Genomic DNA, 72,089 nt, shown 5'->3' on the forward strand with positions numbered 1-72,089 from the left:
CAGATGTAGACAAGCAAGTTGGGAGCTTGCATGGGTGAATGTGGACAGGAACTAGGGACTAGACATGTTCAAGATGGCGGCTCCATCATCCCTTCTCTGCTAGCCACGTGTACAGTAAGGAGCAGACAAGATGGTGCCAGCCAAGGAGAGTTCATTTGCATCATAAGATTAGGGTGGGGATACCAGCCTTCTCCCTGGGCTGTGTAAATGTCACACCTGATCAAAACAATCTGTGAGCCCTACATAAATCAGACACCGCCTCCTCAAGCTGGACTACAAAGTCCAGCGCATCTGCCACCATGATCACTAGGAGACCCCCTCTCTCTATATAAAGAGAACTGTTTCTCTTTCTCTTCTGCCTATTAAACCTCTGCTCCTAAACTCTTTGTGTTAGTGTCCTAAATTTTCTTGGCGCCAGACTACCAACCCCAGGGTATATAGCCCACACAATGTAGCCACTGCACTGTCATCTGCTCCATTTGGCATAGGGATAGTATCAAGACTCTTCCCTGGCCAATTATCTTGACTTACTTCCCACTCCTGTGGAGCACTGACAAGAGGCCTGAGTTCTGATCCCACAGCAACCACCTAATAATTCTGGAAAAATCTACTTCTCTCTAAGCCTCAACAATCTAGTCTCTAAACTGTGGACAATGGCCAGGTGCAGTGGCTCACACTTGTAATCCCAGCACTTTGGGAGGCAGAGGCAGGCGGATCACTTGAGGTCAGAAATTCAAGACCAGCCTGGCCAACAAGGCAAAACCCCCTCTCTACTAAAAATACAGTTTGGTGTGGTGGTGCATGCCTGCAATCCCAGCTACTCAGGAGGTGGAGGCATGAGAATCGCATGAACCTGTAAGGCAGAGAGATTGCAGTGAGTGAAGATCGTGCCACTGCACTCCAGCCTGGGCGACAGAGCGAGACTCCATCTCAAAAAATAAAACAAAATAAATTAATAGGCCGGCCGTGGTGGCTCACGCCTGTAATCCCAGCACTTTGGGAGGCGGAGGCGGGCGGATTGCCTGAGATTGGGAGTTCAAGACCAGCCTGACCAACATGGAGAAACCTGTCTCTACTAAAAATACAAAATGAGGCACATGTATACATATGTAACAAACCTGCAGGTTGTGCACATGTACCCTAGAACTTAAAGTATAAAAAAAAAAGTTACAATTTTTAGGTACAAGAATATTTGTATTTTAGATGTTGAAACACACACAAAATAAAATAAAATTAAAATTAAAATACAAAATTAGCTGGGCATGGTGGCACATGCCTGTAATCCCAGCTACTCGGGAAGCTGAGGCATGAGAATCTCTTGAACCCGGGAGGCGGAGGTTGTGGTGAGCCGAGATTGTGCCATTGCACTCCAGCCTGGGCAACAGGAGCAAAATTCCATCTCAAAATAAATAAATAAATAAATAAAATATGGACAATATAATGCATTTGCAGCATTGCTATGAGGACTAAATGAAATATTGCTCTCAAAGTACCTGGTACAGTGTGTCTGGTATATAATAATGTAATAGTCAATGATTATAGATTTTATTGTGTGCAGGTACTACGTGAGGGTTTTAGGTATATTACCTCATTTATAATTGGCCAAATAGAATTATTTGATTTTCTCATCTGCTTCCAGTTTTTCATGTCTCAGTCAAGGGCATCACCACTTACCTAAAGATTTATGTTCCATATCTAGGTATTTTCCTTGATTCCTGTTTTTTCCACACTCCACTCATCTAATTCATCAGCAGGTTTTGCTGACTAGCAGAAAACTCAAGTCACTCAGTTCTCTCAATTTCCACTACCACTACTCTATTTTTAAAAATGTATTGGCTGGGCACGGTGGCTTACGCCTGTAATCCCAGCACTTTGGGAGGCCGACGCAGGTGGATCACCTGAGGTTAGGAGTTCAATACCAGCCTGGCCAACATGGCGAAACCCTGTCTCTACTAAAAGTCCAAAAAATTAGCTGGGCGTGGTGGTGGGCACCAGTAATCCCAGCAACTTGGGAGGCAGAGGCAGGAGAATCACTTGAACCCAGGAGGCAGAGGTTGCAGTGAGCCGAGACTGCACCATTGCACTCCAACCTGGGGAACAGGAGCAAAACTCCATCTCAAAAAAAGAAAAAATTACTATTTTTTGAGACAGGGTCTCACCCTGTCACCCAGGCTGTATGCAGTGGCGTTATCAAGTGCTCACTGCAGCCTGTACCTCCTGGGCTCAATCCATCCTCCCACTTCAGAGCTGGGACCACAGACCACAGGCTTGCACCACCACCATGGCTTTTTTTTTTTTTTTTTTAAGTAGAGATGGAGTTTCACTATGTTGCTGAGGCTGGTCTTGAAATCTTGGGGCTCAAGTGATCCCCTTGCCTTGGCCTCCCAAAGCGCTGGGATTGTAGGTGTGACCTACTGTGTCCGGCACTGCTACCCTACTTTATTTATTTATTTTGAGAGGGGGTCTCACTCTGTTTCCCAGGCTAGAGTGCAGTGGCATGATCTCAGCTCACCGCAACCTCTGTCTCCCAGGTTCAAGTGATTCTCCTGCCTCAGCCTACCAAGTAGCTGGGATTATAGGCGTGTGCCACCACACCTGGCTAATTTTTGTATTTTTAGTAGAGACAGGGTTTCACCATGTTGGCCAGGCTGGTCTCAAACTCCTGACCTCAGGTGATCTGCCTGCCTCGGCCTCCCAAAGTGCTGGGATTACAGGTGTGAGCCACTGCGCTGAGCCATTTCATTTTATTTTTAGACTGAGTCTCCCTCTGTTTCCCAAGCTGAAGTGCAGTGGCATGATCTTGGCTCACTGCAACCTCCACCTCCTGGATTCAAGACATTCTCCTGCCTCAGCCCCGCGAGTAGCTGGGACTATAGGCACGTGGCACCATGCCCAGCTAATTTTTATATTTTTAGTAGAGACAGGAGTTCACTATGTTGGCCAGGCAGGTCTCGAACTCCTGACCTCAGGTGATTCATTCCCCTCGGCCTCCCAAAGTGCTGGGATTACAGGCGTTAGTCACCGCACCCGGTCTGCTGCCCTATTTTAAACCACCACTATCCTTCACTTAAATATCTCAGAATGTAAGCTACATGTGAACAGGCTCGGTTTATTATTGTGCATAGCTGCAACCCCAGCACTTCAGCACTCAGAATAGTATCTGGCCTTTCTCAGGATTTTGCTGTGCTTTGAATGAATGCATGTTGTAACAAGCCTTTGAAGTAGGTACTGTTATTATTCCCATTTTATAGATAAGGAAATGGGCTCCTAGTGGCTAAAGAATTACCTAAGTTTACACAACAAACTGCAAAACGAGGATTCAAACCCAGTAAGTCTGATTCACGTATGCACTACAGCTGCAGTAGTGAACTGCACCAGCTTATGCTGAAGTCAATTATTAAAGATTTTTGGGGGGTGATACTAGGAGAAATTTGAGTTGAAATTCCACAACCTGATAACTTTTCTCCAAGTTTTCCTGAGAACACAGCTCGTGCACCTCTTCACATTCTCCTAGGCACAACTATTTGGTTTCTCCCAAGTATCTCTCACCCGCCTCTTCTCCTAACAATCCAGAGATAATGAACTCTTTTCCAGCAAATTCTCCTGCCTCTATCCCAAACACTCGGCCTCTCCTCATCCCCTCTGGAAAAACCTTCCCTAATTTCTCAACTTTGAGGGATTATAACAGGCAGTACTTTTCCCCAGTTGGCAGCACTACTAAAATTACTTGTTTTCAATAGTTCCCTTTTATCCGGGCTTTCCCGGGTTTCATCAACCGCAGCCAACCTCGGTAGGGAAATATTATATCCAATGACATCTGTTGAGAGACCATATTCACTAATGTTTATTACAGTATAATAATAATAATTGTTCTATTTTATCGTTAGTTATTTTTGTTAATCTCTTACTGTGCCTAATTTATAAATTAAACTTTAACACAAGCACGTAGGTATAGGAAAAAACTAGCCAGGAGGCCCCGCACTTCGCTGCTTCCTACTAGCTCTGCCTACTTCAGTCTGCGCAGTCTCCATAACTAGTTTGACTCGCAGAGGGCCGCCGTAGTGCGTCGCTTCCGTTGCCGGGGAAACGACCCGGGACCTGGGAGGGAGCAAAGACGTTTCCCGCCGGCGGGAGCTGTGTCTGTGGTTGAGAAAGGGGCTAGAGGCGGGTCCCAGCGCTGCCGCACCATGGCGGACCAGCTTTATCTGGAAAATATAGACGAGTTCGTCACGGACCAAAACAAGATCGTGAGCAGCTACTACTGGGGAACGCGGGCGTGCGACCGGGGTCCTGGGCCCTGCTGGGGCGGCGGGAGCCTTGACCCTCTCTCTGCGGTGGCTTCGTGGGGAGCAGGGGGAGACAGGTCCCCACGAGGGGACCTGGGCGAGCTCTGTGCCCCAGGGCGAGCGAGGACTCGTCGGGAAGGTCCTCCGGCACACACGGAAGTCCGCGTCCCTTGGGTGGGCGTGCTCTGAACAGAGCCTGGGGCTGGAGCCGCGGAGACCGGGCGCGTAGGGAGGGCCGTTGGCTGAGTATTTCTAAGGCGTCCCTACACCTATCTTTTAAGGTGGTTGGCGTTTAAAGTTTTACGTTTATAGTTGAGGAAATCGTGTCTTAACTGTGTTAAGTTACAAGTTGTGTAACCTCCAGATACTGTTTCCTCTTCCTGGAAATTTAAGCATTGATAGAGGTTTGACCCGCCTCACAGGGGTGCGGTAAAGATCAAGCGAGATGATGGATGTGAGTGCACTTTTCAAACCTTGATGATCGAGTGCATGCTGTGTGCCAAGGCACTTTCATCTTTACAGTGACCTCCCCGCAACCTACCCCAGGACGGTGGTGGTATCCTTAGATGAGGAAATTGAATCTGAGGGGCCAAATCACTTGTTTATTTCCGGTTGGTAAAGGATAGGCAATTTTTCAACCTACGTCTGTCCTCTTACTAATGCTTTCTTCTACATCACACTGCCTTTGCCTAACCTGTGCAAGTCTTCTAACTATTGGAAGCTTGACATTTGGAATTGGAAGAGACTTTGAGAGAAGAGAGTGCAGGGATGAAGGCTTGATGCTGGTAGTTCCCAATCTGATCTCTTATAAAAATGTTTACCCACTTTGTTCATTTCCTGACCCCTGCACCACCTGCGCCCTTTAATGTTTGCATGGGTGCAACTTTCTTTAGAAGTTTCTGAGACATCACACTTTAAAGTCATCTAGCTTCTGCATGAGTTTTAGGATGGCTTTGGCTGGTGGTCCCAAAAAAAAGACATCATGAGGAAAGGGCGTAAGTAAAACAAGGAATGTGAGGAAAATGAGAGCTTTTTCTGTTAGGTATGTTCAACCTGTCTTTTTAGATTATTTTTCATTAGTTCATGAAACAAACTTACTAGCATTTTTAAGATAAATAACTTGGTCCTGCCTACCCAGATAGATAGTTCTTGGCAAAGCTGCAGTGGCATTTGTTGTAATTTATAAGGCATAACCATCTAAGAATAGGAATCTTTAGGAACAGACTCTCGGGACTGATCCGCACTCTGGAGTCATCTAATAAAACATTTGAAAATTTTTTTCTTCTTACAGGTGACGTACAAATGGCTGAGCTATACCCTAGGGGTTCATGTTAACCAGGCCAAACAGTAAGTCCAATTTACTACCAATTTTAATCACATGGGAGTTTTTTGTTTTGTTTTTTGTTGTGCTTTGCTTTTAACTCTACAGATAGCCTATAGATTAGAGCTAATTTTCTGGGTAAATGAAAATAATACTCTTTTTACTACCTTTTGTCTTGTTTAAAATATTGGTGGACTTGTATTAGGTTGGTGCAAAAATAATCGTGGTTTTTGCCATTACTTTTGCAGCAACCTAAATATATAAAGGTATGATGGTAAATTTATTGGATTTATTTGCAGCCTTGGGCTCTGGTTAACGTCACTTTGTTAATTCAAATTTATTAAATGGCCTGCCCAGTTCTGTTTACATCTCGGATTTGTATGTTTGTTTCTTACATCTTCACTGTGTTTTCACATGTTCTTCTTAGGCTCATTTCTGGATGTTATTGAAATGCTTCCATAATGAGGTCAACAGGTGTTGGACACAAGCTGTATGACAGTATAAGAGATGGGAGAACTATTTAAGTGAAACTGAAAAGAATATGTTTAGGCTGGTGCAGAACATTATTATTCTTGAATTTTGCCATATCACCTTTTCTTACTGAAACCTTGATCCAGTTTGAAACCAGAGGGGAAAAGGCAAGCTTTTGAAATAACTTTAGAATGTTTTGACCTGCATAGGTGGCCAGTATCATCTGTGTCCCAAAAGGGGGAATTAGTAAACAGGTTGAGGACACAAATATTGGGTTAATTGCTCAGTTAGTTTGTTTTATTCCTAAGGATGGTCTGAGTTTTCTCTATTCTTTTGAGTTGTACGAACTTTTTTTTTTTCTGTTTTCTTTTTTTTGAGACAGAGCCTTGCTCTGTCACCCAGGCTGGAGTGCAGAGGCGTGCACTCAGCTCACTGCAACCTCTGCCTCCCAGGTTCAAGCAATTCTCCTGCCTCAGTCTCCCAAGTAGCTGGGATTACAGGCGCCCACCACCACACCCAGATAATTTTTATATTTTTAGTAGAGATGGGATTTCACTAACTTCAAATGATCCGCCTGCCAGAGCCTCCCAAATTGCTGGGATTACAGATGTGAGCCACCATGCCTGAAGGAGCCATAGGAACATTCTTTGAGCCTTAAGAATGTTCTACAAGTCTTAGAAAGTTCCTAGGCTCTAGAATGGGTTGCTTTGACTCTAGTCTGATTTTGGTGGTGGTGGTTAGGCTTTCAAACCTGAAAGTCTTAGCCTAGGGATAGATTGGGACTAGTTTTGACTGAGATTGCCCAAGAGCAGCAGGCCCAAACCCAAGAGGTTCAGTTAACTTTGGGAATGGATACCTATGGGTTATTGTTCGTTGTGGTTATGGATGTTTAAAGTGAAATTAGGCAACTGTTACTAAGCCTATTGGGATATAAAGATGTATACTGTGAACTAGAGTTCCCTAAAGGTGAAATGAAGATGCCTGCAATTTTACTGTAGCTACCTGATTACGTCTAATTTTTGTAGCATTAATGCACTGTCTAGCTCCTGCCTATCTACCCAACTTCATTTCATACCACTTTCTACCTCACTTACTATATTCTAGCCATATTTGCCTTTCTGTTCTCCAAATATGCCAAGCGTATTCTCACTTTAGGATCCCTCTGCCTGGAATGCTCTTTCAGCTGTCCTCGTCCTTCAGATTTCAGCTCAGATTTTACATGTTACCACTTGTAAGGAATCTTACTAATCCTCCATTTCAAGTATCCCCACCCCTCCCCAACTCTGTCATATCATTCTGTTAATTTCTTTAGTAATTCTCCCTTTAAAAAGTTTATTGAGATAAAATTCACCAATTTAAGGTGTATAATTCAGTAGTTTTTAGTATATTCACAGAGTTATATCACCACAGTTTTATAACATATTCGTCACTCTAAAAAGAAACTACCCACTATCACTCACTCACCATTTCTCCCCTACCTCTACGCCCTCAGCCCTAGACAACCACTCATCTTTCTGCCTCTAGATTTGCCTGTTCTGAATATGTCGTATAAATGCAATCATATATAGTCTTATAATGTCTGTTATTTTTTCACTTAGCATGCATCACTGCTTAATTTGTTCTTATGGCTAAATAATATCCCATTATATAATTTATTAGTTTCCAAGGGCTGCCGTAACAATATACTACAAATTGGGTGGCTTAAGACAACAGATATTTAATATCTTATAGTACTGGAGGCTAGAAGTGAAAATCAAGGTGTTGGCAGGGCTGTGTGCTCTCTCTGAAATCTATAGGAAAGAATCTCATTCTTTACTTTTTCTTACCTTTGGTGGTTTGCTGGCAATCATTGGCATTTCTTGGCTTGTAGCTGTGTAATTCCAATCTCTGCCTTCATTGTCATGGCATTCTCCCTGTGTATCTGTATCTTTGCATGTGTATCTTATATGAACACCAGTCATATTGAATTACGAATCCACCCTACTCCAATATGACCTCGTCTTAACTAATTACATGTGCAATAACTCTATTTCTAAATAAGGTCACATTTTAAGGTATTGGGGGTTAGGGCTTCACCATATCTTTTTGGAGATGTGATTCAGTCTCCAAATATATATGGATATAACAAATTTTGTTTATTCATCATTAATAGACATTTGGGTTATTTCCATATTTCGACTGCTATGAATGATGCTGTTATGAACATTCATGTATAAAACATTCATCTATAAGTGTTTATATGAACATATATTTTCAGTTATCTTGGGTATATGTATTAGTCCCTTCTCATGCTGCTATGAAGACATATGTGAGATTGAATTTATAAAGACGAGGTTTAATTGACTCACAGTTCTGCATGGCTGGGGAGGCCTCAGGAGACTTGGCAGAAGGCATCTTTTCACAGGTTGGCAGGAGAGAGAATGAGTGCCGAGCGAAGTGGGAAGCCCCTTGTAAAACCATCAGATTTCGTGAGAACTCACTATCATGAGAAGAGCTTGGGGGAACTGCCCCCATAATTCAGTTACCTCCACCTGGTCCTGTCTTTGACATGTGGGGATTATTACAATTCAAGTTGAGATCTGGGTGGGGACACAGCCAAACCATATCAGTATCTATACCTAGGATTGGAATTGCTGGGTTATGAGATAATTCTGTGTTTAACATTTTGAGGAACTGACAAACTATTTTTTAAAATGGCTGCACTGTGTTACCATCCTAACAGTATATGAGTATTTCAGTTTCTCTACATTCTGGTCAACACTAACACTTCTTTTTTCCTTTAGACTTCTCGTAGAGGAACTCTTTTTTTTTTTTTTTTTGAGATGGGGTTTCACTATGTTGCCCAGGCTGGATTTGAACTCAAGGATCTTCCCGCCTCAGCCTCCCAAGTAGCTGTACGGGTGTACGTCACCACACCTGGCTAAAACTTTTTGTTATGTCTTATTTTAACCATCCTAGCGGATGTGAAGTGGTATCTCATAAATGATGTTGATTTGCATTTTCCTAATGACTAATGATGCTGAATATCTTTTCATATGCGTCTTGGCCATTTGTGTATCTTTGGAGAAATGATATTCAAAATTTTGCCCATTTCTGTCATTGGGTACTTTTGGTTGTTTTTGAGTTTTAAGAGTTCTCTATATGTTCTGAATATAAGACCCTGATTGAAAAATGATTTGCAAAAATTTTCTACCATTCTGTGGATTGTCTTTGTACTTTCTTGATGGTGTGCTTTGAAGTGCAGACATTTTTTTTTGTTGTTGTTGTTTGAGACAGAATGTCACTGTGTTGCCCAAGCTGGAGTGCAGTGGTGTGATCTCAGCCCACTTCTGCCTTGACTTCCCTGGGCTCAGGTGATTTTCCCACCTCAGCCTCCCAAGTAGCCAGGACTACAGGTGTATGCCACCACACTCAGCTAATTTTTTAATGTTTTGTAGAGATGGAGTCTCGCCATGTTTCACAGGCTGGTCCCAGGCTGGTCTTGAACTCCTAGGCTCAAGCCCCTGCCTTGGCCTCCCAAAGTGCTGGGATTACAGACATGAGCCACCATGCCTGGCCAATGGAAGTTTTTATTGCTGATGAAGTCCAATTTATTTATTTTTCCTTTTGTTGCTTATGCTTTTTAAAGTTTAAATTTTAAAAGGATTTATTTTCTTTTTGATCTTATTATTATTTATTTTAGTAGAAATGAGATCTCGCTATGTTGCCCAGGCTGGTCTCAAACTCCTGACCTCAAGTGATCCTCCCACCTTGGCCTCCCAAAATGTTGGAATTACAGATATGAGCCACTGTGCCTGGCCTAAGAAGTTTTTTTTTTTTTTTTTTTTTGAGACAGAAGCCTTGCTCTGTTGCCTAGGCTGGAGTCCAATGGCGTGATTTCGGCTCACTGCAACCTCCGCCTCCCTGGTTCAAGCCATTCTCCTGCCTCAGCCTCCCAGGTAGCTGGGACTACAGGCATGTGCCACTATGCCTGGCCAATTTTATTGTATTTTTAGTAGAGATGGGGTTTCACCATGCTGGCCAGGCTGGTCTCGAACTCCTGACCTCAAGTGATCTGCTCGCCTTGGCCTCCTAAAGTGCTGGGATTACAGATGTGAGCTATCGTGCCCAGCCAAGATTTTTTAAATTGACAAGTTAAGTTGTATGTATTTATTGTGTACAACATTATATTTTGAAGTATATGTACATTGTGGAATAGTTAAATCTAGCTAATAAATGTATTACATCACACAGTTATTTTGGTGGTAAAAACATTTAATGTCTACCATCTTTGCATTTTTCAAGAATATAATATATCATCATTAACTATAGTCACCATGCTATACAGTAGAGCTCTCGAACTTATTCCTGTCTAACTGTAATTATGTATCCTTTGAACGACATCTCCCCATTCCCACTTCGCTAACCACCTCAGCCTATGGAAAGAAAATTCTGCTTTCTGCTTCTGTGAGATCAACTTTTACAGATTCCACAAATGAGTGAGATCATGTGGTATTTGTCTATGTCTGGCTTATTTCAGTTAACATAGTCTCTTCCAGGTTCATCCATTTTGTTGCAAATGATAGGATTTTATTCATTTTTATGGCTGAATAGTATTCCATTGTGTATATACACTCTATTTCCTTTATGCATTTATCCGTTAATGGACATAGGTTGATTCCATATCTTGGCTATTGTAAATAGTGCTGCAATAAGCATGTGAGTGCAAGTATCTCTGACATACTGATTTCATTTCCTTTGGATGTATATCCGTAGTGGGACTGCTGGATCATACAGTAGCTCTATTTTTGATATTTTGAGGAACCTCCATACCGTTTTACACAATAGCTATATTAATTTACATTCCCACCAACAGTGTATAAGCATTCTCTTTTCTCCATACCCTTGCTGTGTTTTCTTTTTGATGTGTTGCATATGCTTCTGACATAGTATCTAAGAAGGCTTTGCCTAACCCAGGGTTGTGAAGATTTACTCCTGTGCTTTTTTTCTAAGATTTCTTAGTGTTTGCACTTACATTTAATTCTGTAATCCACTTAGAGTTTTAAAAAAATCATTGTTATCACTATATTTAAGTTTTCTACAGATCATGTGCTTGTTAACATTATTATTATTGTTTTGAGACAGCGTTTCACTCTGTTGCCCAGGTGGAAATGCAGTGGCGCAATTTTGGCTCACTGCAACTTTGGCCTCCCAGGCTCAAGTGATTCTCCCTCCTCAGCCTCCCGACTAGCTGGACCTACAGGCACACGCCACCACACCTGGCTACTTTTTGTATTTTTTTGTAGAGATGGGGTTTCACTGTGTTGCACAGGCTGGTCTCGAACTCCCGGGCTGAAGCTATCCTCCTGCCTTGTCCTCCAAAGTGCTGGGATTGCAGGTATGAGCCACTGCACCTGGCCATGTACTTGTTAACATTAGAAATGCTTCAGTCAGGTGGGTGTGGTGACTCAGTTGCATTAGTCCCAACACTTGAGGAGGCTGAGGTGGGAGAATTGCTTGAGCCCAGGAGTTCAAGGTGAGCCTGGGCAACATAGACCCCCATCTTTATAAAAAGGTTTTTTAAAATATAAGTTGGGTGTGGTGGCATGCACCTGTAGTCTTAGCTACTTGGAAGGCTGAGACAGGAGAATTGTCTGAGCCCAGGAGTTCAAGGCTGCAGTGAGCTATGATCCCACCTGGGTGACAGAGCAAGACCCTGTCTCTAAAACAGAAAGGGAGAGAGAAAAAAGGAAGGAAAGAAAGAAAAAGAAATGCTTTAGTCATTATACTAAGACTATACTAAAGCTTTCAGATTAGGTGTTAGTTCAAGCTAATTTTTAAATGAATCACTGAAATGTATAAATATTGACTATATCTTCTAGGAATTACTTGGAGTTAATTTTTTGTGTATGGTGTAAGGAAAGGTCTTGAATGTCTGAACTGAAGCAGTCCTCCTGCCTCAGCCTTCCAAACCACTGGAATTATAGGCATGAGCCACCAAGCTCGGCCTCACTATTTTTGCAAACATTTCTCTCACATAATTTTTTTTTTTTTTGACGGAGCCTTGCTCTGTCACCCAGGCCAGAGTGCAATGGTGGAACTTGGCCCACTGCAACCTCTGCCTTCCAGGTTCAAGCGATTCTTCTGCTTCAGCCTCCCGAATAGTGGGGAATTACAGGCACCTGCCACCATGCCTGGCTAATTTTTGTATTTTTAGTAGAGACAGGGTTTCACGATCTTGGCCAGGCTGGTCTTGAACTCCTGACCTCGTGATCCTCCCGCCTCGACCTCCCAAAGTGCTGAGATTACAGGCTTGAGCCAGTGTGCCCGGCCTCATACTGTTTTCTTTAGCATTATTTCAGGCTATGTCATACAACAGTAAACCTGACAGACAAGCCCAACCCCGCACCCACCAATTGATTTAAACAAGATAATTTCAGTTTGTGAAAATGCTGTGAAAGAATTAAGTTAGGTTAGAGAAAGCAGTATGGGCAATACATTGTACTCATCCTGGGGAACATTATGGGTGGAACTGATCAGGAGGGAAGATTAATGAATTAAAATGGGAAGCTATAATTAATCTTATGTGTAGGAAGTGTATCTTGTAAGAAGTCATATATGTTTTTTTTTTTTTTTTTTTTTTTGAGATGGAGTCTTGCTCTGTTGCCCAGGCTGGAGTGCAATGGCACAATCTCGACTCACTGCAACCTCCGCCTGCCGGATTCAAGCAATTCTCCTGCCTCAGCCTCCCAAGTAGCTGGGGCTACAGGCACGTGCCACCATGCCTGGCTAACTTTTTGTATTTTTAGTAGAGATGAGGTTTCACCTTGCTGGCCAGGCTGGTCTCGAACTCCTGACCTCGTGATCTGCCTGCCTCAGCCTCCCAACATGTTGGGATTACAGGCATGAGCCACTGTGCCCAGCCTGTTGTCATTCTTATTTAAGAATATTTTACATTTTGTTTATTAAAAAATGTTTGGCTTAGGCTGGGCGTGGTGGCTAATGCCTGTAATCCTAGCACTTTGGGAGGCCGAGGCGGGTGGATTGCCTGAGCTCAGGAGTTTAAGACCAGCCTGGGCAACATGATGAAACCCCGTCTCTACTAAAATACAAAAAAGGAGCCAGCGTGTGCCTGTAGTCCCAGCTAATTGGGAGGCTGAGGCAGGAAAATCGCTTCAACCTGGAGGCGGAGATTGCAGTGAGCTGAGATGGCACCACTGCACTCCAGCCTGGCGACAGAGCGAGACTCTTATCTCCAAAAAAAAAAAAAAAAAGTTTGGCTTAGATTAGATAAAATATGTTTTAAAGACTCAAAAGAATAGGCAGGAATTCTTTCCTTTTTTTTTTCTTTTTTTTGAGATAGAGTTTTGCTCTTGTTGCCCAGGCTGGAGTGCAATGGCACAAGCCTGGCTCACTGCAACCTCTGCCTCCCAGGTTCAAGCAGTTCTCCTGCTTCAGCCTCCTGAGTAGCTGGGATTACAGGCATGCACCACCATACCTGGCTAATTTTGTATTTTTAATAGAGATAAGGTTTCTCTGTGTTGGTTAGGCTGGTCTCGAACTCTTGACCTCAGATGATTCGCCTGTCTTGGCCTCCCAAAGTGCTGGGATTACAGGTGTGAGCCACCGTGTCTGGCCGCAGGAATTCTTTTTTAAAATAAGAGTTTGCTTTGAATTTTCTGTTAATAATATAAGAGAGAAGAACTGGGGGCAATTTGGGGAGACAGGTACATAGAGGACAATGACTGATGATATGGGCAGGACTATTAGTTGTGGATAAAAAATACTGCATTTGGCCAGCAAGCTTGAGAGCATCTTGGGCATGGTACCTGCCTATCACGTCTTCCTTTAGCATGGTCCAAACTAGCATCAACAAACCAAAATATTCATGGATCTGTTAGCTCATTTATTCTTCTAACACAATTGTTGTAATGGAAAGAAACATTAGAGGGCAAAGAGGAGGAATCAGCAAAAATCCTGACTAGGGCACATTTTTATACTCAAGGAGTTAACAGTCCAGAGTGGATGCCTCATATGTAAAATAAGTAGTTAGAATGCAGGGTGATACGTGCTGTAATAATGGATATGGGATAAGATTTGTTAGAGCTTAGAAGGCAGAGGCTCATTGTCTAGGCATAATGGCTCACTCCTGTAATCCCAGCATTTTGGGAGGCCAAGGCAGGAGGATCGCTTGAGCCCAGAGGTTCGAGGCCAGGCTGGCAGAAGGAGGGGCATATACAAAGGAATAAAGGGAACTGTAGAATGTTTCATAAGGATGAAGATAGTGTAGGTATGATGGGGAATGGTCAGAGATACAGGGCCCAGAACAAGAAGGGTTTTACCTGTCATTGCTAGAGATTTGAAGTTGATCCTTAGGGGATGAGAAGCTACTGAAAGCTTTGTTACACTTATTATTTTTATTATTTTGTGTTTTTTACCCCCCCTTTTTGTGGAGAACGGGGTCTCACTATATTGCCCAGGCAGGTCTCAAACTCCTGGGCTCAAGCTATCCTCCCGCCTCTGCCTCCCTGAGAGCTGGGATTACAAACGTGAGCCACCGTGCCTGGCGCTACTGAAAGATTTATAACAAGGAATTATATTTCAAGCAAGACTCTCTAGCAACTTTTTCAACATCAACAGTGACTAATAGGCATTGCAAATTTAATATGCCCCAAAACCTAACTCCTGACTTCTCCCCTCAACACCTGCTTTTCCTGCTTTTCCCCCATCTCGGTGAATTGCAGCTTGCTTCTTTGGGTTGCCTAGTGCAGTCATTTTTGACTCTTCTTTCTCTTACACCTCACCACGGTATATTAGCAAATCTTCTTGTTTCTCACTTTAAAATATACCCAGAATTCATCCACTAATTACTACCTGCACTGCTACTGCCCCAAACTGAGCCACCAATCATCTCTAGGCTGGGTTATTGCAATAGCCTCCTAACTGGTCTCCTTGCTTCCTCCCTTGCTCCCCTACAGTATATCGTCCACATAACCTCAGATCCTTCCAAAAGGTGAGATCATGTTACCTCTGCTCTCAACTTTCTAATGGCTTCTTAAAGTCCTGTGGTAGCCACAAAGTCCTATGTGCCTGGCACTCTGCCCTCTCTTGCCTACTACTGTCCTTATTTCACTGCAGCACACTGGCCTCCTTTCTGTTCCTTGGATCTTGCCGACCTTCCTGCGTCAGAACCTTGGCATTTGTTGGACTGTCTGCCTAGAACATTGTTTCCCAAGATATCCACCTTGCTGGCTCCCTCCCTCTGTGCAGGGCTCTGCTAATGAGGCCTTCCCTAATCACCTTATATAAAATAGCAAAACTTCTCAGGCACCCTCTGTCCTCCTTACCTTACTTAATTTTGTTTCCATAAACTTACTGTCATCTGAGATTATATATGTTTATTGTGTGTCTCATTTCTAGAATGTAAGCTCTAAGAGCAGACTTGCTTTATTCACTATTCTGTCACTAAGGCATAGAACATAAAGTAATCACTCGGTAAAGTTTTGTTGACTGAATGACTTGATTTGCATTTTTTAAACTTCACTTTGGCAGCATCATGGATAATGAAGGTGAAGTGGAGAGGAGAAGAGGAATTGATACTTGGAATTGAAATAGTCTAGTCAAGAGATTTGGAGGGCACGGAGTCAAGAATTACTTGGGAAGGAGAGCTGATGAGACTTGGCAACTCACTGGATAGGAAGAAGTGAAGGATAATGACTCCCAGATTTCTGGCTTGGGTGGTTTGAGCAGATGATGTTATAGTCAGGGATGGATGAAATAAACCGAGGAAAATATGTAGTAGGGTGACCAGCCACCCTGGGTTTGCCCAGGATGGTCGGTTTTGTCACTGCAAGTTCCACATCCCAAGAAACCCCTCAGACCCAGGCAGACAGCAATGATCAGTCACTCTAATACATAGAGTGAAAAGATAGCTGAAGGCAGAACACCAACAGTTAAGGAAAGGGAGGAGGTAGAGAAGTCTCTTCAGAAAGTGAAGCAGAAGCAGTGAGAGGGGTAGCAGGAGACTCAGTGGGTCATGGTTTTATGGAAGCTGAGAGAGCAAGCTCTTCAAGAAGAGAGCAAACAGCAATGTAGGTTGAGTTTCTCTGGGGATTTTTTAATTTGTAGCTGTGCTTGGCAGAAGTATATTACAGAGAGACTGTAAATGTTTCTCGAAATAAAAGACATGTTATGTCTCTTTGTTGTTTTTAAACTAGATTATTGAAGGGAGCCAACTTCTGATACTTGCTGGATCATAGGGTAAAAATGAATTTAGAGATTTTACTAAAAGCATTATTTCTGCATTTAGTATTTGGCTATCTCAGGTTAATGAATTATTCTGAATACTGGGCAATGTGAGTAAGCTGTTACATTCTGCAATTCTGAATCGGCATTAAATCTGAGTAATCTTAAAATTGGAATTTCAGAGCTGGACATTTGTGATCATATACTTAGTAGTTCTTAATGTTTTGGAGTAATTCACTCTTCAGAATCCATTGAGAACCCTCACACATCTCCTCCCAAAAAAGCACATAAACATTTGCTGAAACTTTAGGGTTGGAGGGTTATAGATGGCCATCTGAATCCCAGGTTAAAAGAATCACTAATCTAATATAACCTTCCTGTTTACACCTTGGGATATTAAGAGGCCTAGACAAATTAATTATCTTATCCAGAGCTTAGACAGTTACCAAACTACTTCTTGATTGAGTGTTCTATTTATTATGTATCATTGCCACTGTTTTAATGCAGGTTCAGTCCCTCTTGGTCTATTATTAATCTTATTTCAGTTAATATACTGATCACTGTGCCAGCTCCATACAAGTGGACTCTACTCCCCATGTCCTGTCTAAAGTCCATCCTTTTTTTTAACTGACCATAGGCCAAGCAAAAATGCTACTGTTCAGAAAATTTGACGGACTACTAGATTTCATGTATCTTTTAAGTCATTAATTAAGAGTTGATCATGTAAGAACTCTTACTGATGACTTACTTGTGGCTTCTTTTCTTTGGAATAGGATGCTGTATGATTATGTTGAAAGGAAACGAAAAGAAAATTCAGGAGCCCAACTGCATGTTACCTATTTGGTGTCTGGCAGTCTCATTCAGAATGGACATTCCGTAAGTTCTCAGAGCCTTGTAATGAGCTTAAATATGTTTGTGTTATGAAGAGTGTTACAACATAGTTTAGGGGAGAGAAAATAACCAAGATTCTGTGTTATAGTAGTTTTAAAGAGCTGTTTGATGGTGATGATTATTTTGGGTTTTTAGACTAAATCTAAAACTGAGAAGTTGGGGTAATATCTTGGCTGTGATGCAGATGCATATCATTATTATGCAATAAGATGTTAGGAGACTGCTTCTGTTATTCCCTATATCTCTTTTTCCCTCTTGAAGGTATATGGGGAATAATGGTGCTTAATTTTCCACCTGTTCAAATTTCGAATCACAAATACAAGTGTTCAAAAATTGTATTTTTTTTTTTTTTTTTTTGAGACGGAGTCTCGCTCTTTCGCCCAGGCTGGAGTGCAGTGGCCGGATCTCAGCTCACTGCAAGCTCCGCCTCCCGGGTTTACGCCATTCTCCTGCCTCAGCCTCCCAAGTAGCTGGGACTACAGGCGCCCGCCACCTCACCCGGCTAGTTTTTTGTATTTTTTTAGTAGAGACGGGGTTTCACCGTGTTAGCCAGGATGGTCTCGATCTCCTGACCTCGTGATCCGCCCGTCTCGGCCTCCCAAAGTGCTGGGGTTACAGGCTTGAGCCACCGCGCCCGGCCAAAAATTGTAATTTCTTTAACTGAACTTCATTTTAATTTTGAACATTCATTTGGGTAGGCTTACGTCTAAGTGCCTGAAGGGTAAGGGTTTTTGGCAGGAGCATGGCTAATGCAGTGCATAGGCTGGGAACATTTTATTTTCCTTCCTCTTCTTTTTGTAGTCCCACCTGGTATCTGGTCATCTGGCAACGCAGGTGACTGCTGGATTTCATCATCCTAACTGTAAAGCTTTCTCAGATCTGCTTGATTTTTTTCTTAGCTATTTTCATGTCCCTCTCAGGGGCACAGGGATCATTCTGTTACTCCCATGCCTTGGTGGATACCAGAAGCTCTGCTAAGATGTCTTGTTCCCTCTCCTGCACCAAACTGGGCCTTGGGAACTTTAATAATTCCCCCTCTCTGGCGTCCTCCCAAAAGTAAGACATACCTCCTCTGTTCTCACTTCCTCAGACTTCCTGTCTGAAGGTTCTTTTGGGCATAAAAAGCCCCATGGGACTTTGCCCAAAGGTCAGGTGGCCCCTTCTCAAAGATCCACTACGTTTTCCTCTTTCCTTTGATTTTCCCTCAGAATCATAAGTTCAGAGCCCTGATGTGTCAAAATATTGACTGGATTTGTTTTTTAGCAATTGAGTCTCAAGCATGTGAGATTTAAAACTGAAATGTCAGGCTGGATACAGTGCCTCGCTCCTGTAATCCCAGCCCTTTGGGAAGCTGGGTTGGGAGAATCACTTGAGCCCAGGAGTTCGAGACCAGCCTGGGCAACCTAGTGAAACCCCATCTCTACAAAAAATACAAAAACTAGCCGGGCATGGTGGCATGCGCCTGTAGTCCTGGCTGCTCAGGAGGCTGAAGTGGGAAGGATCACTTGAGCCCATAAGGTCAAGACTGCAGTGAGCTGTGATTGCACCACTGTACTCCAGCTTGGGTGATATAAAATAAAACTGGAATGTCAGTTTAGTAATTTACAAGGAGTAACAAAACTGCTAGAAGGATCAGATCCTGAATACTCTCTAGCCAACATATTCTTTTCTTGTTTGAAAGCTATTTGGCAAGCCAAATGATAACCAAGATATTTGCAAGTGTAAAATAAGATGTCATTTATATCTCTGAGGCAAAATTAAACAGACGTGACTCATTTACTTTCAGAGATAAACCTGCCTCCAGAGTTCTGCCACTCTAGAGCTCTTGAATGGATACTGTCAAAGATTATAGCTGATTGTCATATTTTCTTCTGTTTACGAGGTCAACTAACCTTCTGTCTCTTTCTTTAGTTATGTCAGAACCCTCAATCTAGTCATATTCAAGCCTCTACTTGGGAATCTTTATATTTCTTTAAAGCAGTGATTTTTATTCTTTTTTTGGTCACTGAGAATCTGAAAGAAAAATGCATATGTTGACATTCATAAAATTTTGAGTTCATGGATCTTCTGGAATAGGATCCATGTTTTAAGTTAATAATTTATGTTTTAAGATAATATAGATTTTTACTCAAACTGACCCATTATAACAGGGGCTCTTAATTTAGGATTCTTGGACAGTCTTCATGGTTGGTCTTCAGAGTCCAGAGTTTTCTTGGATGACACTGAAAGTGTTCAAATTGTGTTCCTCAGTGCATATTTCTGAGACCATTTTTCAAAATGATGTATAACCTGTAATCAGTTAAAAACTTCTAAGCCATGGCTTGCTTATAAAAAGGTTTTCTGTTTCTAAGTATAAGATGGCATTTAAATTCTGCCTATCTTTTTTTAGCAGGAGAATGCTTTTTCAAACAAAATCTTAATCAGAGTTCTATATGTAAAATTTATTAAGAGTGTGGTTGAAGTGGTTGTGAGGATTTTGGAGCCCTGGACTTGCCCTCCCAATAGCCTCACTGGGAAGCTCTGTGGAGCCCTGTGGAATTAACTGACCAAATGTGGATGCTTACCTATGCTTTTTTTCCCTTAAAGGGAATCCTAAGGAAAGGCAAATTCTTAAGCATTATGTCAGGTTTTGTTCTTTTAATTCTTCTATTAATAATTTCCTTTTTAAGTTTTTAGTGCTTCTAGAAAGAAAAAAAGACATTACATGGCTTTGTATGGAATTTTTAATCATTTTTATTTTTATTTATTTTTTTGAGACAGGGTCTCACTTTGTCACCCAGGCTATAGTGTAGTGGCAGAATCTCGGTTCACTGTAGCCTCAATCTCCTGGGTTTAAGCCATCTTCCTGCCTCAACCCCCCAAGTAGCTGGGATTACAGGTGCTCGCCACCATGCCCAGCTAATTTTTGTATTTTTTGTAGGGATGGGGTTTTGTCATGTTGCCCAGGCTGGTCTCGAACTTCTAAGCTCAAGTCATCTGCCCTTCTCGGCCTTTCAGAGTGCTAGGATTACAGAAGTGAGCCACTGTGCCTGACCTGGATTTTTTTAAATGTAAATAATTTTTATTTTTCCAATGATTATTATAAAAAATGTTTAAAAATACATAGAACGTGAAAGCTTCCTTCAAATCTCATTCCAGAGATTCTTCCATAGGATTATTTAAAAATTTCAAGGAAATGTTTGGCTGGTTCTTTTTGTAATATGAAGAAGTGTCAACCTGATCTATGCTTTATGGGTTCCCTATTAGCTTTTCATCTAATGATTTTAGCTGAGATTAGTTTTAATCATTGCCTAAATCATTAATTCACTAAAGGTTACAAAATGGTGATGTTTTGCCTTGAACTTCTGGGCCCAAGTGATCCCCTTGCCTCAGCCTCCTGAGTAGCTAGGACTGCAGACATGTACCACCATGCCTGGCTAATTTTTTATTTTTATTTTTGTTAGAGACGAGGTCTCACTATGTTGCCCAGGCTGGTTTTTTTTGTTGTTGTTGTTTTTGAGATGGAGTCTTGCTCTGTCGCCCAGACTGGAGTGCAGTGGCATGATCTCGGCTCACTGCAAGCTCTGCCTCCTGGGTTCACGCCATTCTCCTGCCTCAGGCTCCTGAGTAGCTGGGACTACAGGTGCCCGCCACCACGCCCGGCTAATTTTTTTGTATTTTAATAGAAATGGGGTTTCACTGTGTTAGCCAGGATGGTCTCGATCTCCTGACCTCATGATCCACCCGCCTCGGCCTCCCAAAGTGTTGCGATTATAGGTGTGAGCCACTGCACCTGGCCGACTGGTCTTAAACTTCTGGGCTCAAATGATCCTCATGCTTCTGCCTCCCTAAGTGCTGGGATTTACAGCCATGAACCACGACACCTGGCCTTTCTGTTGTTTTAGCTGTAATTTTTCTATGAAGAATTTTCTCTCATCAGCTAGCCATGTTTTCCCTGTTCTGCTAAGAACAGGGGGCTTACCCCCTCCTAGGCTCTGGGTTTGTGGATGCTCCCTAACTCCCATGTCCACTTTAATAGGAACCCATTGAATCAGAGCTCTACTCTGGTCTGCATTGTTTTAGCACCAGCTGGCATTTCCATTCTGTTGTTTTTACGTACTTTCAGTATCCCCTGACGCAGTATATAGCCACACTGACCTGTCTGGTCTATTCAGATCTTCTCATGAGGTGCGAATTACTGTTTTTAGGGCTCTTTACTGCAAAGCTGCATAGGTTTTGAGTGATTCATTCCTAATGGTCTGTACTTTTTATAATCTCTGTAATTTTTAGTGTGCAGTTTTACAGAAGATGACTTTTTTGTTCCCTTGAATAAACCAGTGAAAATGACATTTTTAGGACTGCCTGTTTTAAGAGAAAACACATTATGGGAACATTAATAATCCCAGCTCAAACTTACGGTTACACTTTTTAAAATACTTATTTGATGTTTAGATTGCTCTTTTTTTTTATGTTGTGAATTTTGGTGGTTCTGAACATTAACAAAAATATCTATTTGCTTTACACAAATATACAAGGTTTCAAAAAGCAAAACCAGTATTATTACCAACAATTTGGTTACTGAAAATAAGATTTCTTTGCAGTTCTTTGTCTGTAGGATATGTCCTGCTAAGGATGCACAGTCATCCTGTATTTTAGAATCACTTGAAATAATTCCTCACTCTACTGAAGCCACCAATTCAATATCTAGTTAAATTCAGTATTTTTTTTTTCTGTTTTGCTTTCAATTCATAGGTTCCCTCCTTTCCCTTACAGGTAACTGTTACGTTGGGTTTGCCCTCTCCTTCTTTTTTTTTTTTTTTTTCAGATGGAATTTTGCTCTGTCGCCCAGGCGTTGGAGTGCAGTGGCGCGATCTCGCCTCACTGCACCCTCCGCCTCCCGGGTTTAAGCAATTCTCCTCCTCAGTCTTCCAAGTAGCTGGGGATTACAGGCACCCACCACCATGCTCGGCTAATATTTTTTTGTATTTTAGTAGAGATGGGGCTTCGCCATCTTGGCCAGGCTGATCTTTAACTCCTGACCTCGAGATCCACCCACCTCGAACTCCCAAAGTGCTGGGATTACAGGCTTGAGCCATTGCGCCTGGCCTGTTGCATATATTTTTAATATAAGAAAATATATATTAATTTTGCCTCTCTTTCTTAGATAAATGTTTTCATACGTGCTACCTATTTTGCACTCTGGTTTTTTTTTACATAACAGTAGATTCAGAGCATCGCTCCACAGCAGTTACAGAAATATTCCTCATTATTATAGCCACATAGTGCCACATTGATAGATATACCTTAGCTTATTCAGCAATCCTTTATTGGTAGTTGTTATTTACGATCTTTGGCTATTACGGATATTAATAGTGCTGTAGTGAATAGCTTAGTGTATATGTGTTTTGTATATTTTTGCTAGTGTGTTTTAGGGTTACATTCCTAGAGTAGGATTGCTCGGTCAAAGGGTGAGTGCATGTGTACTTTTGTTGGATATTGCAAAATATCACTCTGTTTCTTGTTCCCACCAACAATGTATGAAAGTGCCTGTTTCCGTACAGCATATGTTATCATATGTGAAAGTGCCTGTTTCCGTACAGCATATGTTATCATATGTTTTAGGGATATTTATATTTCTTTTTCTGTGAACTGTCTGTTCCTACCACTTGCCCATTTTTTTTTTCCTTTTTTGAAACGGAGTCTTACTCTATCACCAGGCTGGAGTGTAGTGGCACAATCTCAGCTCACTGGAACCTCCACCTCCCAGATTCAAGCGACTTTCCTGCCTCAGCCTGCCGAGTAGCTGGGACTACAGGCACGCACCACCACACCTAGCTAATTTTTGTATTTTTAGTAGAAATGGGGTTTCACCATATTGGCCAGGAAGATCTCCATCTCTTGACCTCATGATCTGCCTGCCTCAGCCTCCCAAAGTACTGGGATTACAAGCATGAGCCACTGCGTCTGGCCTCTCTTGCCCATTTTTTAAAGGGTTGTTAGTCTTTGTTTTCTTTTCTTTATTTTTAGAAGTTGTGTATTAACCCTTTGTGATGTAAGTTGCAGTTTTTTTTCCACTTTATTGTTTGTTTTTGTACTTTAAGTTTTTTTTTCATTTAAAAGTTTTTTTTTTTTTTAATAGATTATTTCAGTTATTTCTGGATTTCAAATTATACTTAGGAAATGTTGCCTCTTTCTTAGGGTATAGCCGGTTATAGAATTCACACATGTTTTCATGTGCATGTATGTGTTCTTTTTTTTTTGAGAGCAAGTGTCACTCTTGTTGCCTAGGCTGGAGTGCAGTGGCACAATCTCAGCTCACTGCAACCTCCGCCTCCCAGGTTCAAGTGATTCTTCTGCCTCACCCTCCTGAGTAGCTGGGATTACAGGCGCCTGCCACCACACCAAGCTAATTTTTGTATTTTTAATAGAGACAGGGTCTCACTATGTTGGCCAGGGTGGTCTTAAACTCCTGACCTCAGGTGATCCACCCACTTCAGCCTCCCAAAGTGCTGGGATTACAGACATGAGCCACCGCACCCGGCCTCATTTTTTACATTTAAATCTCTGATCCATTTAGAATTTATTTTGGTATATGGTATGAGGAACAGATCCAATTTTTATGTGGCTCCATGTGATTATACAGTAATTCTTATTAAATCACTCACTAAAAAGCCTTTGCTCACAGTGATTTGAGATGCTTTATTTTTTTAATTGTAGTACTGAAACCTGTACTAGATCACTTTTCTTAACTTTATTGAGAAGTTTTAAGATAAGCAAATTATGTTTCTCCTGAAAGTAAGCAAATTAAAAGTGAGTCTGACTTTATTAAATTATAACATGTATTTTAAGGAGTGCCTGGTGTTTTCCTAATTTCACATCCAAGCACAATTGAATTATTGGGCCAAGGAAACTAAAATTGCAGATTCTTAAATGAAGCACTAATAAAGTGTTGTTTTCTTACAGTGCCACAAGGTTGCAGTAGTGAGAGAAGATAAATTGGAAGGTAAGTGTTTTAGTGACTTAGCAAGTTTTCCTCTTATGGCATCAATGTAGGTGCAATAAAAAATCTGCCTCTAACATCTGCATATATTTAGCTATTTAACTGAATAGCCCAATAGTCATTTTATTAGTAGTTTTTGAAGCATGTTAAAATATGATACTACATCTGCCTAACTTCCCATTTTTAGGGCCAATAGCTGCTGACATTTATAAAGCACTTTTATCACAGAATTTCAAAACTCGTGACACATGCAGAAACTGTTATGAATACCATATGAGCTACCTCATCAACTGTAAAAAGACAGTGGCAGTTTTTTTAGGAAGCAAGTTAAAGAATGCTTTTCTGGAAGTCAGAAAGACTTCTAAATTAAATTTGTCTCACTCTTTCAAGACTATTAGTGCTACCATTCGATTGTTTAAAAACCCAATTCAAAGGAATTTAATAACAGTCAGGGTCCTCCTGATCTTGGACCTATATCTCAAGACAAAACCTGTACTGTTGTACTTTGTATATAAAGGCTCCTTGGCCTGCAGGCCCCATTTCACAGATTGGGACTGAGGAGGGTGGAGGGCAGCCATGTCAGGGACACAAAAAATATGTGTATTTTAAAAAGAAAGAGCTCCTGCCTGTGAGGGTAGGATGGGGGTATTTTACCAAATTTAACTCTGAAGTATTCAGAGTGGTGGATTTGTCTACTTTTTACTTTCTGAATTCCCACAGTGGTAAGCAAAGCAAAATTTCTTTATTGTATAGATAGGTAATGATTGTCTACTATGTACCAAGCTCTATACTAGGAACTGGGGACATGGAACAAGTTAGCTGCAATCCTTTCCTTCACGGAACCTAACATTTGTTCTTGTGGTGTTCTTTTGTGTTTCTCCTCCGTAGGCTTATCTAGTTTGTAGTGTTTTTATTATAGAGTTGCTTTCTCTAAACTAAAATTGAAATATATAAATGATATTCTCAGATAGAAATTACTTAGTCCTCTTTAATTATATGCTATAGTGTAAGGCTCTTTTCTGACCGAAAGAAAAAGATCATCGTAGTCATCATCAATCATTAATATTTACTGAGTGTCCACTGCATGACTGATACCCTCACAGGTGCTCTACTTAGAAATGACTCACCACCACCTACCTTGTCATAATGTCCCCATTGCAGACAGAAGGGTTGATGTTTTACTGTATATGTGGCCTTTTAGAGTTTTTTGGACCACCGCAGATTACAAATGCTTTAATGCAGAAGGGTTTCTTGTTAAAGTCCCCTATGCTATGAAGTTTGTGTATTAACAGACTGCTTTTCCTGTTGACTTGTAGCAGTGAAGTCCAAGCTAGCTGTGACTGCCAGCATCCATGTGTACAGCATCCAGAAAGCCATGCTAAAGGACAGTGGGCCTCTGTTCAATACTGACTATGACATCCTTAAAAGCAACTTGCAGAACTGCAGCAAGTAAGCTTCTTAATGTTCCTTGTGGGCTTCTTTACGAATTGATTTTGTAAGATGTTTACACAGTGGCTGCCTCTTAAGAGTGAATGCCAAGTCTAGTAAAACCCCATTTATCTTGCAATAAGACACATGCCTGGTTTTATTAGTACATCATAAGGTGAAAAATAGCAGCCACAACCCATATTGAAAACCTCAGTGGACTCCCCATAAATCTATTTCTCATGTATTTATCCTGTCACTGCCACCAGAAATGTTTGTCGTGCCCTTTCTAACTCCCTTACCCAGTCTCTGCTTGTCTAAATCCTACCCATCCTTCAACTAGTTCAAATGTTGTCCTTAAAAAAATAATTCCTAATTTGATACCCCTCTACTTTTTATCCAAAAGCAACTTTTTCTTGAGCTTCCATACCAGGATCAGGTTTTTAAAATCTTTTGTATCCTTAACAGCACAAGGAGATAATGGGCTATAATGCATGTACATTTTGGAAATTGGTGGTCACAGGCTTGAGTTGTGGCTTTGCTGCTTAGTAGCCCGGTGGCATTGGACGAATTACTTAAACTCTTTGAGCTTTGGTTTCTTTGCCTTTAAATTTGATGTAATAATGTCTACTTCGTGGGGTTGTATTGAGAATTCAGATCAGTTCCCCAGATATATATTGAACACCTACTGCTGTGACAAGTACTGAGCAAAATCATTTGAATTCATTCAGCAAATATCTCATGATACCTATGACATACCATACAGTATAGAGTGAATGTGCCCGCATACCTTTTCATGTAACTGATGGGAGACAGGAGTTATGATACAGTGTAAGAGTGCTGTAATAGGAGGAACATTGGGGGAAGATGTTGGCAGGAGCACTTATCTCCCACTTTTGGGTGGATAGAGTCAGGGGACAAGACAGTTATGACTTATGACACTGAAGGTTATGACATCTCACTTGAGGCCTGAAGGCCCAGTAGAAATAGCCAAGTAAAGGAGAAATGAGAGACTAAGGACAGAGCTAAGAGAGAAAACATGCTTGTGCAGAACCACGATCATTTTCTGTGGCTGCAACTTAGAGTGAAAGGTAGGAAATGATTAGATCGAAGACTAAAGAGGCCAAGCAGGAATTACATTATGCTTTGACTAGTAGGATAAAAGTTTAGACTCTATTCTGAGAGCACTGGGGAGCCACTGAAAATATTTAAGTAGATAGTGTGAAATTATCAAAATTGCATTTTAGAAAGATTGCTCTGGCTGCAGTATTGAAGATAGATCAGAAGAGAATAATCTGGAGGCAAGGCCATCAGGGAGGAGAAATGTGGCAGTGATCCAGGTGGATGCGACAGTTTTCTGATGTAAAGTTGTGCTGTTGGGGATGGAGAGGTGTGAAGGTTAATGAGTCATGACCATCAAAAAACCTTGACGTGGCTGGGCGCGGTGGCTAATGCCTGTAATCCCAGCACTTTGGGAGGCCGAGGCTGGTGGATCACGAGGTCAGATCGAGACCATCCTGGCTAACATGGTGAAACCCTATCTCTTCTAAAAATACAAAAAATTAGCCGGGCGTGGTGGCAGGCACCTGTAGTCCCAGCTACCTGGGAGGCTGAGGCAGGAGAATGGCATGAACCTGGGAGGCGGAGCTTGCAGTGAGCCGAGATCGCTCCACTGCACTCCAGCCTGGGCGACAGAGCGAGACTCCGTCTCAAAAAAAATAAAAATAAAAAACAACCTCAATGTATGGTAGTGGTCAGGGACAAGGTGTGTGGGGGTAGGGGATGGGGGAAGACAGCCTTTCTTGGTATTAAAAGTTTGATACGCATGCTTCTGGCTGGGGCAGCTGAGTACTAAGAAGGGGAATATAACAGGAGGAGCAGGCTTTAGGAGAGAGAGAAAAATGACAAATTGGGTTTTAGAGATGTTGAGTTTGAGAAGCCTGTGAGAAATCCAAGTGAGGATGTCCATCGCAAAAGATAGGTGAATCTAGAGCTAAGGAGAGAAATCTGGGTTAAAGAGAGATTTTTGGAATCAGAAAGAATAGTAACTGGGCCATAGTAGTAGATAGTTATGCAGAGAGAATGTATAGAATGAAAGAAGGGCAGAAAGTAAAACTCTTGGCCAAATTACTAGCTGTGTGACCTTGGGCAAATTTTTTAACTTCTCGGTGCCTCAATTTTCTTGTCGGTAAAGCTGATAATAGTACCAGCCAAATAGGGTTGTAGAGGATTAAATGGACTATTACATGTTAAGCACTTAGAATAGCACTTGGCACATAGTAAGCACTATTTAATGATAGCTGCTTTTCAAGGGAAGAACGGGAAAAGGGAGGCTCAAGAGGGAGCCATCAGAGATAAGAGTATATGGGGTTTCAGCCCCTAAGGAAAGAGATTCAAGTAGGAGGAACCAGGCAACAATGTTAAACGTTGCTGAGAAGCCAAGTAAGTTAGAAAGTGAAAATTATCCACGGAATTTAGTGATAGCCTTGGTAAGAGCATTTTCAGTGGAGTGACCAGATTCTGGTGAGCTAAGTAAATGGGAACACAGGAAGTGAGACAGCAAATATAGACAGCTCTTTCCAGGAGATTTGACTGCAAAGCAGAAAAGAGGGTGGTAGCTAAGGAGGGATTGAGACGGGAAGGATATATACATTTCTAAAGTTGAGAATGACTTGAACTTGGATTGTTAGGAGGGTGCTATAGAGAAGAAAAGGCTGAAAATCCTGAGGAGGTAGGATGACTGATAAAGATGGGTCCTCAGGGAGAGAGAGAGACAGAATTGCCATAGTTTCTGTAAGTTCCATGAGAATAGGGATCGTGTCTCAGTTGTTAACTATATACCCAAAATAGTGCCTGGCACACTAATAAGTAGTTATTGAGTGAATTAGTGATAGACATTAGTTCTTTTTTTTCTTTAGCTCAAAACCTTGAGCATAATAGGCATACAAATATTTATTAAATAAACAAATATATAGCCAAAGAGTAATAATTTACAAGCCTCTTGTCTTTTAGGGAAGGATTTCAAGAAAATATTAACACCCTGATAAGTTTATTTGAAATATATTACTAGATTTCAAAAAATTTTTAAATCTAGTTGGGTATTCCAGGCTCTAAAAATCAGTTCCTCTGTTGTATCTAGCAAGTAAGCAAACAAGAATAAAAGTGATACAAAAATTCAAAATGAAATCTGCCAAGGCCCACTAAAATAAACATGGCAAGTAGAAATGTGGTAATAGGAAGCACTTCAGTGAAACTTTACCTAATTACTTAAAGTATCCTCAGTAGAAAAGTGAATTTATCTCCAACAAATGAGTTTGTATTTGGTCCTGAGAATTATGGGCCAACTGAGATCTAACTCATGATTTCGTGTGTTTTAAGTGCCGTGACATGAAGAAAGTTGAAATTTAGGATTGACCAGAGATCTCTTGTCATCAGACATACTCTCAGCCTAACTTGGTCTCTTCCTCATTGCCAGTTCCTGGTCCTGACCCTAAGGTGTGGAATTCAGACCAGAAGGAGAAAGAGTTGTTTCAATACCAACTTCAGACGTTGACAGTGAAATAAAACATTACCCTTTTCCTTGTATATGGAAGTACTGCAAGGCCAGAGAGGAAGAGCAGTGGGTGAAAGCAAATGATTTCCATCTGTTCTTAACTCTGATGCACAAAAGATGTGTGTAAATACAGAGTTTTCTGATGAAGACCATAATAAATCAGTGGAAGATTTTTGGAGATTTGACTCTAGCTTTGGGGCTGCCCAGTTTAAAGTTACTTCTGAGATGAAATGATGTATCAGGGATTTTCTTTTTTTTTTTTTTTTCATTAGACCAGGTATTCTAGCAGTTAATCTTGAAGTTGTACCTGGTTGATCTTTAAGATAATTGCTATCACCACATAGTTTAGAAATCTCCCACCCCAAGTTGAAGGGAATACACTAAAGAAGGGAGAGAAACCAGAAGCCTCACTTTCATTCACTTAGTCATTCTTTCAACATGTTGTTTCTAGCACTTTTCTGTGCCAGGTCTTGAGCTGCGTGCCTGAAATAAAAAAGATAAATAAGACTTCAAGGAGGTCTTACGTATGCTCAATAAGCAAGACTGGGAAAAATAAAATATTTTTCTTTGTTAGAAAAAGCTGGGGAACTTTGCTTTTTCTAACAAAGAAAATAATCCTGTGAGAAGGCTAAATCAATTACCCATTCACAATGTGGAATGTTACGTTATGGATTTGTGTGAAACAGCACTTCTATAACGATTAGAGAAGAGATGTATGTTCCCTTCAATATGCCACGCAAGCTGTTCCACCAATTTTCTTCTCTTGGCCTTGGGCGTACTTACTTGTCTGGTGCCGTTAGTATTATTAGAAATTATTAACAAATGGCTGTAAAGGACTATAGGTTATAGGAGCCAGTGGCTTTGCTCCCAGCTTCTCCTATTTCTCTTTTTTTTGTTTTTTGTTTTGAGACAGAGTCTCACTCTGTCACCCAGGCTAGAGTGCAGTGGTGTGATCTTGGCTCACTGTAACCTCTGCCTCCCGGGTTCAAGCAATTCTCCTGCCTCAGCTTCCTGAGTAGCTGGGATTACAGGCACGTGCCACCACGCCCAGCTAACTTTTGTATTTTCGGTAGAGACAAGGTTTCACCATGTGCCAGGCTGGTCTTGAACTCCTGACCTCATGATCCACCTGCCTCGGCCTCCCAAAATGTTGGGATTACAGGCGTGAGCCACCACACCCAGCCTTTTTCTTGTTTTGAAGCATGATTTGTTTATTTATTTTGAGACAGCATCTCACTCTGTTCCCTAGGCTGGAGTTGAGTGATGAACTTATAGCTCAGTGCAACCTGGACTTCCTGAATTCAGGTGATCCTCCTACCTTGGCCTCCCGAGTAATCAGGGCTATAGGCATGTGCCACCACACCCAACTAATTTTTGTGTTTTTTGTAGAGACAAAGTTTCACCATGTTGCCCAGGCTGGTCTTAAATTCCTAGACTTAAGCGATGCACCCACCTCAGGTTCCCAAAACGCTGGGATTACAAGCGTGAGCCAGCGCTTGTAACCGTACAGCATGATTTACTGTGGCCAAGAGAGTTGCCAGGAAATTTGTTAATATTTAAAGCTTAGTTTTGATTCAGTTAATATTTATTGCAAATCTAGCCCTATCAAAGGAAGGTCTTTAAAAACAAGGGCTATTTCATTTCCCAAGGATAATGAAATTACTGCGTCTTTTATTATTGTTGGTTGCATTCTTACTCTTTTGAATTAGGATACTTTTTTCAAAAAAAGCAAGAATATTCAATTAGTGGTGGTAGAAGGCACCTAATTCCAACCCTGTCTATTACTAACTAGATGTATGACCTAGTACAAGTGACTCACTTCTCTCTAATATTTGTTTCTTTATGTAATAGAGAGTTTCATACAACATTTTTCTAAAGTCGATTTTAAAGAATATTAGAGTTAAGTATTGTGTGGAAGAAGCAAGAATTTGAAAATAAGGTTTTATACTGACATTAGTTTTTTTTTCTTTCTCTTTTTTTGTTGAACCATCCAAGAATGCATATGCTGACATTAACTGAATGTAACATTTCTGTCCCTAGATTTAGTGCTATACAATGTGCAGCTGCAGTCCCTAGATCTCCTGCTGAATCCTCTTCATCTTCCAAAAAGTTTGAGCAGTCACATCTTCACATGTCAAGTGAGACACAAGCCAACAATGAGCTGACCACCAATGGTCATGGCCCACCTGCATCCAAGCAGGTTTCCCAGCAGCCCAAAGGAATTATGGGAATGTTTGCCTCCAAAGCTGCTGCTAAAACCCAAGAAACCAACAAGGAAGCTAAAATAGAGGCTAAGGAAGTAACAAATGTAAGTCTTCTTTGAAGATACCCTTCATTACAGCTCAGAGTGGGTAACTAGAAAAGCATTAATGGTCCCAGTGGTAGTAGTTTATTTATATAAGGTTCTGATATTCAGTTGTGATTTTTCTACTTTAGTTTGAACCCTTTAATACTTGATACTGTTATCTGAAAGAGTTCTTTTGCTTTTGATAATGATTCTTACCAAGCCTTGGATTTCCTTTGCACACGAGATTGTTGTGAGACCCAGATGAAAACATGTGAAAACACCTCTAGAATTGTTAACATTCAAAAAAATGTTTATTTGCAATATGTCATTCTGAGGAACATCTTATGTTCTGGGCTTTGCAATATATACCTTCCTTCCTAGTGTATTTCCCATTCTTATTATACTTTATGTGGGTATTTTTGTTTTGTTTTTGCTTTATTTGCTTCCCTTAGATTTTTATTGTTCAGTCATCTGAACTAACTTAAGGGCATTGACTTAAGAAAAGTATCATTCCAATACTATTTTAAAAATCCAGAAAAGTATAATTATTGTTGTTACTATTATTATTATCACTGTCATTTTCAAGTGTCAAGTGTATTTAGTTTAGATCACTGTCATTTTCAAGTGTCTGTCTTGGGAAAGAAGGATGGAGGAAAACAATAATGTTTATTGAATTTCAGCTGTGTACCAATAGTTTGGTCTTTGTTCAGATCCTCTTATCAGTTCTGTGAGGGAGGTATTAACCATTTCCCTTTCGCATATGGTAAAACTGAAACCTGGACTTAAGTAATTTGCCTGGAGCTCATATTGCTACTAAATAGTGGGAACCAGGAATTCAGATCTACTTCTGATGATTAAAAATGTAATGTTCTAGGTTTTCCCGCTTTGTGTACATACTACCTCTGATCTTTTTTAATTCTGTCAAATTAAATAGTTTTTAAATGTGCTCAAGAAAAGTTTAGACATATCCATGGGTAATTAATTTTATAAGATCTATAAGAAACTAAGCTTTAGAGATTAACACCAGTTACTATCTGGTGTGGATTATTGTTCTAGATTTGTTCTTATATCTAACGCCTCCGCATTTTGGAACTATCATATAGAGACTATACTATCGCAACAGTGTGCTATAGAAGAGATTGTTTGAGACTGCTACTTCATGAACAGCCTAAATGCTAGCAAAAAATCATATGTGTTTTCTGTGCTTGTAGGCACCTTCAGCAGGCAACAAGGCACCAGGGAAAGGGAATATGATGAGCAACTTTTTTGGAAAAGCTGCTATGAGTAAGCATGTTCTTACCTTACTTTGACTAATGAATGAATGTTAATGTAATGACATATTATACTGGAAGTGAAAGTTACTTTGTTTAGTTTTTGCCTATCCAGCAGACTACCTGCATCCTAACATAAATTTACAGTGTACTGCCCAATATATTGATGAAAGTAACTCAGCTGGTACTTTACAGGTGAGTTAGGCTCAGTTGAGATCTCTTCGAGAGCAATTTATTATTCCTGGTTTAACTTCCCGCCTTGAAAAGATAATGAACTATTTCCTTCATAGGGCCCTTGAAAATGAGTGATTAAAATAAAAGGGAGGCTACCTGGCTACACAGTATAGTGTTGAGGTTAGTAACATGGATGCTAGAGTCAGTTTGCCTGGTGTGACCTTTGTTTCTTCTCTCTCTCAAGGGTCCACAAAAGCAAATATTTTGCCTTTCTTCGGTTATTTTTTGCAGATTACTTACAGTAATGAATTAGACTTCCAGTGTGAATTAGAAGGGCCTGAGTCGTAATGGACATTTAAAAATCTTTTTTTGAGAAAGCAAAAATCTTCTTTGTTTTTAAAAAGATACTTAAGTAAGAATTCTTCCATATGGAAAGAACCAGTAGTCACATATTTTCATACTTCTCATATCAAGTGTACATCCCCTGAGAGTATGTGGTAGAATACCAGGAAGAATTCAGGAGCCACAGGATAATTATGGCACACTTTCTTGGAGCATCAGTTTTACAAAGATTTTTCAAGGAGGCATTTTGTTACATGCCTATGCAAGCAAAATTAGTCAGAAGTCTGCCTTTCCATGATGGCTAAATTTTTTTTTCATATTCTGCTTATGTAAGCGTGACAGTTTTTGTGTTTGCTATAAAAGCTGTCAGAGAACATTTTTGTGTTCTTGCAGCTCAGAATGGGTAACTAGAAAAGTGAATGGAAAATGTGATACTTAAAGGTTTCTGGGAAGCATTGTTGTATTACTGCAGGCACAGTTGGTGCACAGGAAATGCTTCCTACTTCTATTAAAACAGGTCCCCAACCCACAGGCCACTGATGGGTAGCAGTCCGGGGCCTGTTGGGGACCGGTTTGCACAGGAGGTGAGCAGCAAATGAGCAAGCATTATTATGCCTGAACTCCACCTCCTGTCAGATCAGTGCTGGCATTAGATTCTTACAGGATTGCGAACCCTTTTGTGAACTGCACATGTGAGGGATCTAGGTTGTGGGCTCCTTGTGAGAATCTAATGCCTGATGATCTGAGGTGGAACAGTTTCATCCTGAAACCACCCCTACCCTGCTGCCCACCACCACCCCTGCCTATGGAAAAATTGTCTACCATGAAACTGGTCCCTGGTGCCAAAAAGGTTGAGGACTGCTGTGTTAAAGCATCATGCTGTCACTGACCTGCCTAGCTGGTATGGGCCACACTGTACCCAATCAGATCATGGTTTCTTGGCAACTTTGATGAGACCCATCTTTTTGTTGGTTGCTTTTTTTTTTTTAATGCATTTGTAACCTTAAAAACCCAGTGAATTTTAAAATTCGTATTTTTAAAATACATAAAATATGTGATTTGAATTGTTTTAAAAAATCAAACTATACAGAAGTGTGCTTATTTAAGTCATGTGTTTAGTTAGCAAATAGATCAAGCACCTGCTATATGCTTGGCATTGTTATGCACTGGTGATACAATAGAGAAAAAGACAAGGTCCCTGCCTCAAGTCCTTATACTCTACTGAGAGAGATGGAGAAATAAATATGGGAAAAAAGCCAAGCATGGTGGTACATGCCTATAATCCCAGCTACTCGGGAGACCGAGGCAGGAGATTTGCTTGAGCCCATGAATTCAAATCCAATCCAGCCAAAAATATAGCAAGACCCCATTCCTTTAAAAAAAAAAAAGGAAAGAAAGAAAACATTCAAATAGTGGATGATTGTAATTGCTAGGTAGGAGTAATAAGGTGTTATAATGGCACGTAACTCAGTGAGGGGGAAAACCTGGATAAAATAAAATACTATTAAATATTAATGTAAAAAAAAGAATTGCTTACAAAGTTAATTTATTTAGCAGACATTTCTTCAAGGCTGAATGTTCAGCGTAAAATTAGGACTTTTTTATTGTATTTGACACATGACAAGATCATTACAATGAAAATGAAGCTTGAGAATTGGATGAAGAGAGTTCATTGTGGGGACTTGAAGCGTGTAAACTTAATACTGTACAGTAACAAGTGTTGGCAAGGATATGGAGAAATTGAACCCTCGTGCTCTGCTGTGGGGAATGTAAAATGATGTGTACTCACTTTGGAAAATGATGTGGCAGTACTTCTAAAAGTTAAACATAGAGCAGCAGTTCCTCTCCTAGATATCTACTCAGGGGAATTAAAACTGTATGTCCACACAAAAACTTGTACATAGATGTTCATAGCAGCATTCTTCATAATAGCCAAAAATTGAAACAGTCCAAAAGTCTGTCATGATGAATGGATAAACAAAGGTGGTATATCCAGACAATGAAATGTTATTCAGCTATAAAAAGTAATGAAGTACAGATTGATATGTGACATACATGGATGAACCTTGAAATATTAAGTGAAATAAGCCAGATAGAAAAGATCATATATGATTTCATTTGTATGAAACATCCAGGATAGGCAAGTCTATAGAGACAGAAAGTAGGGGCCAGGCGTGGTGGCTCATGCCTGTAATCCCAGCACTTTGGGAGGCTGAGGCGGGCAGATCATGAGGTCAGGAGATCGAGACCATCCTGGTTAACACGGTGAAAATCCATCTCTACTAAGAAAATACAAAAAATTAGCCGGGCGTGGTGGCGGGCACCTGTAGTCTCAGCTACTCGGGAGGCTGAGGCAGGAGGATGGCGTGAACCCATGAGACGGAGCTTGCAGTGAGCCAAGATCGCTGCACTGTACTCCAGCCTGGGTGACAGAGTGAGACTCTGTCTCAAAAAAAAAAAAAAAAAAGGGAAAAGAAAGAGAGAGAAAGAGGAAGGAGAGGAGAGGAGAGGAGCTACTTGAGAACAACAGTTGAAAATGCAAGAGTATGCCATCATTGGAAAGGTGGATTCCACTGTTCGCATTTTCCATTCAAGTCTTCAGGAAAAAGAAAAGTGTAAATACATTTTACACTTTGGTCCATCACCTACACCTTCAAATAATACACATTATTTATAAATTATTATACTAAGCTATGCATAATAGCCAAGACTATGATACCAGTTTTTTTCTACACTGTAGAAGGATTAAGCTATTATAACAACATATAACCAAAACTACTTATTGAAGCGCCTCCAGCTATTGACAGCTTTCTAATAGTATTTTGTGACTTTACTTGTGAAAAGCTATCACTAGGTACAGTGTGAAGGCTAGATGACATGCTTCTATAGTTCCTCAGATGGCTAGGCCTTTTTGCATTTCTTAGTTGTCCCTGTTGCACAGTAATCGTTCTTCAGCTCGGTGTGGGGAAAGGGTTAAGGACTTTGAGGAGTTAAACTGACTTCCGTTCAAATCCCAACTCTTACCTTTTCTGTCAGTGTTACCTTGGATAAATCATTTAACCAATACTGATCTCTTTTAATCCTTATAATAATCTTGTAAATATTATCCCAGGTGTAGAAAAGACTGACTTTTAGATAAAATAACTTGCCCAGAGTGAAGCGGGATTTGAACCAAACTTCCTTGAATCCAAAATGTCTTTAAATTTTATCATTAAGGTAGTAGTGAGATATTAAGGGTATCCAGGCATTAAAAGATAGAATATATAGAAAGTAAAGGTCTTGGCTACAAATCGTTGTCACCATTTGTAAACTGTGTATTGTTGGGAAACATCTTGTAATCCTTCTGATTATTGATTTTCCTCATCTGAAAATGAAAAGGATGATACCTCATAAAGTTGTATGTGTTTTTTCTAAGCCTTGCTTTAACTATCATTTAGCCTGGGGGCTGTGATACAATGAGGGATTAGCAGGAGGCAGAAATGAAAAGTTACAGTTAGAGTGGTAGTTGGAAAGGAGGAATGTTTTCTAAATAGTCCATGAGCTCCTTTTTGCTCCTGCTCCTAACATATTACCTGGCACATGGTAGACTGTCAAAAGAATGATGTATTAATATTGCATGATGGGGTCATATGTCATCTGCTATACTCTATTTATAGATAAACTTAAAGTCAATTTGGACTCAGAACAAGCAGTGAAAGAAGAAGAAATAGTGGAGCAGCCTACAGTATCTGTCACTGAACCAAAGCTGGCAACTCCTGCAGGCCTGAAAAAATCCAGCAAAAAAGCAGAGCCTGTTAAGGTGCTGCAGAAGGAAAAAAAAAGGTAGGAAAATGTTGTTGCTTGTTGGGGAAGAGTCTCTACTGGGGGTGAAAAGGTCTCTTTGGGCTTGACAGCAGGCAGTTTTCAGTTAAGTACTAAATCCCACTTAATGCCTTAGGGATACAACTATACAACCAAAATGGAAAGAGAAGCCCACTAGCTTATCTAGTGGAGTAGAACTGTGGAATCAGCCAGTTTGGATGATTTAAGGACCAAAGTCATTTTTTTGGCCTTATTGATCTAAATTGATTGTTAGTTTTTGTTTCAAATTTGTGGACATGGCATAAGTGTGTCTAATTGTGTGTGTGTGTGTTTCACTTCAATTTGCCAAATGAAGGGTTACTGTTTCCAGTCAAATTTAAGAGAAAAAGTTCTTTGTTTTCTTTTTGTATCAATGAGTTTATTTTTCAAGTGGTAAAATGTAATTAGAAAAGAAAATAAAAAGCACATAAGCTATTAAAACTAGATCCAGGAATTGGAGACACTACCTCATAGTTGGTAGAATTAGTCTGTTGAAAGAAATTCTAAAGGACACTGTCAACCCTGATAGGCCTAGAAAGACAACTTTTGTGGCAAGATTGGGATTACTCTCGTTGAAAACATCAACAAAATGGTGAAATTTTAGAGGGTTAAAGCTCTGTCCAGTGGGCCTTACCTCCTAGGAACATATGACTTGTATGGATAAAAATGTCCCCAACCATGGGTACATCACTCACTGTTGATGCTTATTGCCAGGAATGCATTCAATATGTCACTACTAAATGTGATGTTAAATGTAGATTTTTAATAGATACCCTTAACCGGATTGAGGAAGTTGTTTTCTGTTCCAAGGTTGCTAAGAAGTTTTATCATGAGTGGTTATTGAATTTTGACAGATGCTTTTTTGAATTTATTGGATGCTCGGATGGTGTTTTTATTAATGTGGTGATTAGGCCAACCTTGTGTTCTTGGGATAGACTCCACTTAGTTATGATGTATTATCCCTTTTTATATATTGCTGGATTAAATTTGTTAATATTACACTAAGCATTTGTTGTCTGTGTTTATGAGGGCTATGGTCAGTTACTTTCTTTTCTGGTAATGTCTTTATCAAGTTGCTGTGTCAAAATTGTGCTAACTTCATAAGATTAGTCATGCACTGCATAACAATGTTTGGGTCAACAATACGCCACATATATGACAGTGGTCCCATAAGATTATAATGGAGCTGAAAAATTCCTATCGCCTAGTGACATCATAGCTGTCATGACAGTAGTACAATACTTTCCTCACGTGTTTGTGATGATGCTGGTATAAACATACCTACTGTGCTGCCAGTCATGTGAAAGTATAGCATATATGTTAATAGTTATGTATACATAATACTTGATAATAAAAATGACTGGGCTACTATAATTACTGCACTATACTTTTTGTCATTTTAGAGGACAGTAGTCTTTCTATTTATAAAAAAAGTTGACTGTAAAATAGCCTCAGGCAGTCGTTAGGAGATATTCCAAAAGAAGGCATTGTTATCATTAGAGATGACAGCTTCATGTGTGTTACTGCCCCTGAAGAAGACCTTCCAGTGGGACAAGATGTGGAGGTGGAAGACAATGATCCTGACCCTGTGTAGGCCGAGGCTAACGTGTGTTTGGGTTTTAGCTTTCAACAAAAAAAGTTTAAAAAGTAAATACAAAATTTTTAAAACAGAGAAAAGCCTATAGAATAGGGATATAAAGAAAATATTTTTGTACAGCTGTACAAATTTTTGTGTTTTAAGCTGTGTTATTACAAAAGAGCCAAAACATTATAAAATTGAAAATAAAGTTACAGTAAGCTGTTTATTATTGAAGAAAGAAAAACATTTTAAAATAAATTTAGTGTTCCCTGAGTATCCAGTGTTGATAAAGTCTACAGTAGTGTACGGTAACATCCTATGACCTTCACATTCACTCACAACTCACTCACTGACTCAGCCAGAGCAACTTTCAGTGCTGAAAGCCCCATTCATGCCAAGTGCCCTATACGTGTGTACCATTTTTAATCTTTTTTATACAGTATTTTTACTATCTTTTCTCTTTTTAGATGTTTAAATACACAAATACCGTTGTGTTACAGTTGCCTACAGTATTGAGTACAGTAACAATGATGTACAGGTTTGTAGCCTAGGAGCAGTAGACTAGACCATCTAGGTTTGTGTGAGTAGACTCTACGGCATTCACACAGTGAAATCACCTAGCAATGCATTGCTCAAAATGTGTCCCTGTCATTAAGTGATCCATGACCGCAGTTGGGAGAAGTTTCCTCTGTTTTCTGAAGGAGTTTATATATACGTACATATTTTTCAAATGTTTAATAAAATTTACCAGTGAATCCAGGGCTGGATTTTATTTGTGGGAAAGGTTTTTATTGTGAATTTGATTTAACTAGAGCTGTTCAAATTCTCTAGTTCTTTTGGATCAGTTTTGACTGAGTTGTGCTTTTAAAACTCAAAGTTTGATCTAAATTGCTGAGTTTATTGGCATAAACCTGTTCATTATATAACCTTATTCTTCGAGTTTGTAGAACCTGTACTCAATACAGGTTTCTTCACTGTTTGACTCCTGATTGGTAATTTATATTTTTCTGTTTTCAAAATGGGTTTTTATAAAAAGCTTATTAATTTTATTAATCTCTTTCCCACAAATAACAACGTTGGCTTTGTTAATTTTCTTTTTTTTATCTCATTGATTTCTGTTCTTATCTTTATTATTTCCTTTTACTTTGGGTTTAATTGTTCTTTTTCTAGTTCAAGGTAGAAAGGAAAGTTGGTATTTAAAGTTATATAAGACATAAGGTACTTGATGGCAAAGATTATGTCTTGTATATATTTGTGTCTCTAACATTCAGTAGGCCTTTGATAAATTAGTTGTTGGTTGCATGAGGAGTGTGATGGAGTATCCATTCATCCTGAGGAGCAAAATAATGTCACGGCAGCGTCTAGGTTTTTTTTTTTTATTATTATTATGTCATTAGAATCACCTTAAAAGGATATCTCTGCCTTTGCTCATATTGTTCTTTCTCTTTAAAATATGGTTCCCTTTCTACATGATGAACTTCTACTTAGCTTTTAAGTTTTCCAAATATGAATTATATTCCATAACATTTTATTTGTCCAGTTAAATCTACCACGTTGCCTTATAGCCAGTGGTGCTTGCCAGAGCTTCTTGGAAACAGTATTTTCTTCTGTATCATTGTATTCTCAATGGCCAGCAAAGAGCCTTGTATGTATGTAGTAGCTGCTTATTTAATGCCTGTTGGATAATTGAAAGTCCTATCAGGGAAGTAAGAAGGAATTTGGAGAGATTTTTGATAACCTGGTTGTAGCTTCCAGCAGTTTCTAGAAAACTCTAGAAATTTTTTATTCACGTCACCTCATAAAGTGACCTAGTTATGGTCAATTAGCAGAGTATCCTTAACAAGAGTCCTTATTGGACTATTTGGCTGTCCTTTTCTACCCTCTGGAATTAAGACCACGAGTTATAAAGCAAAACCCATAAGAGCATGTGAATACTTACATTTTTGTTATGTGTAACAAGCTTAATTTATTTCTGGATGACAACAGGGGGAAGCGAGTAGTGTTATCTGATGATGAGACAAAGGAAACTGAAAACATGAAGAAAAAAAGGAGAAGAATCAAACTTCCTGAATCTGATAGCAGTGAAGATGAAGGTGGGCATTACCAGTCATTTTTGGTTAGGGAGATCAATTCTACTTTTAATGTTCAAGGAGCTAAAAAAGTAATGGATTGAGGATCACAATAAGAGTAGTAATTCTAGCATTGAGAGACACCATAGCACCTCTTTCTGTTTGAAATTTGCATTAGCCTTTTGACTAGAACCATGATCTTTTGTCAATTTGTCAAAATAACACAGAGGGAAAGAGGATAAGAATTATTATTATACACACTATCTAAGACTTTTTCTTTTCTTTTCTTTTCTTTTCTTTTTTTTTTTTTTTTTTTTTCTTTTAAGGGGAGGATATTCCTTTGGCTATCTTCATGTGAGTCTTTTAAGAATTGTGACATTCTAGGCAGCCAGGATATTATTGGTGGTGGTCCACACAGGTAAAACTAGGGTTAACTGGAACAACCTGCAGTGTCATTGTTGGAAGGGAATGACACTGTGGACCCTTCTAGTTTTAGGCTGTGGGCAGTGTAAGATAAGCAAACCTCATAAGAGCAAGAGTCTTACCAGGAACATTAATATGCTTTTTAAAAAATATCAAGTATTTTGAAGAGCCAAGATCTTGCCCCAAATTGTATAAAGTATATAGAAAAAGAAGGAGGGTAAAAAGAAAGTTAAATGGGTTGAACTGATATGCTGGTGGATGACTCTACCTTGAAAAGCCCACTTTGAGACACAGTGGTGAAAAGTTTGAACTGCTCTAATGAATTGTCCATGAATTCATGGCATAATGGGTATAAAACATTTTAGGTAATGAGGGGAAATCTAGTCTAAAGTATTTCAGCATCACGTGAAGATATAGAGACAAACACAAACAGATACTAAAAGGGAGAGTAAAGAATAATAGTGAATGCAAAAAAGGAACCTACTGTGCTATCAGTGGACAAAATGAAACTTGTAAGATTCTACTTTTTCTAGAAACTAAGAGGAATTGAAAATGCTAAGACAGGCTTCTGAAAAAAGGATATTAGCTCAACTATACAAGTGAGTGAAAAAAAAACAAATTATATATATGGATGACAGTAATGCAAAAAAATGAACAGACCCAAGAAATAGTAGCAGAAAGTTGAGTCTGTGATAGAGATGTAGCATCTTTTACACTTCTGTGGATTTAGATTCTACCATTCATGCTATGTGTTTAGAATTACAGCCGTTGATATGCTGTGAGAGGTACAATGTCCTTCGTGGTTTATAGTGGCCCTTCAGAATGGGTAGGATAAGACACATGAGCATCCCAGAGAGGCAAATGCTATATTTTCATTCCATTGTCATTTATCAAAATGCTTTGGCCAAGGCTGCAGAAAGGAACAACTCCATGTAGACACATGGGAAAATAATTAGGAAGTAAATGTAGGAATAGGTGCTAATTGGAACAGTCTTCCCTATTTCCAATCAGTAAAAGACCTTGGGAAGATTTTGGAAAGGTCTTTGAAGCCATCGACCTAATGTACATTAAAAAGGTAAACTAGATACTCTAGTATTAGTGAAGGAGTCAGTTCTAAGTTAAGGAATTACTATGGTTGGTTGAGCACTCACTATATCATTCTGAAATATTCCCTGTAGTTCCGATCTGTAGCCTACAAAAATAATACTGTTGGGTGATTAGAAATATAAGTGGGGTTATTTAGTTTTGAAAGGAATGTGAAGAAATGCGATAGAGGTGCACAGCCTATAATAACAGATGATATAGAGCAGAAGCTCTTAGATTTTTTTCCTTTGGCAAAGATAATTTTTGGCATCTGACTAAATTTATAAACCTCTGCCATTTTATTCTTAAATTTCGTCTTTGTCTCAAAGCCAGTGGGATTTTATTTTAAACCCTACACAGTCTCTAACTTATTATTGCTTTATTTCTGTTACACTGAGTATGTCATATAGTTCAATATGCTGTCTTCAGCCAGAAGTTAGAAAAGGAACAGCAGGAGTAGAGAAAATACAAGAACTTGGGAGTCAGGCAGACCTGGGTTTAAATTTTACCTTGACCATTTATTGTGTGATTTTAAGCAGGTTAGTTAACTTGTTTAATTCCTTGTTTTTGCATCTCTAAAATGGGGATTTTTATCACAAATGGTACAGGCTTTTTATGAACATGAAATAAGATGATGTGTCAGAAGTGCCAAGACAGTGCTTGGTACATGGTTTTCTTTTGTTTTGTCTTTTCTTTTCTTCTTCTTCTTCCTTTTTTTTTTTTGAGACGGAGTCTCGCTCTGTCGCCCAGGCTGGAGTGCCGTGGCGCGATCTCCGCTCATTGCAAGCTCCGCCTCCCGGGTTCAACCTGTTCTCTGCCTCAGCCTCCCAAGTAGCTGGGATTACAGGCGCCCACCACCACGCCCAGCTAATTTTTGTATTTTTAGTAGAGATGGGGTATCACCATGTTAGCCACGCTGGTCTTGAACTCCTGACCCTTTGATCCACCCGCCTTGGCCTCCCAAAGTGCTGGGATTACAGGCGTGAGCCACTGCACCTGGCCTGTTTTTTCTTTTACCTGTGTCTGGAAACAAGTTCAGATAGTTTTCTTATTACTCACTCTACTCTTCCTGCTGAAGTGCCCATACTTGCAAGTACCTTCAGTTTTTTCAGAGAATTCCCTTCCACTTCTGTTTGTAACTCTCTACCCAAGGGACTGTTCCTTTCTCTTTTACCCCGCAGGGTCATATGCACCTTTAGTAGTTCTACACACTCTCTTTGTAAAGCAAAAAACAAAAGGCCAGACCCAGAAAGAAATAACATTAAGAATAACATCTACATTGCTAGGAAGAAATGTAGTTTTAACTGATAAATATTTAAGTCTTTGCTAATATTTTCAGTCCTTGCAAGGTGCTTATGGAGAATGTTAAGCAAATGTGATCCCCATTTTTAGGTAAAGATAGGTATTTTTAAAAAATACTGAGTCCTAGGAAGCTGTGAATGGTTTCCAGGAATTCTAATTACCTGTCCCTGCCAGAGAACTCTTTGACACACTGGATCTCTGAAATTAGTTTCATTGCAGTTTTTATTCTGTCCCAACAAAGGTTGCTTTCCTGGAATAAGTGATACTTCATTGCTTACCTTTCACTTGAAGAGCTGCAGATTGGCTACAAATCTGTTTAAAATACACCAGTGCATGGAACATTCTTTATGTCTGTGTCAGTAAAAATGTATTGAGTGGGGATGTTTGGCTTGGCAGACAGACATATTCTAGTACATGAATGGCGGCAAGTTTAAACAAAGTAGTAGATATTTACAATTTTAAAAGTCAGATAAAAATGGAAGTTTTATAATAGATAATAATCTCTACTCTCTGACTCATCTAATTTGACTGATGCCTCTTTTGTCAACTTTCTCCCATCTGCCTTCCATCTTCCAGGGATTTGTTGAAATTTCTTAATCATTAAGGGCTCTTGACTCCTCTGCTATTCTCTTCTCTGTTTGGGGGAGTCATAATGTTTTGCTTGTTTATTATCACAGTGTTTCTCTCAGGGAGTGTGTGGAAGGGAGAGAGAGATATATGTTGTCTTCCTTGACCTGGGTTCCTCATTCCAAATTTAGTTCAGAAAGTGGTGGTTTTCCTTTATGTAAATAAATACACACACACACACACACACACACACACACTGTTACTCTGTGTTTATGCCAGGGAAATCGTGGTGTCTGTGCCTTTTTGGAGCTTAAGAGTCTAGAGTGGGGATCTAGATAAACATTTGCATACAGTGCTGTGAGAGGGGTCTTAGAGGGTGTCACTAGGATTGTTTTCGTTGGTTAAGTCAACTGGTTTCAGAACTGGAAATAAGAATGCCTAAGTTTATTACTGTGAGTCTCAAAATTCCTTTGGCTTCCTCATTGCCTAAAGTTTCCTCCTCCCATTATAACACATCTACCATTATAGCCCAGCTTTCTTCATAGCTGTTCCTTCAGAACAATGGAGGCTTGCTTCTGGGGTTTGACTTTTCTCTTGCCTGAGTTCCCATCATGTTCTAGCCTCCCAGAGCTGTGCTGATAGCTGGACTGCTTTCCTTTTATGTTTCTCTCTCTTGTTTCCCAGAGCTTATAAAGTTTTTGGGGCCCATTTTATACTTAAAGTGTGTAATTTATTGTTCATTCTGGCTCTTGTTCTGTTTCACCTCTTTAGGTCATTTGGCCTTGAACTCTCTTCACTGTCATAATTTTTAACACTGACCTATTCAGTTGGGAGAATTTCAGATTCAAGACTCGTGTTAAAAATTTGAATACAGCCAGGAGATTCAGGGAGCAGGTGAGGCTAAGTCGCTACCCAGTCCCCTGAGCAGCACTTTCTTTGTGGTGATTGAGTAATAGGTCAGTTGAGGATTTTTGCTTCCCCTCTCATGGGCCGTTTACTAAGACCACCAATTCTGCAATTGTTGAGAAATCATGGGATCCCTCTGGTGGTGCTCATTTCTTGGGTGATGCCACTTCCACAGCAGTATTTTTTTCCTAAAAGTATGCTTTCCTGTTAACCTCAGTGTAGCAGAACAAGCCTTATCAGTGGAGTAGTCACTAGAAATATGCAAAATATTAATCAGGTCCTAGTTGTTAGAGCTTAAATAATGATAATCATTTAAAAGATGACTTCACCCACCTCCAAGTTTATACTCTTAACACCAGCTGGAGATTTTCAGTCTAACAAACATCTCAGGTGATGAAAAGCCTTAGGTCACAGTGAAAAACTCTGGCATAGAACATTCGTTATAACCTGAGGGATTGTCTCCACATAGATCTTGAGAGATAATGTCTTGTCCTCAGTGGTAAAGTGGCATGGTATAGTTGGAATAGCAAGGCTGTAGAATTGGATTGACTTAGGCTTAAAACCTCCTGTCTCAGTTATAAGCTGTGTGACCTTGGCAAGTTTCGGAACCCCTCTGAACCTCTATTTACTGTAATGTGCAAATAACAAAATCTGTCTCAGAGTTGTTGTAAAAATAAAGTGAAATACATGGCATATGGAAGGCGATGAGTGGATATTTACAAACCAACTTCATAACCTGACTTAGCTATAAAAGAAAACATTTAGCTAAGATACTTGTGGCTGTAATAATTCTTGATTCTCTGATTTTATTTGTATAAAATTAATAAAATATATATTTTAAAGATAACTATATAACTGCAAAGTTCTTGGTTATCATGAATTACTGCTTGCTAAATCCCCTTTGCTGGACATGTCAATTTAGAGAACCAGTGGAGAAGGCATTATACCAGATAGTGCTTGTAGTTCTCTGATCTAAGTCTGTTTCATTATTTCAGTCTTCCCAGACTCTCCTGGGGCTTATGAAGCTGAGTCACCATCCCCACCTCCTCCTCCGTCTCCACCTCTTGAACCAGTGCCAAAGACTGAGCCTGAACCTCCTTCTGTCAAGGTAAAATTATACTGGGATTCTTGCATATCCATGTATCCTTTATGTCTTAAGGACCTACAACCACTTTGCTAAATCAGTTCCCTTGCTGTATACTTCACAAATGCCAGTAGATGGCTCTTGTCTCATTCTGCTCTCCTACAGGTTGTACAGAATGGGTATTCCTCCATTCTCACCTGAAGGGAGATTTCGCTAGCGGGTATAGTCTCAAGAACGTTGCAGAGGTGGAACCTGGGAGCTGCTCTGTATTCATGACCTTCGGCATCTCTGCTGTGCTATACACCTCCTATTAGAGTGGTGCAAAAAGAGATCCCTCTGCATCAGAGCAACATGTGAAAGACAGGGGAACAAACAACTTAAACACATTTGCTGCCCTTCAGAAGCAATTCTGAAAAAGGGCTGGATGGGAAAACTGTCCGCCAAAGGGGAAATACAGCTTGGAACGCTCTTCAGCTGCATCTTTTTTACATCTATTAGTGTAGATAATGAAGAGTTGAAAAAATAGTTGCTGACAATTTTTTTTTTTCCTTTGTGGCTGTTAGTTTTTCTTAATTCATTGTGTTAAGACCATCATTTAAATCTTACACTGATTTCCTCATTAGCTGAAGAGAAAATGGGATGAAAGAGACCAGTGGAGATAAAAGGAAGTTGGTATTAGTAATACCTATTTGAGACTAAATTAGATAGGTGTAATGTTGAAGTGTCAAGGCTGGCCAGGCATGTTGGCTCACACCTGTAATCCCAGCACTTTGGAAGGCTGAGGTGGGCAGAACGCCTGAGTCCAGGAGTTTGAGACCTGGGCAACACAGGGAGACCTTGTCTGTACTTTAAAAATATCTGGGCATGGTGGCACATGCTTTTTAGTTTCAGCTACTTGGGAGGCTGAGGCGGGATGATCATTTGAGCCCAGGAGTTGGACTACTGCCGTGAGTTATGATTGCACTTCTGCACTCCAGCCTGGGCAACAGAGCAAGACCTTGTCTCTAAAAAACAAACAAACAAAAAAGAAAACAAGAAATGTGAAGGCTGACATAGCAAGTATCTACAGCAAGGGCATATGCCACAGAAACCCCTGGTGTGGTTTAGGGGCCTTCCCTGTGTGCTCCCATAATATCTGCCTCAGCCCTCCATTGAAGCCCTCACCACACTGTATTGCAGTGGTCTGCTTTCCTTATCTGTCTCCTCCACTAAGGTCCTTATCCTACTTTTTAACCATGTCGCCTGCACTACCCAGCAAAAACTTATTGACCGAATGAACAGAACACAGTTCTTTCTTCAGCATGCTACTTTCCTTCTTATGAACAATGAAATATCAAGCCTGTGTATATAGTGAGCGTAACTTGTCTATGTGATGGGGTTGGTTCTCTAAAACTAATGTAGAGTTTCTCTTTCAACTTTTTATCATAATGGAGTATTGGAGAATGATTAGTATAGATTTAAAAGCTTTTGTTATTTTTCTGTATAATATAATTGATCAGCTTAACATTGTATCCTCTGATCTTTTAGAGCTCAAGTGGAGAAAACAAAAGAAAACGAAAACGCGTACTAAAATCTAAAACTTACGTGGATGAGGAAGGTTGCATGGGTAAGGCAAATATTTGGCTCCAAATCCGGAGAGAGTCTCTTATTACCGTAGAGGCACCATAATCCCTTTTAGAACAGGTACATCTCAAGCTTTAATTTACATATGAATCATCCACAAGTGCTACCGATGCTGTTTGTCTATGGCATACACTTTGTGTAGCAGAGTGTAAGTCAGAACACCTAGGTTCTTGTTTAGGTCATACACTATAAAAATAAGCACTGAGATGTTGGCTAAAAGTTATGTCGTCTCTGGTGAAGAGTTTCTTATCTGTGGAATAACCATTTTGCCTAAATGTGTGGTTGTTATGAAGATTCAGGTGGCATAAATATGTCTAAAAACAAGATGGAAACCACAGTATGGGCTTAGGATGTTATCATAGACATTGAGAAGCATTTTTTTTTCCCTAGAATATTTGTTTTTATAAGTTTGAACAGTGGAAAAGAAGCTACAGATGATTAGACTGTATCAAGAGTCATTTTTGGTATTTGGTTCCATTTGTTCTTCAGAAGGGAATGACTCATCCAGATTGCTTCCTTTATGTTTCCTATTTGTAAGCCATGTTAGGTAAAAGCATGTGCTTGTTATGAAGGCCTAGGGAGGAATTAGAGTTCAGGCTTTGAGTCATTGGCTGGTTCTTCAGCCATGTTTTAGCCTCTTCTGCCCTTTCCATAATCAAACCAGACTTCTGTGGAGCTTTTAAGATTTAGCACTTGAGGTTTGATGGGATGCTCATATCCTGGTACTATATTTTTGTGTTTGAAAAGAGTTGTGGGTTTAGGCTTTTACCTTTGTTGGTTGGATAGCCCATGGTTTGTCATTTTTGTCATGGATCCTTTTGTGGCACCTGCCACAGCTTGGATCTTCAGAGAAGGTTATTTTTCCTGTTCTTGATTTTTTTTTTTTTTTCCTTCTAGTTCAAACTTGTTTTTAAAAGATTGGCTCTGAAGAATCAACCTTTCCTGGTTCTTAAAACTAGTGACGACATTTTGTCATCTGTGTTCCCTGTCCCCCTGTTCCCAACCTCCCAGTCCTCTGAAAAGGCCTCTGCCATTTTAATTGTAGCATGCGACTGGGGAGTAAAATTCTTTACATGTGGAAATTCTGTCTTTTCAGTGCCAAATTTCTTGTGAACCTGTGAATTCTGGACTTTGAATGGGTTTTTTTTTGTTTTTTGTTTTTTGTTTTTTTGGCTTTCAGTCTTTTAATAGTTGTCATTTTCAAGCCTCTTGGTTTGGCCATGGGTGATAATATATGTATTTACTGTTGACTTTCTTAATTCAACAGTATATTTTTTAAATTTAGGAGGACAAAAGCATTGGTGCCAGTTTTTTCCTCCTCTTTCTGCCCCAAAGAAAAAAGTCAAATGTCTTTGTGAGAGTTCATTGGGAATTTGTGGGTAATTATTTATTGCTTTGTTTAAAACATAGTACTCGAGTTTTGGCCAGGTGTGTGATGTGGACTTTTTTGCACTCCTGTCTCCAGACAAAACTGTTAAAAGCCTTGGATGCAACAGTGAAAACTGTGCTCACATGGCACTTTTTTTTTTTTTTTAAGGTTTTTGGTCCAAGCTCAACCTAATGAATCTTGGCTTTGGTTACCAACAAAGGAGTTCTGCTTTCCTCTCTCTGCTCAGACTGTTCCAAATGTACCAGCATAGGGGGTTTGCCCTGTTCTGTGCTGAATCAGATTTGTTCTGTGGGTTTAGAAAACTCATCTTTTCCCTCTTTGTGAGTTTGCAGCAGAAACTGGGGAGTTGGGTCCCTGAGATAAGTTTGGAGTAGACTCCTGGACAAGGGGATGGGTTTCTAAGAGCAAAGCAGTTAAGTGGAAAAGAAATCTGATGTTACCCACAAAAACCAGGTTTGTTTGCTTTTTTTTTTTAATGGCAACCCAGAAAAGTGGCATGTTGTTCAGCTAAAACAAAGGCCCCATATTTTTAATGGAGGCGTCCTTTTTCCTGGGGTTTGAGGTAGCTACAGCTTTGAATATAGAAATATTCCTTTTAGCTTTTACAGTATACTGAATATGCTGCTAAAGAAATTTTGTTGGTGCTGCCCTGACTGTTTTTTAACACCCCCAAGCAATGTGTTACACAAAATTGGCAATGAGACAGCCATTGATTTCGTTAATAAGTAATGAAATAATGAGCTAATTGATGCTGAAGTGTAATGTGGTAGATACGCTGCCATTTGAATACAGAATATAGCTTATGAAGGAGCAAAGTCTTATACCACCAACTAGTAGAAAGTCATTTCCTTTCTGTATCTGTAGATGGCTCTTCAGACTTTTCTAATTTAAGATATTGAATAAATAACAGCTCGTAATTTTGTCCCATTAATTCAGTTACATAATGCTTTTGAAGATGCATGTGAGATGGAGGTGGTGTTCTGGGGTCTAATTGCTGAACGAATAGGTATGCCGTGGGAATTCTCTAATTATCTTAGAGCAAGATTTCTCAAACTTTGCCGACTATGTGCATTACTTGGAGATCTTGCTAAAATTGAAATTCTGCATCAGTAGGCCAGGAGTGGGAACTGAGAGTACATTCCTAATAAGCTCATGGGAGATTCCGTTGCCTCTGGTGTGTGGAGCACAATTTGAGTAGTAAGGCCTTTGAGAATACTTAGTATAACACTATCTAAAGTTTATCAGTATTGTTTCGCCTCTAAGTGAAAATCAAAGTGAATTCTGGGCTCTTACAAAATTGAAGACAAACTCTGGGAACTCTCTGGGAAGGGATTGTTGATTATGCAGCCTTAATGGGATCAGCTGGATAAGAGAGAAGGCGTGCTCCAGTGGCAATTGCACTTCAACATTTAAAACAGGGAAGGAAAGAACATTAATTCCCAGAGTGTGGTCCCCAGACCGGCAGCATCAGCATTTTCTGGGAGGATGTTAGAGAAGCAAATTCTCAGTTCCACCCCAGATCTGCTGAATCTGAAACTTGGGAAACAGAGTCTGGCAATCTATGTTTTAACCAGCCTTCCAGGTGGTTCTGATGCACAGTAAAGTTTGAGGTGATATCTTAAGTAGCAGAGTAGGTATTAGGACACAGAATCATTTGATTCCAAAGCTTATGCCTCTAGAACAATTTGATATATTTTATTAGAAAGAATTATCAATAAGAGCTTGAGACTGTCATTGTTCTTTAATGGAAAAAAAAAAAAAAAAACTTTAATCATTTGAGCATTTAATATGCATGTTAGGTTATACTTTTCAGCTAAGAACGAGCTCTTTTCCTTCAGTGTTTCTCTATCACTTGCTGCAACCAGGAAGGCTGAGAAAGAATTTAGGTAGTATTGGTTATGCAGCTGCCACAGCTCTCTCAAATTACAGAAAGGTGGCGTGCTGTTTCTTGTGGTTGGTGTATGTGTTGCAGTAGTGTGGATCCTCCTTGGTTATGTGACGACATGGCTGAAAGCCACTATCTCTGCCTGTGCCCTTTGGGGCTTGCTCATAATGAGTGCTTACTGGTATAGTTCTTTTCCAAGTTTACCTTGGGAAAGGTTCAGTGAGTTTTAATAGCAGGGGAAAGGCAATTTATGCCTTTGACTGATAGGGAGTAAGAAAACTGGTAACTTTGTTTCTCATTTTATCACTGTCATTCCTTAAAACTAACAAGTGTGTCATCTGATAGCATTTGCTTGAGATAGTTAACTTTTGTGATATAGACTACTACTAAATCTTGGGTTAATTTGCAGCCATTAAGAACTAAGAACCGAACAGTTGAGTAACTGATCTTCAATTCTCTGTACCTAGGATGTGCAGAGAGTGGGTGGCATCAGGACAGAGCTAGACAGGAGGGTCCATGGTGAGCTTGGCTAGACAGAATGGAGGCAGGCAGATAGGCCAGCGGTTTAAGACCAATAACGGGAATAGGCAGGCATTGTAGGTCAGTGAGATGAGACTTAAGAAGCCAGTCAAAGCATGGAGTTAGAAGTAAGTGTTTGAGATATAGACAATTCAGATATAGAGTTCAGGAAATTAGCTAACATAGGCCAGGACCCAAATAAAGGATTTAGGCAATTCACTGATAAAGGGCCATTTAAAGGCATGGGATATAGCAGTGAGGGAGAAAAGTGAATGTTAATTCTAAGCATCAAATAGAGGCAGTGTGAGCTCAGGATTCCATATACCTGCTACCTTAGGCTAGATCTGATCTCCCAGTGGGAGAAAGATTCAGTCCTAAGTAAGCATATTTGCCTTGATCAGAGAGTCTGAAATTATTGGGGTTAGCAAGACATCCCATTTTCTTGATAGAGTAAATGATTCAACCCACCCATGTTCCATTTTTTTCTCATCCTACCAGTGACTGAAAAAGTCTACGAGAGTGAATCCTGCACAGATAGTGAAGAGGAGCTTAAGTTGAAGACATCCTCAGTACACAGACCCCCTGCCATGACTGTGAAAAAAGAACCCAAAGAGGAACGAAAGGGCCCCAAGAAAGGGACTGCTGCTCTGGGCAAAGCCAACAGACAGGTGTCCATTACTGGCTTCTTCCAGAGGAAATAAACTGCCATCTCTGGTAGATCAGAGACTTGAAGTGGTCAAGGGAGAAGACCAAGAAATGTGCTCCTCACTTACTATGTAAGTTCATCTACATCTCCACCTCACTTGTATCAAAAGACTGTTCTTTCATCCTGTGAGGTTTATACTATTTCTGGTTTTTAACCAAAAGGAAATCATCTGGAAGCAGGAGGCAAAAAGCTGTGACCTTCTAATGACATTTAAAAAGCACAATCTTTGACCTGTCCAGGAGAAGGATTTACTCCAAAATTATACTGGAACAGTTTTCAGAATTCTCACTGAAGCCATTTAGTGGCTAATGCACTGTTCCCCACTCGCCCTATGACCTGGTCCGCATATGGCACAGGAATTATTCCTTCTTGTTCCTTTGTATTCTGAGAATTCATGTGGGTGTTTCTTATCCTTACATTCTGCTGGATGTGTTTACCCCTCTTGTCTTCCTCCAGTACCACACTTCTGTCCCCTAACCTCCTGAGGCTGTTCTCTGTAAGTCTTTTAAGTCTTGGTTGGACTAAAGGCTGAAGTGAAAATCTCCCTGTAATCCTCTTCCTCCATTATGCAGTATACGGGCACCTGGCTACAGACCAGGACATGGCTTGTGTTCTGTTCCTTTCACAAAAGCTCTCTGGGACCTTCACTCGCAATTAGTGGTTAGGGAAAAGCCTCAGGCAGAACACAAATAGAAATTTAATGATGTGTTCAACTCCACCAGAAATTACCTCGAGTCAGCATTGACAATATTGGAGGAGCTGCCGTGCTGCTGACACGGGGTGTGCTTTATGCTGCTCTTTGTGGTTTGTTGATCCCCTTCCCCCACTCAGTACCTAGAGAGTGAAACCTGTACAATGAGATAAAGACTAAAAAGAGAAGGGATTTCTCCTATATACAGTGTACTGCATTTACATAAAATTTCTTCTTCTTAAGAAAACAGAATATTCAAAAACAGCACTTTTCCAGGAAGTTAGTGAGGAAGATAAGGCACACATTTATACATGGATGTTGCTCCTTTGTATTTTTAGCTCCCCTATTTGCTTAAAAGTACAGGCTCCCCAAGAGAGGATGGAGAGGGAGAGACTGAATTGTTAGTAGTCTAAACAGCAAAGAAAACATTTTTATTAGTTACTTATGGAAAATCGTCTATTACAATGATAACCTTCAAGCGACTTCCATTATGGCTGGACAGACGGTGAGCTCAGTGGATTGCAGTGGTGTGCTGGTGATTTTGCACAGTGAGCTCTGTGGAAGGGGTCACGCTCAGCTGCTGATGTGTCTCACACGTAGCAGACAAGGGGTGTCTGACCGGCTTCTTCCGCCTCAGGCTTGTATATGTCGTAAGTGATGCAATCAGCTGTCTCCTCTTTAAGGTTGGGATTGTGCTGACCTTGGGATTAACATGAGCTTCTTTAGCAACCAAGCATGAACTTGATTAAGACCAGAAGTGTGGGAGATGAGTCCTGGCATTATGTCTAAGGCTAAAGCAGTGGCTTTGTATAGCAAGCTGTATAGCAAGGTTGACATACTCCAAAACCCTTTCTTTTTAAAATGAAAAATGATGGAGAGAAGGATGGAAAGCCTGGACTTAAACCATTAGAAAAAACTTCTGGAGAGAAATCCCTTCTAAACAGTTATTTTTGTCATTGCCTCTGGTCATTTGTCTAAATAGGAATGGAAAATTAAAAGCAACAATCCAATCTTTTTTCTAAAAATTATGCTGGGGTCTCGACTAAAACAATTTGAATTGGAAAATTCTGATGCTGGTTGGAGTTCCAACTTTCAAGGGATAATACAAATCCTATGATCTCTATGCCCAATATGCTGCCTCAACTTGAGCTCCTGCAAGGCTTAGTAAGTATTGAGTGGTGGGTTTTTTTTTTTTTTTCTTTTTACATAATACCATGTTAACCACATGAGTTAAATAAATTTGAGAAGTTTTAAGATAGTGCTTCAAACTGAGTATCTGATGAGTCTCTTATTTGATGGATGGTAACAGTGTTGCAATTATTTAAACTCTGAATGGGAAGAAGGCTGGTTTTCAGTTGATACTGTTAAAACTGCATACTTATAGTCTGAGATGAACAAGTTATTTGCTGCCTTCATCATTTTTTCAGCCCTGGGAAAATCTTAGTTCAGCGAACCTCATTGTTTAGTTCATGTATAAGAAAATCTAGCACATTGTGTTAGTTTGGCTTCATCACTTGCTAGCCATATGACCTTGGGCAAGTTTCACAGCCTCAAGTTCTTTATCAAAATAAAACTAAAATGAATTACCAAGGGTTGTCAAGACTAATGTCAAGTGTATGTAGCATGAATTCGGTACATGATGGTAGTCACGTACGCACTCTACAAATGGTGGCTTCCTTTCTGATGTCGTGAGTGATGTAATCAGCTAGCAACTTACTGAAATGTTATCAGTTATACGGCCCAGGTGGTGTATTCTTCAGTCATTCTGGCTGTACATGTGGTAAAAAGGGGAAGATAGTTGTCCTATTTCATGAAAGGTTTAAAAAGAGTAGATATTTTCCTATTGAAGGAATTACAGATGGCTATATTTACTGTTCATTTATTGTGTATCTACTATGTGTCAAGCCCATGACCTGGGGACTAGAGGATATAATAGAAACAGTAGAATTTGGCACTTGATCCTCACAATGTAGTAGAAGGGAAAGCCACTAAAATGAAATGACAGTGCCGTATGTGAGTCCAAGGTACAGGTCCTCTAAGAGTTCCTAGGAGGATAGGTATCAAGGCAGTCTTCCTGGAGGAGAGGAAAGCAAGCAGTTCTTTGATGAGCAGGATTTCACCAGGCAAAGAGGAATGGAAACTATTTTCTAGGCAGAGGAGCATGGCTTTTGGGAGAGGTGGCCTGTAGAACTTGAGAATAGGGAGGAAAGTGTATTCAGAAATGAAGTGGGGGTCTTGCTAAGCAGTTTGGATTTGATTTGTAGATAATGGGGGCCAACTGAAGAAATTTAAGAAGAGTGACAGAAGTTGGTTCTCAGTTAAGAGTGACAGCCAATATTTACTTTGATTTTGTATTCATGATAGTATTTCTACCCTTGCATATGCACATTGTGTCTTAAAATTCTAGCAGATTAAAGAAAACTATCTTGGTTAAAACAAGGCTGCTTAATTCTGGCAGTCAGCATAGACAATTGCAGTGTTTCCCTTGTCTTCCCCTGTCAATGTAGATTTCTGTAGCAGAATCAGTTTTTTAAAGTGATTTCAAAAGCTGGTGTTTCTTCATTGACACTCTCAGTGATGAACCTCCACTCACCTCCCTGGAAAAAACTGGGAATTTGGGGGCAGAGGGGGCTGGTAAACGAGTGAAACAGTTGTCTATTCCTTTTCTATCTTTGTTTCTTTAAGAAGACATTAGTTATTATACAGGAGAGAGCTGAAGAGAAGGGCCATATAAGGAAAGTAAATAGTTTCTCCAGGACATGAGTAGAATGAGTGCCTAATAATGTATTTGCCAGAAACGTACTGTGTGTCAAGACTCGTTTTGGTAAACTTGTCTCCTTTCATTGGTTCCAGGATCTCAGTATGCTGTAATGCAGCTTTTACCACCATGAAACATTCTGGGACTGCCTCGTTTTGCTGTGAGAAGGCAGTATTGCTTTCTGAGTTATTGCCCTGGCAGCTCTGTAAATTAGCCCATGCTGTCACCATGCCCTCTCTGAAGGGCACATTGTACCCAAATGACTGCATTTAGGATTGACTCTTACCACTCCCTGCTGCATGACACTTCTCTCCACTTGTATCTGTGTCCAGTTTTTTGTGTTCTTAAGTGCAGACCACCCACAGATTGCCACCCAGGCTCTTTAGCCAGAGAAACTTGGTAAGGCTTCTGATCCAATATTTTTCCATTGGATCAGAATCCACCTTAACTCTACAATTCCCCTTCTACTTCAAACCCTTAATGTTTTCTGAACACCCACTCCCCTTAATTTTTCTCATTTTCTCTTTCCAGATTCCATGTTTCTTGAGGTTTCACCTTGGCTCCCTGTACCTTCATTTTTAATAATCAAAGTTCTTCATGGCTAGTTCTTCAGCTTCATTCTTTTGGTGTTTTAGGCTTTCTCAAGGCTTTTCATGGCATGTATTTTACCAGACTGCTCTTGAAGAATGGAAAAACTACTTTGTTTAGTGTCTGTTTGGGATCAGTCAGATCCAAAGCATAAAGCAGTTATTGGAAGCTGGTTATGTTTAGTCCTGGATAAAATATTTCGGGGATTGTTAAGAGCCCAGAAGTTACCATTTTGGAGTGACAAGACAAACATACTAAACAGCATTTAGCATTTGAGACAATGCTTAGATGAGTGATAGACATGGGACTTAATAATTTAGGAACAAATTAGGATAATCATTTTGGGCAAAAGGTTATATTCCTATGCAAAGAACAATAAAAGATTTAAAGAAACAGGCTGAAGGTAGGCTCACTATTTTACTGGGTGTTATTCAACTATTTGAACTTCAGTTGCCATTTATGTATTCATGGTGTAAGTAAACCATGATTTAGTGAATCTTTAATTAATGGAGTTATTTCTGTTGTGCTTTAAGCATGAGAGTATTGACAAGAAAGCAAGCAGTTACCAGGAATTACTTCAAAGGGCAGTTTATACAATATAAAGTCTGTATAGGCTCCACTCAGTTTTGTACACACTCAACAATTTTGACCTACTAGGGAGGCCAGATGCCATGATGGAAACAACACAGACTTGAGAGACAGAGGGCGCCGGATGCAAACCCTGTCTGAGGCGCTGACCTTAAGCAAAGTATGCATCCTCTCTGAACTTGTTTCCTCATCTTTCAAAATGAGCTACCCACCTACCTTAAAGGGTTGTTTTAGGGCGTTAATGAAATAATGCATGGGCAGTCCCCAGTATTTTGACACGTACTAAACTAATACAAAGCAGAGTAACTCACATTTACCTCTTTTAATCCTCAGCCCTGTGAGATAGGTAGTTTTATTTGCATTTTGCACATGAGAAAACGGCGGCAAAGAGGTTAAGTAACCTGCCCAAGGTCAGAGCCATGATATAAATCATGACAATTTGGCTTTATTGCCCTCAGTCTTAACCGCTGTGCTATATCGCCTCTTGGCTATGTATTAGTTCACACTTCCATACCGCCAAGTGACGATTGATGTTTTTTTTGTTTTTGTTTTTTAAGACAGAGTCTCGCTCTGTCACCCAGGCTGGAGTGCAGTGGCACAATGTCGGCTCACTGCAACCTCCTCTTCCCAGGTTCAAGTGATTCTCTGCAACCTCCACTTCCCAGGTTCAAGCGATTCTCCTGCCTCAGCCTCCCCAGTAGCTGGGACTACAGGCGCACGCCACCACACCTGGCTAATTTTTGTATGTTTAGTAGAGATGGGGTTTCACCATGTTGGCCAGGCTGGTCTCGAACTCCTGACCCCAGCTGATCTGCCTGCCTCGGCCTCCTGATGTTCATTTTTATAAGTGAAAGTGCAGCTGGTTGTTCAGATCCCAGAGTGTCAAATTTGAAGGCAATCTTAGTGCTTATCTACCTCTCAGTCAACCTCTCATCTGAAGTCTGCATCTTCTCTACAGCATCCCTGCCAAGTGGTCTTGAATCTATAAACAAAGATTCAATTATGTTCAGTATACCATACTTAACTAAATTACAAAGTTAGATAAGTAGGCTAATAAATGTTAAGAAGAATTTAAAGAGAGGCTGGAGTAAAATTAAGTTTTCCAGTTACTTTTAGATCACCAAGAAACTTCCAAATAGAGCATACTGCCATAAGCAGTCCATTTAATTGGTTTCAGTTTAAGTTGAGAACACAGTTTTCCTTGAAACAGTTTGTCTGATTCTTGGCCTTGCCTCTGACTTAACATTTGTAAGAAAATCAAGAGGACATTTGGCGTTTGTGCCCTATTTAAGCCATGCTGCAGGTTCATAGGTTGAAAGTGGTCCTGGGGTGCTTGCAAGTGAGTTAGGTCAGGGTGGTGGTCTCCATTTTGAATGTCAAAACCTTGTTTTCCTAGGATACTTGGTTTTAAGCTTATCTGGTATGTGAATATTACATAAACATAGCATAATGATGGTACAGTGCAGTGGTCCCCAACCTGTTTGGCACCAGGGACTAGTTTCATGGAAGACAATTTTTCCATGGCCGGATAGGGGAGATGGTTTCGGGATGAAACTGTTCCACCTCAGATGATCAGGCATTAGTTAGATTCACATGCGGAGCACACAACCTCGATCTAGTTCACACTAGGGTTTGCGCTCCTGTGAGCATCTAATGCTGCAGTTGATCTGACAGGAGGCAGAGCTCAGGCAGTAATGCTCTTTGCCCACCTGCTGCTCACCTCCTGCTGTGCAGCTACGTTTCTAGCAGGCCACAGACCAGTACCAGTCCACAGCCGGAGGTTGGGGACCCCTGGTGTACTTTTTAAAGTTCTGTCCTGGAATGGGACATACAGAAGGCAGAACCATTTTCCTGCAAACCATAAAATCTGATTGGAGTGTTTTCCCTTGTCCCTCTTAGTTGTATTGTATATGTATTTATATGATGCTTTACTTTATCTTACTTCATCCTTATGATAACCTGCAAGGTCTTTCTCTCCCACATTTTGCAGAAAACAAGCCCAGGGAGTTGAGCTAGTATAGCCAGCATCATACAGTGAGAAAGTGAACCAGGGCTGGAACCTAGGTCTTGAGACTTTGCGTCCTCAGACTCTGCATCATGTGACTTTCCCGCAGTGTAGCAACCCCTAAGAAGAATATATGGGTCCACTTATAAATGTGGCTTGAGTCATTCGATGCTTACTTATTTGCCCAACAACTATGGTGGCTACTGTGGATTCAAGAAAAGTACATGACAAGTTCTCTGACTTCCTAGGACTGACCGTCTGTTGGGAAGGCAAAAAAACATGTACGTATTTGTACATTTTGCAGATTTTTGACTAAAAGTTTACTATGTACTCAGCACTGGTGCATTAAATACTGGGGATACAAAGATGAATTTCTTGCCCTTGATACATTTACTATCTGGTGAGGAGAGAGACAGACAAATATGCTATAATTATATTATAATAATATTTATAAGAGTGCTTACCATGGGCCCAAATTTTTGCTAGATATTTAATACACTTTCTCTAATCCTCACAATACTTTATTTACACATGAAGACAGGAAGGCTCAGAGAGTTTAAATGATTTGCCTAATAAGTGGCAAAGGTGAGACATGTCTCTGTTTAATAATTTATAATGAAAAGTTAGAGAAACTAGTATATTTGAACGCTTGTGATTAGCAAACCTGCATGGAAGTCAACTTCCCTTCGGGTGGATCAAAAGGAGCAAAATGAATTAGACCTTTACAGTTGTCATTCTCAGGTAGGTGTGACCTTGCCAGTGAGTCTGAGTCTTTTGGCTACGATCTTCAGCTCGTATCTCCACGTAAGGAAACACACACCAGTGGACTATATGTTAGGCTAGAGAGGAAGGCTTTCTCCCCTCTGGTTGGTGTTCTAGCTGGCCTGGGGAGAGGGCCACTGTTTGAACTCTAGTCTTTCTGACTTGAAGTCTATATTCTGACTACTGTACCATGTCCTTGCGCCTGTGTAAAGGAGGTGTGTGTTCATAGGTCAGCGTGGACCCAAGAAAGGGTTGCCTATGACTGCCTGAGGGATTAAGGGAAGATTCACAGAGGAGGAGGTGCTTAAACAGGTCTTGAGAAAAATAGGAGTTTGCCAGATGGAAAGTGAGAAGGGCATTCCAGGCAGAAGGAACAGGACATACAAAGGCATGGACACACAAGAAAGCACAGACTGTTTAGAGAGCCGTAAGTGGTTTAGTGAGAGGCAGACTGGTTGGCTATGAGGCCATATAAGTAGGCAGAGGCCAGCTCACAGAGGTCTTTGCTAAGTAGTTTAGACCTTGCACTATAGGCAATAGGAAGCCACTGAATTTGTACATTAGAAAAATCAGCTTTAGTAGCCTGAATAATTACTGGTATAAAGTAGATCATAAGTAAGGGCCAAATAGAACCTGCATCTCAAGTTAGAACAAGCAGAGGAAAATAATTTGAAGTTAGATCTAGTTTTGTTTTAGGCAGATGACTCCTTTGATCCCCTTGGAAACTCAGGAGAGGAGAGTATTAGGAGTGACTTCAAATGTGGAATGATTAGCCTTTTGCTAGGTCGTCTCATGCTTGGAAATTCTCTGGCTCTTGCCTGAGCCATGGTCCTAGTTAAACCGTGGAGATGGGATTGGTTCCACGGTTTCACCAAGGATTCATGTAGGCCATTCTCTGACGCACATACACTGATTCAGACCTGGAACTGACGGCATCTCCCTGGAATTCTTTTGGTCAAAAATGACCCGTAGTCCTAGACTAACGAACTAAATTCATCCCAAATCTTACTATACACCTATTCTATGCCAGATGCTTTCGTATACTTTATATCATTTGATCCTTAACAACTTTGTGAGATGTAGGTATCAGCCCAATTTGATAAATTAGGAAATTCAATGGTAGAGAGGCTGTCCAGCTAGTACATGATAGAGCTGGGATTTGAGAGGCACACAGAGTATCCTATTGTCATCCATTCTTAGTGTAAGTTTTTTTTCCAGTGGTGTGAAGTGTAGTAAACATTTTTGCATATCGTAAGTGACATTCATATTAGACATTGAATGACCATTATACTTAGGAATGTACCAATGATTTAGTTCTTTTCTAGCAGTAAGTTTTGCTGTGAACTCCAAAGGTCACCCCTAAAATACAGGAACAGCTATCCTGAAGCTCCTGCATGAAACGCCCCACTCTTAGAATTGTGCATAGTTCATAATATGTGTTATGTGTCTTCCCAGCCTGTACACTTTAGAAGCAGCAAAGCAGCAAGAGACAGTTGCTTTCTGGCCACGTGCAGTGGCTCATGCCTGTAATCCCAGCACTTTGGGAGACTGAGGCAAGTGGATCACTTGAGTTCAGGAGTTCGAGACCAGCCTGGCCAATGTGGTGAAACCCCGTCTTTATTTATTTGAGAGAGAGAGAGAGACTTATATTTTGGAAAGTGAGATTATATATATATTTTGGAAAGTGCACTCCTGCTGCAGTTGGAGAGCAGACTGCCTCACTTTTTGGTGTTGTAGAAAGTCCTTGGACTTTAGAGTCAGGCAAACTGGAGTTCATGCCCTTTTACCATCAGTGTGACTCCCAGAAAAAGCCACCGAATTTCTCTGAGCCTCAGTCTGCTCATCTGTAAGATGAAGCTTGTATCTACCTCAAGGTTATAGTGAGGATTAGAGATAACAAATGTAAAGTGCCCAGTTTATAGTGGTTGGACTTTTATTGTTTCAGAGTAATGCTTTGGGCTTTAATCTTACCCGTGTGAGAAAAATGAGTTGTCATATTTGTTAATTTTTTTGCCAACAAACCTTTATTGGAGTGCCTACTTCGTGTTGTAGACAACACATTAGACTGTCAAAACTGAGGTTCTAACAAAGTGAGGAGGGAGGGCTAATGGACCCAGTGTTTCCTTGCGGTTCTGCTTACCTGTCAAATTCCTGACTCCCCTTTGCCCCACCAGCACCCATACCTTTCAGGTGGGCTGCGTATCATTCTATGTGCTACACAACACATCCTTGTTTCAACCATATTTCTACTTGCAGTTGTTTAGAGGAAAGCGAATGGTCTGAGTGTGCATTCTATTTCCTCAAGTACAGACATCAGAGAATGCTGTTTATTAATGAGAAAATAAACAGATATTTAGCAGAAAAGAAGCCTCTCCCACTGATGTATGGGGTGCTTGGGCTATAGTCATGCCTGCAGTTTGAGCCCATCTGTTTTCTCTGTTCACCTCCTGAGCACTGTCCCCTTGTGGTTTGCATCATTCCCTAAGCCCAGCCAACTCCAACCCTCTACAGTCCACTCATTCAATAGCTGTCTTATTTAAACACACACACACTCTCTCTCTCTCTTTGGGTGCCAGATGTGAAGTTTCAAGGCAGCAGAGGCCTGGCTGGCTAGTGCCATGACACCTGCTTTAGCAGGCAAGCCAGTCAGCTGCTGCTTCTGATGATGTTGGCTCTTCTTCATGGACAGCATGAGGGTTTCACCCCACCAAGTGCACACACAGGCAGCTGAGGGAGCCTCATAAATTATGGTTTTGTTTGTTTACTTCGGTCAGACAGCGTGGTGTAGTGGAAAGAGCCCTGCACTTGGACGCAGAAAGCACGGGTTTGAGTGCTTGGTGGTTATGTGCTTTCTGTCTACAGAGCACCTCTTCATAGCACTTATCACTATCTCTGCTAATTGTGTATCTGTTTATCTGCTTGTTGGCTATCTCCTCCACCACAGTATAAGTTCTAGGAAGTTAGGGACTGTCTTAGTCTATCATTCTATCTCCAGTACCTAGGACAGTACCTAGAACATAGTAGGCTCTTAGAAAATACTTATTGAGGCTGGGCGCGGTGGCTCAAGCCTGTAATCCCAGCACTTTGGGAGGCCGAGACAGGCGGATCACGAGGTCAGGAGATCGAGACCATCCTGGCTAACACGGTGAAACTCCGTCTCTACTAAAAAACACAAAAATCTAGCCGGGCGAGATGGCGGGCGCCTGTAGTCCCAGCTACTCGGGAGGCTGAGGCAGGAGAATGGTGTAAACCCGGGAGGCGGAGCTTGCAGTAAGCTGAGATCCGGCCACTGCACTCCAGCCCGGGCAACAGAGCGAGACTCCATCTCAAAAAAGAAAATACTTATTGAATGAATTAATGAATTATAAAACTGCCTCTTCTACTCACTGGCCATGTGATCATGGGAAAGTCATTCTCTTCTCTGGGTTTTATCTTTCAGTTTTATCAACTCAAATGAAAGCATTAGGTCTCTATCCCTGATGCTGTAAGAGTTTAAGAATTCATTCATTTAACAAATTACCTTGTGTCTCCGTAGGGGGTATTGCCAAGCCCTAAAACTACACAGTCATGAACAAGGCAGAAACAGAATGTGCCCTCAAGGAGTTTTGAAAGAGAGAGACAACCAAATAAATAATTGCATGAACAATTATGTAATGACCATTGTGATAAGCTTTATAAAAGGATCTGTACAGGGCACTAGGAGAAAAACCACATATGAGGGCCATGTTGGGGGTTGTCAGAGATTTCTTGGTGAAAGTGATATTTAAGTCAGGCTTTACAGATAAGTAGTTGACCAGGCAAAGATGGTACAGTTTTTCAGGGAGAGGGAAGAGCGTTTGTGAAAGTCCAGGGTGGGTATGTGGCTGTAGCATGGTGACCAACAGGGAGGTCACGCCAGGATCAGGCAGAGAGGGAGGCTGGGCCGGATGGTTCAGAACCTAGTGAGCTATGGTAAGGATTTTGTCATATCTAAAGACAAAGGGAAGTCATTGAAAACAATTCCTATCATTACAAAGGCTTTACTAGTACATACAGAGGGGAAAGCTGAACTCAGCATTACATGGCTGTCAGAGGTAGGTAGAGCACATAGTACCTCCATTTTGTAGCTGAGGAAATAGGCCCCAGGGATGATAGGTAACTTACCAAGACCACTAGGCAAGTCAGTGGTAGAACTTGATCTCTAAAATTTTAGTCTGCTTCTCTCAATGCTATATCACATTACAAAGTTGAGAGGTTTTTCTTTCCCTTCACATACTCTAGATGGCCACATTTTAGACCTAAATGCCTTGTAATAACAGCTCTCATCTGCAAATTAAATGTCTCATAAGCAATTTTTAAGCAACTCTGTTAGCAACGAATCCCTCCAGAGCATTATGCTTGCATTTTGGGTAACTACAACCATATCTTTGATGCCCATTTTAGATTATTGTTAGGATAGAGTGTTAGGAATAGAATTACTGTGTCAAAGGATATCAATTTTAAGAAACTTTTCATACATATTGCCAACTTGCCTTCCCAGAGGTTGCTTATCATCATCAATGTATGACAGTGGCTTTCTCAGTGTATGACAGTGGCTTTCTCAGTGCTTTCTCAGTGCTTTATCATCAATGTATGACAGTGGCTTTCTCAGTGCTTCAGGTAATAGAGACCAACTCTAATTTAAGCAAAACTGAATAGAGCTTACTTTCTAATCATACATATTTTGTTCACTTAGAGACAGGAGACTCAAGCAGGCTTTGGCAATTTGAATTGAGGAAGAAGATGAAGCTATAGAGATAGTGCCCAAAGGAGGCAGAAAACTCCCCACGGCATTGTTCATTGTGAAGACGCAGACAACTTAGACATTAAAGACAGGAAAGTGAAGGCAAACTCTATTGTATTCTACTAAAGGAAGAATCTTCAGCATTGTGACATTTCTGCTAAAAGTAACTCCAACTTTGAAAAGCCCTTCCTCTGACTTGCTAGAAAACTAATTGGAGTTCCTAACTTGGAGTTTGTTGCTATACTTGCCCTTGCCCCACCGGAGGTTGTCATGGACCCAGCTTTGGCAGCACAATATGTCACGATTTACAGGTTGTTGAGATGCTCTCCCGAATAAGAATGACGATCTGTGAGAAAATGAAGCTGGAGCCCAGCATCAGAAGTCTAGTTTTATAAGTATCTGTGCTGTGCTGTCAGTAGTGTGGTGTGTTTGCCATTTTATTATGTAGCTAAGCAGAACATGTGCTTTATCTTTGGGATGCTGAAGGAGATGAATGGACTTCAAAAATACCTTCAATTTTTGGACCTGCATATTTAGCTGTTTTGGTTGTTTCCTTCTGGAGTTTCATATATATTAGGGTGGTGCAGAAGTTATTGCAGTTTTTGCAATACGTTGGCAAAAACTACAATTACTTTTGCACCATCCTAATATTTTACATCATAATATTCAGTGGTGAGGATCTTGTTTTACTGCCATTCCCATTCCTTTTCATTTAGAAACAGAATAAAGTTGTATTTCAAATACCTAAGAGATACACATACACACACACACACGTAGTGTGGTCCATAACCTAAGTAGAAATAAAATACTTGACAAAACTAGCACAAAGGATGGGAGGAGGGAGTATGGAAGCATAGTATACTCTTCTTCTTATGTTATACTTGAGGTGGTATATTATGTTTAAATTAATAACTTTAAATAATTTAACTGTTTTAAGTTAAATATACATACTGTAAACCTGAGAGCAACCACTGAAAACAATGATGTAACTCAAAAGTATAGTTAATAAGCCAATAATGGAGATGAAATGAAATACTAAAATTACCAGTGAATGTTAGAAAAGAAGGAAAAAAGGACAAAGAATAGATGGGACAAATAGAAAGCAATAAAAAGACATTAGACTTAACCATATCAACGTTAAATGTAAATGGAATGAACACTTCAATTAAAAGGCAGAAACTATCAGGCTAGATTTTTTTTTCTGTAAATAGATACAAATATGCTGTGTGCTGGTCTGTTCTTGCATTGCTGTAAAGAAATACCTAAGACTGAGTAATTTTACAAGGAAAGAGGTTTAGTTGTCTCATGGTTCTGCAGGCTGTACAAGCATGGCGCCAGCATCAGCTTAGCTTCTGGGGAGGCCTCAGGGAGCTTTTACTCATGGCAGAAGGTAAAGCAGGAACACGCATGTCACATGGCCAGAGCTGGAGCAAGAGAAAGAAGGGGAGGGGAGATGCCACATACTTTTGCTCAACCAGATCTCATGAGGATTTACTATTGGGAGGACATCACCAAACCATGAGTGATCCCCCGAGATGACTCAAATACCTCCCGCCAGCCCTGACCTCCAAGATGAGGGATCACATTTCAACATGAGGTTTTGAGGGGACAACATCCAAACTATATCATGCTGTTTACAAGAAAGCATGTTAAAGATGCAGATAGGTTAAAAGTACTAGGACAGAAAAAGATAGACTATGCATACATAAATCATAAGAAACCTGGAATGGCTATATTAATATCACATGAAGTAGACTTCAGAACAATGAGTATTACCAGATGTAAAGAGACATAATAAGAGAATCAAGAAGATACAATACTCGTAAATGTGCACACACTTAATAACATGAAATAAAACTGACAACTAAAAACAAGTAGATAAATCTGTAATTTAGGGGAATGTAGAATGATGAGGCAGGACTTCTGGAATGACAGAGTAAGAAGCTCAGAAAATCCTCTTTAAAAAGAAATTGCCAAGAACAAAATTGATTAAAGGCTGACAACAAATTGAGAAGCATTTATTCATGAAAAACTATTGACCCTCGGGTTAAAATAGTGGGAGTCTGTGGTGTTTTAATCTGGGGCTGCTTGCAACCCACCTTCTCTCCTCTGCTGCCCACCAGCTTGGTCACCATAGTAATTGTGCTACAAGGAAAGATGCCACGAAAACCTGCAGCTTTGCTGTGGGAAGGGGCTCGCTTGATTTGAAGCAGAATTTGAAAAACTGCACGCCCAGGGGTATTGAAAGAAATAATAGCAGTCTCAGTGACAGACTAACAAACAAAAAACAAGCAAGACCAACAATTCAGCTAGCCTGAAGTTGAGGTCCTGGTGGGAGCAAGCAAGGGACCAGGGAGATAATGGGAATGAGAGCCATAGTGACCCTCAATAAGCTGCCACATATCCCTAGCAAAGCACATGGGCAGGGGAGACCAAAGAGTGCCTTAGCTATCCACATACACCTGGTAGAACTTGAGGCCATGAACATAGAGGAAATGTGAGAGTGCCCAACAGAAAGGAAATGCTATGAAATATGCAGAGGAACAGGAACATGTAACATGCTGGCAGGAAATAAAATGATATGCAAGACTTGAAAAACTTTATCAATCAACTTGACCTAATTGATATTTACAGAACACAATACTCAACTGCAGAATGCCTGTTCTTTTCAAGCATGCATAGAAGACAAACCATACGGATTTTTACAAAATTCAACACCTATATTTGACCCAAAAAAAAAAAAAAACACTTTTCAAAAAGTAGGAATAAAAGAAAACATCTTCAACCTGCTAAATGGAATATACAAAACACTAAATACCATATATCATACTTTGTGATGAAATATTGAAGCTTTCTAAGTTTGGAAACAAGGTAGAGATGTCTGGTATCAGTTCATGCAGTATTATTATGTGACTGGAGGTTTCAGCAAAAGCAATAAGACGAGAAAAGTAAGTCATACAGATTGAAAGGAAGGCATAAAACTATTTTCAAAGAACAAACAAGTAATCTACAAAACAAAAATCTAGGGCTAATGTGTGAATTTAGTAAAGTGACAGGATACGAGGTCAATGGACAATATAGATTCAAATCTTCTGTATACCAGCAATAAGTAATTGTAAAATTAAAATAACATTTAAAATGCCATTTATAATAGTGTCAAGAACATAAAATAGGGATAAATTTAATGAAATATGTTCAAGATCTCTACACGTGAAAACTAAAACAGTGATGACAAAAACTAGGTTATTTGAAGTTTTTCTTCTCTCTTGATGTAGGTGCTTATAGCTATAAAATTTCCTCTTAGTACTGCTTTGGCTGTATCCCATAGGTTTTGTATGTTGTGTTTTCATTATCATTTGTTTCAAGAAATTTTTCGGCCAGGCTAGGTGACTCACGCCTGTAATCCCAGCACTTTGGGAGGCCGAGGCAGATGGATCACGAGGTCAGAAGTTCGAGACCAGCCTGTCCAAAATGGTGAAACCCTGTCTCTACTAAAAATGCAAAAATTAGCTGGGCATGGTGGCGTGTGCCTGTAATGCCAGCTACTCAGAAGGCTGAGTCAGGAGAATCGCTTGAACCCGGGAGGCAGAGGTTGCAGTGAGCCAAGATCGCACCATTGCACTCCAGTCTGGGTGACAGAATTAGACTCCGTCCCAAAAAAAAAAAGAAAGAAAATTTTCAATTCTTCATTTCTTCATTGACCCACTGGTCATTCAGGAGCATGTAGTTTAATTTCCATGTGTTTGTATAGCTTCCAAAATTCCTCTTGTTATTGATTTCTAGTTTTATTCCATTGTGGTCAAAGAAGATGTTTGATAATATATCAGGGATTTTTTTTTTAAGGTTATAAGACTTGTTTTGTGACCCAACATATGGTCTGTCCTTGAAAATGAACCATGTGCTGAGGAGAAGAATATGTATTCTGGAGCCACTGGATGAAATGTTCTCTAAATAACTATTAGGTCAATTTATTCTGTAGTTCAGGTTAAGTCTGAGGTTTCTTTGTTGATTTTCTATGTAGGAAATCTGTCCAGTGCTAAAAGTAGGGTGTTGAAGTCTCCAGCTATTATTGCATTGGGGTCTATCTCTTTCTCTTTAGCTCTAATAATATTTTCTTTATATATCTGGGTGCTCCAGCTTTGGGGACATATATATTTATAATTATTATATCCTCTTGATGGATTGATGCCTTTACCATTATATAATGACCTTCCTTGTCTCTTCTTACAATTTTTGTCTTGAAGTCTATTTTGTCCGGTATAAGTATAGCTATTCCTCTTTTTTAAATTTCCATTTGCATGGAATATTTTTTTCTATCCCTTTATTTTCGGTCTTTGTGTGTCTTTTTTTTTTTTTTTTTTTTTTTTTTTGAGACGGAGTCTTGCTCTGTTGCCCAGGCTGGAGTGCAGTGGCGCAATCTCCACTCACTGCAAGCTCCGCCTCCCGGGTTCACACCATTCTTCTGCCTCAGCCTCCCATGTAGCTGGGACTACAGGTGCCTGCCACCGTGCCCAGCTAATTTTTGTATTTTTAGTAGAGACGGGGTTTCACGGTGTTAGCCAGGATGGTCTCGATCTCCTGACCTCGTGATCTGCCCGTCTCGGCCTCCCAAAGTGCTGGGATTACAGGCGTGAGCCACCGCGCCCACCCCTTGTGTGTCTTTATAGATGAAGCATGTTTCTTATAGGCAATAGATTATTGTGTCTTTTTTTTTTTAATCCATTCAGCCACTCTGTGTCTTTTGATTGGAGAACTTAGTCTATTTACATTCAATGTTATTATTGATAAGTAAGGATCTACTTCTGCCACTTTGTTGTTTTCTGGTTGTCTTTTCCTTCCTGTCTTCCTTTTAGTGAAGGTAAGTTTCTCTGGTGTTATGACTTAATTTCTTGCTTTTTATTTTTTGTATATCTGTTGTATATTTTTTGATTTGAGGTTATTATGAGGCTTACAAATACTATCTTATGACTCATTATTTTAAACTGGTGACAACTTAACACTGATTGCATAAAGAAACAAACAAAAAGAAAACTAATAACTCTATACTTTTTGTCTCCCCACTTGTTAACTTTTTGTTGTTTTTATTTATACCTTATTGTACTGTATGTCTTGAAAAGTAGCTATTATTTTTGATTGGTTCATCTTTTCGTCTTTCTGCTTAAGATAAAAGTAGATTATACACCACAGTTACAGTGTTAAAATAGTCTGTTTTTCTGTGTACTTACTGTTACCAGTGAGTTTTGTATCTTCAGATGATTTTTTATTGCTCACTAACATCCTTTTCTTTCAGACTGAAGAACTTCCTTTAGCATTTCTTGTAAGACAGATCTGGTGTTGACGAAATCCTTCAGCTTTGAAAGTCTTTATTTCTCCTTCATGTTTGAAGGATGTTTTCACCAGATATACTATTCTAGGGTAAAAGTTTTTTTCCCTTGGGACTTTAAATATGTCATGCCACCCCCTCCTGCCTTGTAAGGTTTGTTAGATGCCTCAAGGTAGTCTTCAAGTTAAATCTATTTGGTGTTCTATCATCTTGTACTTGGGTATTTGTATTAGTTCATTTTCATGCTGCTGATAAAGACATACCTGAAACTGGGAACAAAAAGAGGTTGAATTGGACTTAGAGTTCCACATGGCTGGGGAGGCCTCAGAATCATGGCAGGAGGTGAAAGATACTTCTTACATGGCAGCAGCAAGAGAAAAATGAGGAAGCAAAAGCGGAAACCCCTGATAAACCCATCAGATCTTGTGAGACTTATTATCACAAAAATAGCACAGGAAAGACCGGCCTACATGATTCAATTACCTCCTTCTGGGTCCCTCTCACAACACGTGGGAATTCTGGGAGATAAAATTCAAGTTGAGATTTGGGTGGGGACACAACCAAACTATCATTCTGCTCCTGGCCCCTCCAAATCTCATGTCCTCACATTTCAGAACCAATCATGCCTTCCCAACAGTCCCCCAAAGTCTTAACTCATCTTAGCATTAACCCAAAAGTTCACAGTCCAAAGTCTCATCTGAGACAAGCTGAGTCCCTTCCACCTATGAGCCTATAAAATCAAAAGCAAGCTAGTTACTTCCTTGATACAGTGTGGGTACAGGTATTGGGTAAATACAGCCATTCCAAACGGGAGAAATTGGCAAAAACAAAGGGGTTACAGGACCCATGCAAGTTCAAAATCCAGTGGGGCAATCAAATTTTAAAGCTCCAAAATGATCTCCTTTGACTCCAGGTCTCATATCCAGCTCACCCTGATGCAAAAGGTGGGTTCCCATGGTCTTGGGCAGCTCTGCCCCTGTGGCTTTGCAGGGTACAGCCTCTCTCCTGGCTGCTTTCAAGGGCTGGCATTGAGTGTCTGTGGCTTTTCCAGGTGCACGGTGCAAGCTGCCAGTGGATCTACCATTCTGGGGTCTAGAGGATGGTGGCCCTCTTCTCACAGCTCCACTAGGCAGTGCCCCAGTAGGGACTCTATGTGGGGGCTCCAACCTCACATTTCCCTTCCACACTGCCCTAGCAGAGGTTTTCCATGAGGGCCCCACCCCTGCAGCAACCTTTTGCCTGGGCTTCCAGGCATTTCCTTACATCTTCTGAAATCTAGGTGGAGGTTCCCAAACCCCAATTCTTGACTCCTGTGCACCCGCAGGCGCAACAGCACGGGGACTCTGGGCCTGACCTACGAAACCACTTTTTCCTCCTGGGCCTCCAGGCCTGTGATGGGAGGGGCTGCCATGAAGGTCTCTGACATGGCCTAGAGACATTTTCCCCATGGCCTTCGGGATTAACACTAGACTCCTTGCTGCTTTTGCAGATTTCTGCAGCCAGCTTGAATTTCTCCCCAGTAAATGAATTTTCCTTTTCTATCACATTGTCAGGCTGCAAATTTTCCAAACTTTTATGCTGTTTCCCTTTTAAAACGGAATGCTTTTAACAGCACCCAAGTCACCTCTTGAATGCTTTGCTGCTTAGAAATTTCTTCTGCCAGATACCCTAAATAATCTCTCTCAAGTTCAAAGCTCCACAGATCTCTAGGGCAGGGACAAAATGCCGCCAGTCTCTTTGCCAAAACATAACAAGAGTCACCTTTGCTCCAGTTCCCAACAAGTTCCTTATCTCCATCTGAGACTACCTCAGCCTGAATGTTATTGTTCATATCACTATCAGCATTTTCATCAAAGCCATTCAACAAGTCTTAGGAAGTTCCAAACTTTCCCACATTTTTCTGTCTTCTTCTGATCCCTGTTCTAACCTCTGCCTGTTACCAAGTTCCAAAGTCACTTCCACAGTTTTGGGAATCTTTTCAGCAACGCCCCACTCTGCTGGTACCAATTTACTGTATTAGTCCATTTTTACACTAATTTACTGTATTAGTAAATGACAAAGACATACCTGAGACTGGGAAGAAAAAGAGGTTTAACTGGACTTACAGTTCCACATGGTTGGGGAGGCCTCAGAATCATGGTAGGAGGCAAAAGGCACTTCTTACATGGCAGCAGCAAGAGAAAAATGATGAGGAAGCAAAACTAGAAACCCCTGATAAACCCATCAGATCTCATGAGACTTACTATCACGAGAATAGCACGGGAAAGACTGGCCCCCATGATTCAATTACCTCCTCTTGGGTCCCTCCCACAACAGGTGGGAATTCTGGAAGATACAATTCAAGTTGAGATTTGGGTGGGAATATAGGCAAACCATATCAGTATTGGTATCTTTCTCTAGGTTTTGGAAGTT

General features: G+C 40.3%; 1 protein-coding gene across 2 annotated transcripts; it reads left to right on the forward strand.

Annotated features, from left to right (window-relative positions):
• Positions 1-4,063: 4,063 nt before the first annotated feature.
• POLD3 (DNA polymerase delta 3, accessory subunit) lies at positions 4,064-54,478 on the forward strand. Of its 2 annotated transcripts, none has more exons than XM_023209400.2 (12): positions 4,064-4,247; positions 5,578-5,633; positions 17,076-17,178; positions 24,136-24,175; positions 25,489-25,621; positions 31,191-31,458; positions 32,649-32,721; positions 36,881-37,046; positions 40,630-40,736; positions 45,989-46,101; positions 47,605-47,683; positions 51,993-54,478. In XM_023209400.2, exons 1-12 carry the CDS (start codon positions 4,188-4,190, stop codon positions 52,193-52,195), a joined length of 1,401 nt encoding a protein of 466 aa, XP_023065168.1. In that variant the 5' UTR covers positions 4,064-4,187; the 3' UTR covers positions 52,196-54,478. The 2 variants fall into 2 exon arrangements, with proteins under 2 accessions (XP_023065168.1, XP_023065169.1); XM_023209401.2 differs by lacking the exon at positions 4,064-4,247 and adding an exon at positions 4,344-4,897.
• Positions 54,479-72,089: the final 17,611 nt, after the last annotated feature.

The sequence above is a fragment of the Piliocolobus tephrosceles genome, chromosome 13, assembly GCF_002776525.5.
Source record: "Piliocolobus tephrosceles isolate RC106 chromosome 13, ASM277652v3, whole genome shotgun sequence".
Classification (NCBI taxonomy): domain Eukaryota; kingdom Metazoa; phylum Chordata; class Mammalia; order Primates; family Cercopithecidae; genus Piliocolobus; species Piliocolobus tephrosceles.

Excerpts from the sequence above, each read along its gene's own strand:
- POLD3 (XM_023209400.2), top strand. The coding sequence starts at position 4,188 with ATGGCGGACCAGCTTTATCTGGAAAATATAGACGAGTTCGTCACGGAC. Across the intron at positions 24,176-25,488 it reads GAGAGAAGATAAATTGGAAG|CAGTGAAGTCCAAGCTAGCT; the intron begins GTAAGTGTTTTA and ends GTTGACTTGTAG. Across the intron at positions 25,622-31,190 it reads AACTTGCAGAACTGCAGCAA|ATTTAGTGCTATACAATGTG; the intron begins GTAAGCTTCTTA and ends TTCTGTCCCTAG.